The 72089-nt window shown below is 36.6% G+C and overlaps 5 protein-coding genes across 11 annotated transcripts in view; 1 reads left to right on the top strand and 4 right to left on the bottom strand.

Annotated features, from left to right (window-relative positions):
• Window positions 1-16061: 16061 nt before the first annotated feature.
• LOC131076737 (NAC domain-containing protein 54) lies at window positions 16062-40294 on the top strand. 7 transcript variants are annotated; one of them, XM_058014046.2, is made up of 5 exons: window positions 16064-16499; window positions 29172-29449; window positions 38475-38728; window positions 39576-39683; window positions 39788-40294. In XM_058014046.2, the coding sequence occupies exons 1-3, from the start codon at window positions 16346-16348 to the stop codon at window positions 38628-38630; spliced, it is 588 nt and encodes a 195-aa protein (XP_057870029.1). In that variant the 5' UTR covers window positions 16064-16345; the 3' UTR covers window positions 38631-38728; window positions 39576-39683; window positions 39788-40294. The 7 variants fall into 7 exon arrangements, with proteins under 7 accessions (XP_057870033.1, XP_057870034.1, XP_057870032.1 ...); XM_058014050.2 differs by lacking the exon at window positions 38475-38728 and having other exon boundaries at window positions 16062-16499; window positions 39793-40294; XM_058014051.2 differs by lacking the exon at window positions 38475-38728 and having other exon boundaries at window positions 16063-16499; window positions 39871-40294.
• A 490-nt stretch (window positions 40295-40784) lies between these two features.
• Window positions 40785-43811, bottom strand: LOC131076755 (uncharacterized mitochondrial protein AtMg00810-like). Its single transcript, XM_058014077.1, has 3 exons — window positions 43480-43811; window positions 43225-43324; window positions 40785-40838 (listed from the first exon to the last, which is right to left on the bottom strand). Exons 1-3 carry the CDS (start codon window positions 43809-43811, stop codon window positions 40785-40787), a joined length of 486 nt encoding a protein of 161 aa, XP_057870060.1.
• Window positions 43812-50322: 6511 nt separating this feature from the next.
• LOC131858749 (uncharacterized) lies at window positions 50323-52746 on the bottom strand. The gene is made up of 2 exons (XM_059212196.1): window positions 52378-52746; window positions 50323-50406 (listed from the first exon to the last, which is right to left on the bottom strand). Exons 1-2 carry the CDS (start codon window positions 52744-52746, stop codon window positions 50323-50325), a joined length of 453 nt encoding a protein of 150 aa, XP_059068179.1.
• Window positions 52747-57663: 4917 nt separating this feature from the next.
• Window positions 57664-59453, bottom strand: LOC131858748 (uncharacterized). Its single transcript, XM_059212195.1, has 3 exons — window positions 59436-59453; window positions 58810-59330; window positions 57664-57727 (listed from the first exon to the last, which is right to left on the bottom strand). Exons 1-3 carry the CDS (start codon window positions 59451-59453, stop codon window positions 57664-57666), a joined length of 603 nt encoding a protein of 200 aa, XP_059068178.1.
• Window positions 59454-66266: 6813 nt separating this feature from the next.
• Window positions 66267-72089, bottom strand: part of LOC131076736 (phospho-2-dehydro-3-deoxyheptonate aldolase 2, chloroplastic) — a 9646-nt gene continuing 3823 nt past the window's right edge. The window contains exons 2-5 of the mRNA XM_058014045.2: window positions 67810-68087; window positions 67409-67685; window positions 66902-67147; window positions 66267-66735 (exon numbers count right to left, since the gene is read on the bottom strand). Coding sequence (XP_057870028.2) covers window positions 66451-66735; window positions 66902-67147; window positions 67409-67685; window positions 67810-68087 — 1086 coding nt within the window. The 3' untranslated portion in view covers window positions 66267-66450. The remainder of the gene's footprint in view (window positions 66736-66901; window positions 67148-67408; window positions 67686-67809; window positions 68088-72089) is intronic.

Here is a 72089-nt window from a genome sequence, read left to right as displayed (position 1 = left end):
AATAAGGAAAGAGTCACATGTTGCTGCAAAACTCATGTTCAATTTCGCTACCATTATGATGTATTTCGATATATACGTGTTACCATGCATAGTAATGGAATGTTCCAAGAATCTGGTATAAATATACCACCTAAAACTATAAAGGAGTTTATTTCAAGTTTGTTTTGCAACCCACTAATTGAACAAAATTTTCTTTTCAATGCATGTGTTTCTGGTGTATGTGATATATGTGGCAATCTTGCATTGTTGGATGAATGTTTGCATGAAAATCTTTCAAATGATTTTGGACAACAATTAGTTGATGTTAAAAGATTTAAAACTGTTGAGTATCCACTGAAGGATGGAAAGGTTGGAAAACGATGCGATCTAATCACTAAAAAAGTTAGTGTTCATGCATTTTGTCATGCCCAAACTCTTGGGCACAAACGGGATAATTTTTTTTTATAAATACTCAACTAAGTACGATTAACTTAAATAAAATAATGCAACTAGTTTGGTCTTAACTATGTTTTGAATGAATCAAACAATTAAATTAATTGAGCGATAAAATTTTCTAAGTTATAAGCGAGCTAATATTTCTCCAAAAAGTTATCACTAATCTCCATTATTAAATAATTAATTTTCCCTTAGCAATTAATCTCAAACATAATACATGATCTTTAATTTAGTTGATCAATAATCTCTTATAGTTCTTTAACTACCTAGGGTCTAAATATAATTTCCCCTAACTCTTTGATTAAATTAACCCAATAAATAAAATATTCATTAATGAAAAAGTGTCTAATAAATTTCAAGATAAATGAACCAACAGGGCACTACATGAATCATTATGTTTACCCAAGGGTTTATCCTACCCAACATTCTAAATTCTTCTCACTAAATGCTCCTACAATCATTTATTAATTAAAAGAACATCCCTTAATTTACAATATCTATTTGATCCCAAATAAATATAGAAATTAAACTACTTATATATATATATATATATATATATATATATATATATATATATATATGTGTGTGTGTGTGCTTATGAATGTAATCAAAAGGGGAGGAGGGGCTTTTATTTTATCATATTAATTAACCCCTTTTTATACACTCCCACCACATACATACTTATTTTAAATCCTAGATGTGTTTGCCCTAACCCGAAACTAGGGTTAGGGCTGGTGTGTTATATCCTTCATATCTAAATTTCTTTTTGAAACTTTTAGCATTTTGCCCTAACCCGAAAACTGGGTTAGGGCTTGTGAGTGTGTGTGTGTGTGTGCAGGCCGAAAGTTGGACGGCGGCCATGGGAGGCGACGCGCGCAGGGCCGAACCGGACTGTTTAATGGCCGAGCGGAGGGGCATTTTTTTCTTTTCTTTTTTGGCTGTTTGCGGGCGTGGGAGGAGGCAGTGCGGGGGTACCGCGGGTTGTGGATAGCGCCGCCCACGACTGCGGCTCCCGCAGTCTGTGGACGTCGCCGCCCACAACTGCGGGTTCCGCAGCCCGTGGACGGCGCCGCCCATAGCTGCGGCTCCCTGCAGTCTGTGAACGTCGCCGCCCACAGTTGCGGGTTCCACAGCCCGTGGACGGTGCCGCCCACAGTTGCGGCTCCCCGCAGTCTGTGAACGTCGTCGCCCACAACTGCAGGCTCCCGCAGACTGTGGGCGTCGCCGCCCAAGGCCGCGGCCCCCATTCCATTGCCAATATTTTTTTTTAAATCTTTTTTTTTTGTTAAATTAACATGCGATAATACTTTTTTTTTTTTAATTTTATTTCTCTCTCTCTCTCTCTCTATATATATATATATATAAAGGTAAGAAGTATATATTGTTTTATTTTGAAATATGCAGATCTTCACATATAAAGAATGACTTATATATATATATATATATATATATATATATATATATATATATATATATATATATATATATATATATATATATATATATATTGAATGACTTATTTAACAAGATGATTAATTTTCTCCTCTTTTTTTGTATTATTAAATCTGTAAATACATCACTGTTTGTTTTATAAACAGATTTTCAAAATAATGAAGAAAATATATATATATGTGTGTGTGTGTGTGTGTGTGTGTGTGTGTGTGTGTGTGTATGTGTGTGTGTGTGTATTTGTATATTACCCTTTTTTAACTCATTTGGGCAAGCTTGGGAGATTATTATTCTTGTATATCTTTTAAATGCATGCAAAGAATTTTCCAATACTTATTGCAGATTGAATAATGGGGAAAATATATTCTTTTATTTTCTAAATAAGGTTGAAGTAACATATGTTGAATATTCTGTTTTTTTTTGTGTTTAAAAACAACATTCTGCAACTAACATTTACAATGCATCCTAACAACACTTAATATATATTCTTCTTTTTTGTAGGCAATTTTAAGACTAGAACTATATGCTATATTTTTTTTTTTGAAATAAACTACTACTATAGGATTTATTTTCTGCTTTAAATGAAAGTAAAAAAGACAGATTTAATTAAATTTGCAGCAGCATAAATAACATAAAGGAATATGTAGTAACAACTAAATTTTATTTTCAGAATACTCCAAAAATGCATCTACTTCTTTTTTTTTGTAAAACATGAAGATTTAAATACAAGCTAATGCATTTCTTCTTTCTATTTGCAAAACTAACCAAAGTAGGAAAAATATATATATTTCTTTAGCAAATGTAAATACAAGTAAAAAAAAAAATACAAATGGGTTTGAAAACCCAACAAATATTTTCCTTTACATGGTAATATGAGTAAAATAAATACACTTCTTTTCTTGGAAATAAATACAACATAGCTCACATTCTTATTTTCATACAAGCTACAATATTGAATACATCTTTTTTTAAAAACTTTTCTGCAACACAAAACAGCAACAAAGCTCTTTTCCTTTCCTTTCCCATCCCAAGCAACCTACAATAAAACACAACTTGACCATGGAGAGCTCACCTCCCAGCCTAGGCTTACTAGAAGCCACCCCCGAGCTTGGAGAACCAAGCACTAGACGGGTTACAAACAAGCAAACAACACAACAAATAAGGCAAACACTCAACATACATCTTCCCATCCCAAGCTACACTCTCACCACACTTTGTGATGATCATTCCACGGGTGGAAGTGGACCAAGTACCATTGGGGAGATTGCAAGCCAAAATACAACTCAAGCCACCGCATGGCAAAACAAATACAACAAAAGATTCATCTCACGCACCTTATGCCCCCCAAAGGCTCAAAGCCATATTCTCTCCCCTTATGACCCCCAAATGCATACACAAGGCTATGCAGCAAGGGTCACAAAGGACACCCTTGAGATCACTCTCCTTAAGGAGAGCCTCTCACCCAAGGCTGTCATACTTCTTCCACCCCAAGACCATCCTACTCTCCCAAGAGAGGAGGCCTTGGACACTCCCAAAACAAGAACACATAAACAAAAAAAACATAGAAATGAAACTTTCATTTTTTCTACTACAACAATTTACATATACACATCTCTTTCCACAAGTATTTCTTTCTTTAAAAAAAAAACAACATAACAACATAAACAACATAACAAAAGAAGGTAAAACCAACCTTAATCTGCCAATAGGTATGTTAGATTTAGTTGGGGATGAGCTACCCAAATCCACACAAACTTTTTCCACCAATCTTTCCCAAAAAATTCTATTCTACAACTAATTTTCAAAACAAGTGCATAATCTCCAACCATGGAGAGTGGGTGATTACTCACTAAGTCCCTAATCCTTGCCTAAGAAGGCCTCTCACACACTTCCCAACCCCTTGGGTGAGATGAGAGTTCCCATTGGTTGCTCTTCCCAAACTCTTACACATTACTAAAACTAGAAAGGGAAAAGGTGAGAGAAGATGGGGAAGAGAGTTTGACATCAAAAGGGAAGGTTGTCTATCCTAGGAGGAACTTCCTAAGTTGAATTTTCGCTCACCTTGGAAAAACCACTTTTTGAGGTGACTAAACAGTCACATGGGAGTAGTCACATGTTTCAAAATGCCCCTAACCCATAGGTATACCCTTTGGACCATTGGAAAAGCCCTAAAACTGACCCTAGGAGTCCATTTAACCCCTTAGAAACCCAACTGAAGTTAACCTACGGGTCAAACCTGAGTTGACCACTCCCAAGACTCCCTACCCAAGGCAAATTTGGGACCACACTCATTTGTTTGAATGGCTTTGGTAGAAACAAAACTCCCTCCAAGAGACAAGTCAAAATCAATGACACTAATCATCACGTGTCAAGTGACACAATAAAATACAATTTAAAAATCACACATGGAATTTGTCTCTTGTAGGTTTACACAATTACATAAAAATCAATTTTAACACTCAAGCATCATACACTTCACAAATAAAATACATTACATACGGGGTGTTGTCTCTCCAAATAGACAACCCCTGGCTTAACAAACGTACATTGGTCTAGGTTTGGTTCTCCATATAAATTCCATGGTCACATGGATAATTTTCCTGCGCATCTCAATTGACACATTAGTAATTCCAAATAATCACAATTATACATAATTAAATACATGGATTTCATTGTACATCAAACACTCATACATTGGCAACAATAATTCAATATCTCCTTCATTCAATTCGATTCCACATAAGCAATTAACATAATTCTCAAAATTGAACCATTCATAAAATAAGCATCATTTTTCTATCATCAAAATAAAGTCCTGAAATTCCAATAATGACATTCACCATTTCAAAGTAATTCTATTCTAGCAACATATAAAGTTTCATAATCATCATGCATAAAATAAAGCATCAACATATGTCAATGTGATCCAAATCATGGAATCATGAAAGTTCTAAATCCATAAAGCATAAAATAAAGCATCCATAATAGTCTCAATATGCAAATAACTGAAAATATCAAACTGAGTCGGGGTAGGGCCTCACACATGTATGAATGAATTCAAGAGTAACATCGAACCTAAATATGTTAAACACATTCAAAATGCTAGATGGTTCGATGGTCAGTTTCGAATATGTAAGGATACATTTCCTGTTGGTAGTATACTTTCGGTTGTTGACTTTGCAGAGAACTACACACTTGCACCACAAGATGAGGTCCAATCACAATACTACAATTCAGTGCAAGTAGCGATTTTTGTCCATATTGTCTATAGGCATGCACCAGATAGTACAGAAGAGGATCACAAAATTTTGAGAGAGTACCATTTCTATATGAGTGATAATAAATTACACTCATCTAAGTTTGTCCAGTTTTGCTTCAAGACCTTTTTTCAGAATTTGAGGGAGAGAGAAATTCAGATGACACAACATCTAATATGGTCTGATAATTGCACAGGGCAATTCAAGAATGCTAGAATGTTTTATTGGTTGAGTAGGATTCATAAGAAAACTAATATCGAACACATGTGGAGTTTTTTTTAGGCTGGACACGAGAAAGGAGAACATGACAGTGCCGGTGCATGTGTTAAGAGAGCCCTTTGCAAAGAGAAACTCAAATTCGAGGAAAAGGCTAAATTTAAAAATGCAAGTGCAATTGTGGATTGGTGTAGTGCAAATTTATCCACAGGATCAAGTCAGAACTCTACAATTAGATGTTTCTTCTGGCAAGTTAAAGAGGAGAATATCCTTCCAAGATATGATTGTGATACAATCAATGGGTCAGCTAGATGGCATTCATTTAAGAGTTCTAATTCTAACACTTGGACTATATGGACTAGAGAGCTTGCATGTTTTTGTCAATTTTGTGTTGCAGGTGAATGAGAAGAATGCAAGAATATAGAATGGGTCGAAGAATGGCAACACAAATCCTTAACACCTACTGAGACACAATATGAAGATGTTAGAAGAAATGAAGACCTCGATCATGCATTTGCATCAGAAGATTATGATCGTGTTTCAGACCTCATACAACCTGGTAATTTAATTCAATTTCTTGTTTATAACTTTAAATTATATATTTTTATGTATTGTCATATAATTTATGATTACATATATGAATTATAAATTCTAACAAGTTTTATTTCTACATGTACTTAAATTTGTTTTCTAGGACATGTGTATGTTGTTGTTGCACCTGAGGATAATGATGAGCAGGTTGAGTATTGGCTAGCTAGATGTGTAGAACCTAAGAAAAAGTTGATATGTGATCAAGTAGATGATGATGGTTTTCAGTATCCAGTTGGGTCTATTGTGGTAGTTGGTACATGGCTACGCAAATACTTAACAAGAAGGAATGGCTTACCAACTTATGAAGACTACCAATCAGAAAAGAAGATTATACACTATTCTCATTTGGTGGTGGCAACAAACATCAAATTAGAAAGATACAAAGGTAGACCTGCTAATAAGGTATTGTAGACACTTTCAGTAGAAGAGCATGAGGCAATCATAGATGCATTGCAGAAGAGAGAGGATGCAGATGGTACATTAGGTTGAATCAAATTTATATTCATGTAAGTTTGTGTTACTTGTGTGAACTCTTTTATATTTAATCATGATAATTGTTTTTCTTTGTCCCTTTAACATTGTATTTGTCTACATTTGATACAATTTTGGTTTCATAAACAACATTGTATTAGTTATCTTCTTCTTAATGTTATTTTGTGCACATTGTAATTGTGTTACAATTGAATTCTAATTTTTTATGATATATTTATTTTATTGTAATCTCTTCATAGATTAATTGTAAGTTCAAAGATAGAATTATGTCTTAAATATGACAACTCTATATTTATCATTGTATAACAAATCTATATTTATAGTGTGATTTTTTATTTTAGTACCATTATATCCATGCTTTTCATGCCACTACTATCCACACTTATAAACCTTCAATACACTAGTAAAGTAACGTGGTCAACTTAAGAGGAAAGTCGATACTATGTTTTTAGCTCTTACTCTATTACACATTTTGTATTCGAGGTTGTTACACACTCCTTGCCCAATGGCTTTGTTATAGCTATATAAATGAATTATATTATGGAAAAGGAGGTCACAATGTTCACCTACCATCTTTCAATGTAATTATTCCATATAGCAGGGCTTCCTTTACTTATTCCAACCCTTCAAAATGTCAAAAGAATTATGCATATCAAAAAGAAATTGACAAGAAAGAATCTATGTCTACTTCCTTTCAAATCATTGAATAATGTTCTTCAAACCTTCCTAATAATTTGGTTAGCCTTAGTTCCATCAATCTATTGGATTCCTCTATGAGATTAATTTATAATTAATAATCCTTTTATAATTTTCATATCAAATTTATATGCATGTAAGTTTGTGTTACTTGTGTGAACTCGTTTATATTTAATCATGATAATTGTTTTTCTTTGTCCCTTTAACATTGTATTTGTCTACATTTGATACAATTTTGGTTTCATAAACAACATTGTATTAGTTATCTTCTTCTTAATGTTATTTTGTGCACATTGTAATTGTGTTACAATTGAATTCTAATTTTTTATGATATATCTATTTTATCGTAATCTCTTCATAGATTAATTGTAAGTTCTTGATTTTATTATTATTTTAAGAATAGGATGTTATTGCAAATTGGGATAATTATTTTATTGAATTATAAACTGTTGCACTATAAGATGATCAATCACAATGTTAAAATATAAAGTCATAAATAGATCACATAAGGAGTCATAAATAAAAAGTCCTATATACAATCACATAACAATTCCTGATGACATAATAACAAGTCTTGAAAAAATAATAATAAGGAAATGACATTAAAACAAGTCCAAATAACATAATAACAAAACAACATCACATATATAATCACTAGAGTGCGCCAAATCACATAACACGACCTGATATCATAATAGCAACGAAATGACATAATAAAAAGTCCTATATATAATCACATAACAACAAGTCCTATATATAATTACATAATAACAAGTCCCAGGATGACATAACAAGTGTCATCATAAAAAGTCCATAATACAATAACATGACATGATCTAAAATATATAATCTAAGAACTCGCGTGCATCTCATCTGCAGTCCTCTTCACTCCACATGAAGGTGGCTGAGATGAATCATCCTGCTGCATGTGGTCCTGAGATGCACCATCCTATGTCTGTGCAGTATCAGTGACTCCACCCTCCTGTGCAGTATCAATGTCTACACCCTCATGTACATTATTAAAAGATTTTACATGAGAAGAAGATTTAACATGAGAAGAAGTTACTTGCATAATTCACTTATAAAGTAATTAAATACTAAAAATTTAAAATAAATTACCATACGACCGTGCTCTACAATGCCCTCACTGGTATGTGGAGGTCCACTATCATGAACAAGAAAAGTGGTTGTAGTCAAGTCCTGCAAAAAAAAACATTGTACATCAATTTTGATAATCCCTATAAAAGCTAGGTACACAGTATAAACAAATTAGAAATTATTTTTCTAATCATCACCTCAAATGACAATGTCAATGGTTGCATCTGGCTCAATCCCATAGCCATACCAATACTAGTAGTGGTATCGACCTGAACAACATATATAAAGCATGAATCAAACTTGTATATATACATAAATTATAAAGTATATATATAGACAACAAGATTATCACAGAAAAGCATACATGTGATGCAGGCAAAGTAATTGATGGTCGAAGGCATACATGTGATGCACCATTAAACAATCCAGAAGCCTACAATTGCAAAAAATAACGAACATGAATCAAAGTTGTACATAAATTAGTAAGAATATAAACACTTCAAATTAATGGATGAAAAACATACTAGTGGTATATGAGGCTAAGCCTCAATGGTCCATGGATCACGTGAAGAACTACCCATCTCAATGCTACACGAAGCACCCTACAAAATTGAAAAAACATATCATACACATCATTACATTAAAAAATTTATTGTTTATTTTAAATGTACATATCAATACAATGTATCTAGATGAAAGTGCATACCATAAATGGGGCACCAACATCTCTAGGTATTGAGGTAACATGATGTCGGTTTCTCAATGACGTGGTATGATCCATCCTCTGTTAAAAAAAAATGACTCATGTTATGATTCATATGTGTATATATAAGGAATTTAATATTGCATTGTAAATTATATAAATAAATTTGTACCTTTGTAGGTTGATCATCGTCTGCCCACAGGAGATCAACATATGAAGAGATGACATTAGCATGTGCAACCTCCTCAACATCATCATAACCACCATGGACAGCATCAACATCATCAAAATCACCATCTCCTCTAGGGGCAACTTCACTCTGTGGACCCGTACATACATCCCCATAGCTTGTGCAAACATGTGCTAAGCTGGGGGCAGCCCTCACCTCGTGCAACTGCTGTACCAAATTGCCCGATAGGGCACTCAATGAACCTAGAGCAGAATCCACTACTTGATGATGGGCAGGTGCTGGAACAACTGGTGATGGAAGAGGAACCAATGGATCATCGCGCACACAATTTCTAACCCTGTCACTCAATTTTGCTTCTGGTCTATCCTAGGGCATGCCTCTCCCAACCCCCTGAAATGATCTAATATCAAAGTAATTGGGATTTTTGCCCAATTCAAATTCGGCCCATAATTTCTTCAGAAAATACATCGGGACCTCATGATTGGAGTGTGGTACCACTGCTCCCAAAAGTGTCTAGCAATGCCCGGGTGCCTACACCATCGAATAGAGATCTGTGGCTTCTTCGAATCTATCTCTTCACCCATCTTAGGGTTCACAAAATATTGTTTCAAATTCATTTTTGTTATTTTTAATTCATTAACTTGTCTGTATGTGAGGCCATCAACATAAAATGCACGCAATCCCTCACGCCAACTACGATAGCTATCTAGCTCGCTATCTAAAGCCTACACAGACTATACAATACCTTGCATACTATCTGCAAGGCGTAACAACTACGGAGGTGGATGAGGCTCACGCCTAATAGTATGAATATCTCTAATCAAAGAATCAATATTCGTCCTAATTGTCTGTCTCAACTGATCGGGTGGAGGTGGAGGTGGAGGTGGAGGTGGAGGAGGTGGAGGTGGTGCTAGACCTAATAGCTCATCTATCTCAAACTCATCCATTATGTGAAAATAATCTGCATATATTTACAAATATGAAAATTTACAATTACAATTACAAACATGAAAATTTACAATTACAATTACAAACATGAAAATTTACAATTACAAACTATTTAATTTACATTTCACCTTCCAAAAAAACTTATAATTAAATACAATTTAGTAACTTAAATATAAAAAAAATGAAACTCACATAGATCTATAATATTATTAATAGGTGGGTAATAATAAGCATCATTTAAGAAATATTATCCACTTAAATCAAAGTATAAGAAATATTCTACAAAATAAAACATCATAATGCCCATGCAACTCAAACAATACTTTTTAACATCTAAAGATGAATTAGTATAAGTTCCATCAAAATCATAAAAATAATCATGAGAGAGAGAGAGAGAGAGAGAGAGAGAGAATGAATAAATGACTCCATTGATTTAGATAATGAAGGTAACTTCCATGGAATTACAATTTAGTACCCTTGCAATATTTAACCATTATCGTCAATTAGGCTACCACTTTATATTTTCAACTTGATAGGATTCGATTCAACTACTCTCTTTTGGTTAAATTAACTAAATTTATTAAAGTCATAAGTTATATCTATGAACTTGTCAATATATGTACTACTTTGTTGTGTTCTTTGCTAGAATCATTGGATGATTTAGTGATCGCAACTAGTAGTACTACACTAAGTTGAAGCTTGAATAAATAGTAGGTTCTCTACTCTTGGAAGAGTAAAACAAAGAAAAACTCTATTTTTTTTATATTCAATTTTATATTGGTATTTTTTTGTTCAAAGTCGCAACCCACAAAATGTGATTCCAATATTGATCTATATTTGATTCTTATTTTTATTAAATCTGCCACTAGTGTGATTTATTGTCCTCTTAACTTAAATCAAGCTATGTAAATTTAAAGCCTCGTAACTTTTGATAGAGAGCATATTTTTTCGTGCTTCATGTGGCATTGAAAAGGTGGTTCATAAATCTTTATAGATCACACAATTTTTTTCTAGAATATTCCCTCATATTTTATATTTTATTTTTTGTGATTTCACATTCTAGTCATTTACTTGGACATCTTGGCACTTGAAAATGACCGTCTTACATAAGATGAATTTGTTTGATATGTATTGATTTTATTGATCTTTTAATTTTTTATTTGAAGAGGTATCACAGGTTTCTCTATTCATCCTTTTGTGGTAAAATTAGAAAGGGATAACTATGATTCTTTTGTAAAATGGTATCTTGATAAGTTTTAGGTGGTGTAATCATTTTCCTTTTATGTATGGAGTCATACCTAAACTAGAAACACTAGAAATTATATAATCTTGGTGTAACATCATTGACCATGTAGGAGTGATTTGATCTAGTATCAAGATCATGATTCTATGTGTATTGCATTGGATATTGATTTCCCCCACACACTTTGGAATAGACTTTAGGAGATCCATGGAGACCCTCATATCTCTCCATTCCTAGAGGATCCTATTGTAGATTGTTTCATTCCCTTTGTAAATGAAGATCACATACCCTTTGATGGTGATACTTAAGAGGAAATTTATTATATCATAGGTCTTGCATGTTTTGACAATTTAGAGGCTTGTCTCATTCTTCAAGTACTCATCCTATCAAGACCTAATATCCATCTTAAATGTTTTTTATTGTTTTAGATTATTATCACCAATTCCATAAACCCAATTGATTTAGTCTACATGACATTAATCACCTTCTAAACATGACCATTTGGGATTCATATCTTTTGAATATATTATCCTTGTTTGAGGAGTTTAGAATTACATATGTTAAATATTATTTTGAGGATATTGGTATCCTCTTTCATGATTGGGCTAAGTTAGGAAGTAGTGAGGATTAATAGTGATAGTTAGAGTATTATCAAATTTAAGAACCCTATTTTTCACACACACAAAAAAACATATTCATATTCATTATCATTTTAAAGTTCAATTTAAACATAAATTAAATATCTAACTTTTACAAAAAGAATCCTATAATTAAATACAACATTTAGAAATATAAATTTAAACATTCAGACTTTTATGCATGATTAAAACAGAGAGAGAGAGAGAGAGAGAGAGAGAGAGAGAGAGAGAGAGAGAGAGAGAGAGAGAGAGAGAGAGAGTATGTAATTTGAGGTACAACGAGTTAGAGAGAGAATAGATAATTTGAGAGATAGAGAGTAGGTAATGATAGAGAGAGCGTAATGTGTGAAAGAAAGAGGGGGGTAGTGTGTGTGTGTGTGTGTGTGTGTGTGTGTGTGTGAGAGAGAGAGAGAGAGAGAGAGAGAGAGAGATGGTAACATGTACGTGTGTGTGTGAGAGAGAAGGGGGGTTTATTGTTGATTTTCATCTAGGGTTTATTGTTTGTTAATTTTTTAGGGTTTTTTGTTCGTTTATTTTCTATGGTTTATCGTTCGTTTTTTCCTATTTAGGGTTTAGTGTTCATTTTTCTATTCAGGGTTTATTGTTTATTTTTTGTGTCTAATGTTTATTGTTCGTTTACATTTTTGTTTTTTGTTTTTTTCCTACGGTTTAAATACTATTCATGTTTTTTTGTTTTTTTCCTATGGTTTTTACTATTCATGTTTTTTGCAATATTTAAAAACTAAAAACTATTTTAAACATGAAAAAAAAAAAAGACGATTTTCAAACTTTAAAACATTAAAATTAAAAAAAACAATAAATTAACATTTTTTTATGAAAAATAATAAAAATAAATAAAACTAAATATAAAAAATAAAACTAAATACCTAGAAGGAGGTAAAAATGGTCTGGGGGTCAGCTGGGGTGAAAAAAATGGGTACCTGTGCTCCTCTGAAACATCTACCCATTTTTCAAACAGTGAAAATGATGGAAAATGGTTAAAAAAAATAAATAAATACATTTAAAAAACGGGCGCCCGATTTGAAAGAAACGAGTGCCCGTTTAGCTTCGGGCACCCGTTGCTAAATGGGTGCCCGTTTCTTAATGGCTCAGATACCCGAAGCTAAACGGGTGCCCGATTTGTAAAAACCGGGCACCCATTTCTAGTGGGCTCTTTTCCCAACCCGCGGACTTCCGTGGGATTGGGACCCAACTTTGTGTGTTTACCCTGAGGCCTAAGTGAGGAAAAAATTGTAGGTGAATACAATTTAGGATGCTACACACACAAACACCACTAGTTCTTGACCGTCCTCAACAAACCACGTGTTGTCAACCTTGCATTCATATTACTTTATTCAAATTCAAATCCTTTCACGAAAAAATGATAAGACCCATACAAATACAATTTTTTTTCAATTTTTTAAAACCCTATTTAATCCTTTTCCTAATTAAATTACACAATAAAACTAATAGATTTCAATCCATATTTTAAATCCTTATCACATTATTCTCCCACATTTTTTCCCTTTAAAAATTATTTAAAGTTTTGATTCCTTCAAGACTTGTTAACCATAAAACTTTGAAATAGTAACATGAGAATTTTATTTCATATGGACCTGCTTTTGCGAAATCCAAGCCCCTTCTTGGCTGCAATGAACACCTCTCTATCACTTTCACCTACCCACTAAATGCATAAAACATGTGTTTTTAGGAGCTTCCAAGCAGTAAAAACAACCATTTTTTCTTCTGCAATGCTTCCCAATTCTGTTGGATGGACATATTCCTAGTTTTTACCACCTGTTAGATTTTTTCCTCCTTTTTCCACCCATTGACCGCTCACCCCATGTAATTACCACATCCCCCTATCATACGCTGTAAACTGCTTCCCTGGTGTTTGTCTTCCACGCCATCCTCCCACCCTAGCATAGTCTATAGGCTTACGTCATGAAAGTCACTGAAGTCCATGTCTTATGCCATTTCATCATGTATCATGCATGGCATTCGGGTGGTACAAATTGCATTTTTGTATGGAGGATAGACGACTCCCTCCTTATCATGCAAACACTGTTCTTTGAATTAGTTCTCTTCTCTACCCTTTAATTCTCTTATGCCACCTGCAAATCACCGCATTTGTACCCTTTTCTATTTCAAACCCTGGTAATCATGAGTTTTATGTTTAGTTAAGATCTTGCCAGATTGATTGTGAAGAAAAGATTCTGCAGTCAAACTATGCAAACACCGTTCTCTGGATCCCATGTCATTGCATTTCATTTTGCTACCTGTAGATCATTACAATTATTCCATTTTGTGTTCCATTTTGTGTTGGAATTTGGTTCAAAACCTTGGCGATTGTGAGTTTTATGTGCAATCAAGATCTTGCAAGATCGATTGTGAAAGAAAGCTTTGCAATTAAACTAAATTTGCAAACACCGTTCTTTGATTCTTGTGTTGTTTCATTCGGTTCTACCACCTATACATCACTACAATTGTTTTGTTGTGTGTTCAAATTTGGTTTGAAACCTTGGTGATCATGAGTTTTAAGCTCAATCAAGATTGATTATGGAAAAAAGTGTGTACCATTAAAGCTCATGGAATCAATTACTTTTCTCAGGATGAATCATAATTTAAGACTTTGACCAAATGAATGCCTGTGGGAAAATGAGATTCATCTATATTCTCATAAAGGCAAGTCGTTCACACATCCCGAACCAAAGAGTCTCGAGAATTGAGAGTTGGGTTTCAGTCATTTATTTCTAACAAATCCTTCCACATCCAACTTCTAGTTTTTTTCAATTTAATTTCAAACTAGACTTTTTAACTCAAGGGAGGTTTGCATTAGGGTTACAATTTGATGGCCGTATGGTTGTATTTATGGTTAAAAAATTTATAGAAAATCTCAAATTACTTTGATATATATTGAATTTTTATATGGATTTATTTATTATAAATGTTTTATTATTTGAAAAAGAAATTTGAATGGTTCATTCTCCTAAAAAATTATTTAAGAGCATTGTTGACTTAGGTAATGAAACTATACAAAATGTTGCAATAAAGAAAATATTTAAAGTTCAAAGGTCTATAATTAATTTTAGTATTGAGATGATTTTGAAAAATATTTTAAAAAAATCAAAGTTAAAATTAAGGATTCTAATATTTGTATAAAAAAAAATTAAATTATATTAAATTTTTGATTTTTTTTTTTAATTTGTTGTGATAACAAATAAATGTGTAAGTGAGACCAAGTAATTAAGAAGACGTTAAAAAGTATTTTTTGTGAAAACATAGTAAAATATAAATGATCAATAGTTATTTTAGAGCAGACAATTTTTTTTTTAAAAAGTTTAGACATCTTAACCTTCTTGTTGTTTTAAAGTGCAAAAGAGCCTTATCTATTCTGACATCATGTCAAACACAGTTAAATTGACGTCATCCCAAGTGCCTTATTTGTTCTGACATCATATAGGAAATAATTTAACTATCTTGGTCTTTTATTATGTCCAATAGTACATTTAACACAATAAGATGTCATTTCAAGTGCATATTTGTTTTGAAATCATATAAAAAACCTTTAAGCTATCTAGGTGATGCAATAAACATCTTATCTTTACAAAATATTGACATTATCTTATGTCTTAAATTGAAAAGTGGATCACAAATAAAGAAGATTGATCAAATAGAATATGCTAATTTTGAAATAAAATTAATGAAGACAAAACTATACTACATTGTAAAATACTTAGATAATAAAAAAAATTTAAATTAAAGCACCTATATCTTAAAAATTATCTTAAACACAACCTCTTAAAAAAATATTTAATTAAAACCAATTACCAACAAAAAGAATTAATACTCTTTAATCCAATAAACTAAATACTTACTCTTTAACCCTATCGAACTAAAAACCACCTCCTTTACTCTATTCTCTTTATAATTAATTTATTAACTTACAAAAAAAACACATCCTTTCCAAGAAAATGTTAAAAGGCCATTAGAAAACATCTAAACAACCGTCCATTTCAATGCAATGTGATACTTAACCTATACCAGTCTCACGTGTATGCCTTAAAGATGAATTTACAAATGGTGACTGCTGATTGGAAAATAGCTGTTGTCCGTCAAATCGTGGTATCAAATGAAAGTGCAGGTAGAGCTTGATCCAATTTTCTCTAATGCTATGCTCTCGTCTACATCAGAGTAGGTGGAAAGTAAAGTTGGCGTAAGCACCAAGCTAATTTTTCGTCGAGGCGTTCCTACGAAATCTAAGTAAATGGACATACCCATAAGTGAAAATCGGCATGCCAGTAATTCAGATGAGATTCGTGGCCTTTTCCATTGTTCTTACGGTTAAGCTCAGGTCGCCCTCCAATTTGTTCTTTTGATTTTGAGCAAATGGATTCAGCTCTGCCACCGCGCCTTACATTCGCTCCCACTAAAGAAGAGCTCGTATTTCACTATTTGAAGAGAAAAAACAGTGGCATTAAGGAAAGACATAATTTGATTCCTGAGGCGGATATTTACAAATGCGAGCCTTGGGACTTGCCAGGTTCCACTGAACCTTTTTGGTTTCTTCATGAAATTACTGTGAAAAATCGATCTCTTTCTCAAAGGATATGTTTGTAATATCTAGGACACTTGTTAATCATGAAATTACTGTGAAAAATCGATCTCTTTCTCAAAGGATATGTTTGTAATATCTAGGACACTTGTTATTTTACATTTAGGGTTTATCTTAGTTGGGTTCATTTCTAGTTAAGTCTTTTGTTTCTGAACTTCTCGCTTTTAGCTTGTACCCTCGTATTTCTTAAAAAGTTGCATGTCATTTGCATTCCCTCATTCTATTGTAGTTTGTATTTTTGAGTCCCATTGACTCATTCTCAACATTTGTGGACATTATTGTAATTTCTTTGTTTCTTTTTATAAAGAAAAACTAGCTAAATTAGAAAAAGGGATGTATGGAATTCCTTGACTGTGTGATGGTTTAGAATTGATTTCAGACAAATGAATTGACAGCCGATCTATTTCAACAACTTGCTATATGATATGTATATTCCATGAAATGACTTCTGAATCTGTATGACTCGCCATGCTAGGACAGCTTAGAAAATATCTGCCAGATGGCTCAATTGGAGTAGTCTTAATCATCTTTATGTGAGAAAACTATGGCCAGTAGATCAATCATCAGACCACTAAATGCCTCGTAGATTTGAACAGCTTTTATAACATCAAACCAAAATTTAGTGAAGCTTCATATTATAACATTATTATCATCCTTAATCTAGTACATGATGAGATAAAAATATTTTCCAAAGAGCTCTTGAATTTCTGTAATATGTGGAAATAGATTTCATCTATTGCTCTCCATGGAGAGATTTGTAGTTTCCACCATAAGGAATTGACTATCATAGTCTAAAATTTCATAGAACCAATAGTTTGCAAAGGATCGCGATTATACCCGATTAATCATGAATCCTGAAGCTATTTGATTTATTCCCCGAAAAAATCCCGATTCATGAAAAAATCGTTGACCCAATTTTCAATGATTTTTTAATTTAAATCATGTTAAAACTTAAAAACCCCAAGAATGGCAAAAAAAAGTGGAAAAAAATCATTGTAAAAACTTGCAAAACCCTAGAAAAACTCGTGAAATTACTAAATTGCTTAGAAATAGGTTTGATGTGAGATAGAATCAAAGTCAATGTGGAATCAACGTTGAAAAAGTTTGTTATTTTGTCCATTTTTCAAGGGTTCATCATCCCCCACACTTCACTTGTTCAAATCCACGAGCTCAATGACCCAACAAAGGTAGAAAGCCCATGAGCTCAATGGCCCAACAGGGGTTTGAACCTTGGTGGCTGCCTCACGAATGCAGTGTTTCTACCACAACACTATACATCGGAAGACATATATAATATATATAGATGTAGCTATATGATTTATAATTTATAATTGATATAGTTAATTTTTGCTCAAACAAAGACATACAATTCATTATGTGAGCAATATATCCAAAGTGCTCCACGAAATAAATCTCAATGACAACAAACAAGCTTACATAGTTGTAATAAAAGAGCCTCCAACACACAATCATTGAAATTTGTCTCTACCTAAAATAGTAGTTGCAAGCTAGGTATTGCCAGAACTAGTGGCTTGCTAATCATTTACTTAAGCTAAACAAATACCTTTTGTTGAATTCTACCCCAAATAAAAGACTTACCAATTGCCATCAGGGAATATGATGCATTGCAACTGTGGAATATGATTTGATAAGCTTTCTCAAATATTGAACTACCACTAGAAAACTCCTTGCCTCAATTACAATGAAAGTCTTGGATCACTTCAAAATGGCTTCCACTTTTACTAAATTCCTAACAATAGCTGGATCTCTGTCTGATAAATTTCGATCTTAGCTACTTCATAGAATTAGCTAATCTTTGATCTCAGACTTAGACAACTATTTGGTGCAGTTGGTGACTGGCCTTTTAAAAAGTTAAATGAATATTTGCATATGTAATCAGCAATATGAATATAAACAACAAAAACCAATTTTCTATATTTCATGAGTTAAACTCTATTTTATTTACTCTCTGTATCTCTATGCTATGGAAATGCCCTTAAAGTTCTTAAAAAAAGTAGTTTGCGTCTATTTTACTAATTTTTTTACGATTTTTTAAAATTCACTTTTTTACCCATTTTTTCAAAAAATCTTATACTTTTGGTTTGCCGATTTTTTCCCAAATGATTTTTGTTGTTATGATATAAAGCATTGCAATTGTGGGATATGATTTGATAAGCTTTCTAAAATATTGAATCAACCCTACAAAACTCCTTCCTCAATCACAATGAAATTCTTGGATCACTTCAAAATAGCTTCCACTTTTACTATTTGTTAGTTACTTCATAGACTTGGCTAATATTTGATCTCAGACTTAGACAACTATCTGGTGTATTTGGTGACTGCCCTCTTAAAAAGCTAACTGAATATTTGCCTATGTAATTGGCAGTACGAATATAAACAACACAAAATTATTTTTTACAATTCATGGGTTAAACTCTATTTTATTTGCTCTTTATATCTCTATAGTTTTTTATGTAAATGCCCTTAAGTTTTAAAAAAAGTAGTTTTTGTCTCTTTCTCTACAGTTTTTTATGTTTTTTTTTTAAATCCAATTTTTTGCCGATTTTTTCCTGATTTTTTCAAAAAAACTTATACTTTTGGTTTGCCGATTTTTTCCTCAAACGATTTTTGCTACTATGGGACTCTAAATAACTAAGTGTGAAAAAGCGAATGTGCAGAAAAGAAAAGAAAACAAAGAACAAACAGAGTCAACAAATTTATAGTGGTTCACCATAAAGGTTACATCCACTTTTTAATCAGGGAAAACTCTTTATTAATCTCAGTTTTTACATCTACAACTAAAACAGCAATAGATTCCAATAAATAAGCATAATTGCCTCATCAAGAATGTCAATGGTCAAGAGACATTTGGTGATTGTTGGGGTTCAATATCCAACAATCTCCTACTTGAAGTCCAACAACTGCTGCAACACATCAAAGACTTTCCCCAGCTTTGCCTCTAATGTCACATTTTGACAAGGCCGAGAGAAGCACTATAGAATATGAACTTCTCTCTTGGTACTATCTTGGTCAAAGCATCAACTAGATTCAACTTAGTGTCAATCTTTCCAACCTGTAGTTTGCCCTCTTCAAGCACACTTCGAATGAAATGATATTGCTGTTCAATATGCTTAGTGCGACGATGAAATGCAGGATTTCTAGCCAAATGAATGGCATTATTGCTATCACAAAACAGAATAAAGTCATGTTGTTTGCATCTCAAATCACTCAACAACCGCTGTAACCATATCATCTCCTTTGCTCCTTCGGAGAGAGCCATGTATTCAGCCTCAGTGGTGGAAAGAGCTACTAATGGTTGCAATCTGGAAACCCAACTAGTTGCTGCCCCAACAAATGTGAAAACATAACTTGTAGTGGATCTCCGTTTGTCTAAATCTCTGGCTAGATCAGAATCAACAAAACCTTGCAACTATGCATTGACGCCTCCAAAACACAAGGCATAATCTGAAGTACCTTTTAAATATCTCAAGATCCATTTGACTGGCTCCTAATGAGGTTTATCTGGATTGCTCATAAATCTGCTCACTACTCCCACTGAATGTGCAATATCCAGATGAGTAGAGACCATGGCATGCATGAGACTGCCAACTGCTGAACAAGATGGGATGCCTTTCATAAAGTCTTGATCTTCTTGTGTCTTGGGATACATTTCATAGGATAAACAAAAATTACCAGCGAGTGGAGTACTTGCAATCTTAGCACCTGCCATACCAAACCTATACAAAACTTTGTCAATATATTTCTTTTGTGACAATTTGATTTCCTTCTTCCGTCTATCTCGAATAATGGCCATCCTTATATGCTCTTTGCTGCCCCTAAGTTCTTCATTGCAAATCTTTTAGCTAATTCTTGCTTCAATTCATGAACAATCCCCATGCTAGTGCCGGTTACCAACATGTCATCAACATAAAGCAAAAGTAGAACAAACTCACCATTAGGAAACTGCTTGTAATAAACACAGGGATCGGATTCATAATGTGTAAAATGTTGCTCAGTCATGAAATGATCAAATTTGAGGTATCATTGCCTCGGGTCTTGCTTGAGCCCATACAAACTTTGGTTCAATTTGCAAAATAAATGATCTTGCCCCTGTTTTTCAAAACCTTTCAGCTGCTCCAAATACAATTCCTTCTGAATATCACCATGTAGAAATGCAATATTGGCATCAAGTTGTTCAAGCTCAAGATCCCAAACAACTGCTAAACCCAAGACTACTCAAATTGTGGCATCTTCACAACTAGGGAAAATATTTCATCAAAGTCTACCCCATTCTGTTGATCATACCCTTTCACAACTAGTCTGGCCTGATAACGCTTCCTACCTCCTTCCTCTTCTTTCATTTTGTATACCCATCGTTTTTTTAATACTTTTCGACTTGGCAGAAGCGGCACCAAATCCCAAGTTTGGTTTGCCATCAACGAATTCATTTCCTCTTACATTGCCTCCCTCCATTTGTCACAATCAATATCTTTGCAAGCATCTCTATAATTGACTGGCTCTACCTAATCAGAAATCAATAATTTGGGCACTGCTTTGATCAGAGAACAATAATTCATAGTCTGTAAATTTCATTGGAGGTTTTCTCTGCCTGACAGACCTCCTCAACTCAGGAACATGGTAGGGTTTATTAATTTGTTATGAATGCAAAGTTGGCCTGCCACTAATGCAAGTATTACTAACATCATTGCTCCATCTAACATTATTATTCTGCAATATTGTATTCCTCTGAATATCATCAGAATTAACTCTCTGCATACTACCCTGCTATTCAATGCTAGTCCCTTGTATAACATTACCAGCATTTAGTGGCAGAGAAGATTGTAATTGAGGACACATCGAGGGCTGTGTGAAGTCTGCACCTGCTATTCTATGTGAATTCATTGGCTGCATGGGAGTTTGTTGAAGTTCTTGTGCAAAGTTTGGTCGCTGTAGACCGTCGAACATCCCTTGTGTAGCAACACCCCAAGTTGCACCGGGTGTGTCTTGTCTTCACTAGTCAAGTCGTCAAATAGAGGGCTGCATTTTGTTTTCGGCAGGATTACCAATGTTGGATTGCATTGAGCAATATTCATGGTTTGGAGATGTTTCTGTCATGTGCCTTATCAACGCAACACATTCCTCCTGACTCAAGGTTTGGTCATGTGAATGGAAACGAGGCAAGATTTGCCCTTGCATGGTATTATCTCCCTGCAGATTCACATTTTCCAGTGCACAATCTATGTTAAAAGATGGCTGCGAAATAAAATTATTTCTCATCTGCGTGGAAATGTCTTCATAAAACCTCTGTATGTGTTGCTCTCCAGTGATGCCTATCACAGGGTGTGGAGCAAGAATGAACCTGGTGAAGAAAATGAAGAATCAGTCTCGTCTACAAACTGTGAAGAAACAGGGGTGGGTGGGAAAGAAAACCGTATGACAGGGGGCATAGAGATGGAGTTGTGCATTCCTCCTGTTCTTCCTTGTGAAGACTTCTATAAAACACCTCCATTTTGATCACGTGAACTGTTATTTTCAAACATTGAAAAAGGGACATACTCTTTTGTTGGTTTTTTTGCTATTGGTAAAGCTCGAAATGACCTTTCATTGAACACTGCATCTCTGCCCCGAATTATCTTTCTAGCAATTGTTTCCCTAAGTCTGAAACTAAATCGGTCTTCACCATTACCAACGAATATACACCTTTTTGATTTGGGATCTAACTTCGTTCACTATTCCATTTACATGAGCAAACGCTTCACAACCAAACACCCGTAAGTGACTGTAAGAAATCCGTTTACCCAACCATCTCTCCTTCAAATTGTCAACATCCAATCAAGATGATGGTGCTCGATTGATTAAATACACCACTATATTACAGGCCTCTGCCCAAAATTCTTTACCCAATCCGACATTAGAGAGCATACACCAAACTCTCTCAAGAATTGTTCTATTGAGCCTCTCAGCTGCAACATTATCTTGAAGAGTAAAAGGAACAATTTTGATCCTACAAATGTCATTGCTTGCACAAAAACTATCAAATTTTAAAGAACAAAACTCTCACCTATTATCTGTTTTTAAGCATTTTACTTTATGCCTGTTGTGACGTATTCACAACATTGCCCCATTGCAAATGGGGACCCCTACTTTCTGCTTTCTAGGGTTTTCTTTTTAGGTCTTTTAGGTTCTTGTCTATTAGCCTTTGCACTTTGGGAGTTGTGAGAGGGATCATTAAGATAGTAGGCTTTGCTTGAGCTAGGGCGAGTCAGTAGATGGTCTAGGTCAGGGTTTCTTTAAGGCCTTCCTTAGGTCAAGTTTTGCTTTTTGTGTATGGTCTGAGTTCGAGCAAGTTAGTGAAGCTTTGTGAGTGAGTATCATCTTTGGGGATTTTAGATTGATCCAGTAGGTGAAAGATGATGTCCTAGGCATAATTTGATGTGAAGTTGACCTATTTGTCCTTTGGAGACACCTTGGACAAGTCTAGACCTGATGATTTGATGAAAAGGTTAAGAAATTTGAGCAAATCATGAATTTCGCTCCTGACCCTTCCAAAGGGTGCAGAGCGAAATTTCACAAAGGACCTGAGATTTCACCTAAGTCATAGGGTGGTTGAGCCAATTTGCAAAGATATGAAAGGAAATGCATCAAAGGGTTGAGTCTAAGGCAAAGTCAAGTCGAATCCAAGATGAATTGAGTCTAGAATAGGAATTTCGCTCCTGACCCTTCCAAAGGGTCCAGAGCGAATTCCTCTATAGGACACTCTACATTGACCAAAACTATGAACTGATCCACGTCCCAGGTATTATTGAAGGCAATTCACTTGTTTGAATGAAGAAATGTGAAAATGAAGTCAGGATTTGAGCCAAAGGGTGAATTTCGCTCCTGACCCTTCCAAAGGGTCTAGAGCGAAATTCATATAAGATCCTATTTTTCACAAAATCTTGAAGAGAATGCCAATTTGAACTGGATGATGATGGAAGGAAGCCTAATAAGTTATATCCAAGCCAAGGAAAGGAGAAAGGAAGTGAGAAATGAACCTAAAATGAAAATTTTGCCCCTGACCCCTCCAAAGGGTCCAGAGCGAAATTCACATAACCTTTATTTTCTTCCTTGTTATGGCCAAGTTTTGGATTTCTAAGCCATGGTTGGAAGGACTTTGATGCGTTCTTACCTTTGAAAGGTGAATTGAGGTGATGGAATAGTGAAAATCAACCCAAGATAGGAATTTCGCTCCTGACCCTTCCAAAGGGTCCAGAGCGAAATCCTCAATTTGACCCCCTATTTTGCCTAAGACGTTGAAAAGACCTTGTTTTGAGCTAAGTGGATGGCAAATGGACTTGATTGTGGTGAGGAGAGGTGAGTTTGATCAAATTTGAAGGAAAATTGAATGGAAGAAGTGAGAAATCAACCTAGAATGGAAATTTCGCTCCTGTCCCTTCTAAAGGGTCCAGAGCGAAATTCCCCATAAACACTATTTTCTTCCTTGTTAAGACTAAAAGCCTTGTTCCTTGGACATAGTGGGGGTAAATGGACATGTTCTTGCCTTCGAAAGTGAATGAAAGCATTGAAAAGTGAGGATTTTGTCCAAGATTGGGAATTTCGCTCCTGACCCTTCCAAAGGGTCGAGAGCGAAATTCTCCATAAACCTCATTTTCTTCCTTGTTTAGACCAACATCTTAGTTGGGCATATTTTGAAGTGGATTGACATGTTTTTGCCTTAGGAAGTGATTTGAAGTGAAGGAGTGAAGGATTTTGTCCTAAATATGAATTTCGGTCCTGACCCTTCCAAAGGGTCTAGAGCGAAATTCTTGAAAACACCTATTTTTCCCTTTGATAAGGTCAAATCCTTAGTTTCTATGGCGTGGTTGAAGGTGGATTGGTTTATATTGACTTTGCAATGGAGATTGGAGTTCAAGAGATGAAGAGTCAAGCCTAGAATGTCAATTTCACTCCTGACCCTTCCAAAGGGTCCAAAGCGAAATTCCCAAAATCTCCTTTTTCTCTCAATTTTGTGTCAAGCCAAGTGTGGATCAGGGTGAATTAAGATTGAAGATGTCCTTAAGCATGCCTTTGAATGACTTGTGACCACCAAAAATGAAGGTTTTTGAGCTAAATCTTGAATTTCGCTCCTGACCCTTCCAAAGGGCCCAGAGCGAAATCCTAAATAAGTCTTGTCCCTGGCCATGGTTTTGAGTGAATTTCTCCTTTCAAGCCATTTTGAGGTCAAACAAGTGTTGTATTCGTGAGAGGGGGATCCAAAGTTGAGAGTCAAAGGAAAGCAAGGTATGAAGAATGAATCTAGGTGAAGGAAAACAAGCAAATCTTGGATTTCGCTCCTGACCCTTCAGAGGGTCCAGAGCGAAATTCTCAAAATCACCTAATTTGCTCATGATGAAGGCCAAAATGTGAATTCCTAAGCATTGGTGGAGCAAAGATTCATGTATACTTACCTTGGGAAGCAATTTGGAGCAAGGAAGGGATTGAATTGTGTCTTAATCATGAATTTTGCTCCTGACCCTTCTAGAGGGTCTAGAGCGAAATCCTTTGAAACTCCTATTTTTCAACTTGTTTGAGCTAGGCAAAGGGCTAATTTTGAGATCATGATGAGAAGAGGTTTGAAGGCTAGGCCTAAGATTATGAAATGATGAAATGAGGTCTAAATTCGCTCCTGACCCTTCCAAAGGGTCAGAGCGAAATTCTTATAGGGCCTGTCCCTGGGGAGGATCCTAAAGCAAATTCCATTTTGATCCCTTTTTGTTAATGATTTAAGGTAAGAAATGCTATGTTGGGATAAATATATCATGTGTACTTAATCATCTTTTGGTTTGTTTTGCAGATGGAAGAAAATTAGGCCAGGACAAGGACGACCTATTCTAAGCCCATCATCATCAAGGACGTTCCAAATGCATAAAGGAGGACTCAAGGTGCTTTTGAAGCATTGGAAGATTACAAGTGTTCGAGGAGTTCCAGGCTATCCTCAAAAGACTCCATTCTACCACACAAAAGACCCACATGATGACAGAGAAGAATGACCTTACCGACACTTCAAGGTGAGACATGCTACCAGAGAAAGAACACTTGACAGTGAGGAAGCCTCACCAAGCACATGGAAGTCAAGGAGGTACATCATTCATCGCATCAAGGACAGAGGAGGATCAACCAAGATACAAACGTCAGACAAGGTGGCATCCCGGTCAATTTTCCTCTAGTCGGATTGGTCCACCTCAGCATGTCCAGATTCAATGTACCTAATTTAGCAAAGACGACACAAACTTCGGTGTACCTACCCCTGCTTCCTATTGATCCACACTCATTGAATGTAATTTTCTCATTGGCTAAGAAAGTTTGTTATAACAAACCTTAATTAGGGTTTCTATCTTGTAATCCTAGCCATTGATTCTAAGTCAATTAGAGCCATCAATTTGGAAAGAGCTCTCTATATAAAGCCCTAGCTCTTCATTTGTAAAGGTTAATAGTTAGGAGTTAGCAAAACAGAGATAGTCAATAGTTAGTAGCTCAATAGTAGATAGCATTTTAGAGTAGAGTAGAAAGAGAAGGCAAAGATTGTTGTCAAGACATTGTTGCAAAAGACATGTAAACTTCATTGAAGGAGTGGTGAATTCTATGTGTTGATTCTACAATTTGCATGGTCTCTATACTTCTCAAATTTAATTTCATGTTATTAGATGAATGGAAGAAATTTGTATGATCAATGGTGAAATTTGTATATCCATACTACTAGAGGTTTGTTGATTGCAAACTTGCCTTGCGTAGTCAACTGGAATCATTCAACTTAAGCTTAACTTCAATTATCGCTTCTTCATTGATATGCATCAACCTGACGGTGTCTATGCTTGTAGAGGTTATCTGAACATGATAAAGCTATCCTTAGAAGATCACACTAACCTTGTGGAGATGATCATAGCATGTCAAAGCAAGACTTAGTCAAAGGTCATCCATTGCTCCTACATTCTTAGCGTTAGAATTAGATTCCTCTCCAACCCTTATCCTTTTTTTCCCTTTTTTAAAAATCAAGGATCTGGAAAGACCCGCGTTCTAGTGATATCCAAAGTAAATCAGACGCTCAGGTCATCAAATGTAAGTCCCCTTGTGATTCCAACAAAATCACATCATACCGCAAGAGCTTATCCACACGTAGAGACCCTACATATCAGAACCTTGGAGTTGCTCCGATTGATCCTTCGACGAGATCTTCAGCAGTCGGGGAAACTTTGTTCAAGAGAGGATAAGATACCTTGGTATTTTATTCTGTGTTCGCATGTGCATGAAAAACACATCAACAATGCCCAATCTGATTCTCAACCATAGCTTTGAAAACTTTAAATTTAGAAAACAATTCCAATTTTCTACTAAGCATATAAATCCAAACTTTTTTGTACAATCATCAAGAAATGTACCGAAATAGTTAGCTCCTCCAATGGAGGTTACCTTTGTAGGACTGAAGACATCCGAATGTACAAGCTCCAAAGATGTTGTCCTCTTGTCATGACCGGTCTTCAAGAAGCTGATCCATTTTTGTTTGCCATAGAGGTAATGCTCACACAATTTCAATTCAATGGATTTTAGAACTAGAAGCTGATCCCTTTTGAGCATAACTTCAAGTCCTCTTTTTCTCATATGATCGAGCCTTTTATGCCAAAGCTCTGTCTTGCTGTCCTCGACCGCCATTACAGCTCCCACTTCAGCGTGACTCTCTAGTACATATAGGCTGCCTAATTTGTTTCCCCTTGCAACCACCAAGGCTCCCATAGTCACCTTCCAAGCATCTGAGGAGAAATTGATGTTACACCCTTGAGCATAGAGCTGGCCTACAGATATCAGGTTTCTTTTTAGTTTGGGAACGTGTTTGACATCTTTTAACAGCTATTTGTTTCCACTTTTCAGTTGCAACATAATGTCAACTTTGCCAATTATTTCACATGCTTTGTTATATCCAAGATATACCCTTCCAAATTGACCTTCATGATAGTTTGTGAAAGCCTCCTGCCATGGAGTAGCATGGAAAGAGGCACCGGAATTCAACACCCATGAATCCGGTGTGGTGTCACTTGTTGATAGAATTAAAACACCTTCATCTTTGTCATATGCTGTATTGGCTTCACTATCTCTTACTTTCTCTTGTTCCTTTTTGTAAGACCAACAATTCTTTTTAGTGTGACCCTCTTTGCCACAAAACTAACAATCAACATTTCTGCCCCTTGACTTCGATGTTCTTGTAGATTTGGACCTCTTTCTGTTATTGTTTCTGCCTCTATCTTGAGGCCTTCCCCTATTGACAATAGTCAAAGCATCACTGGATGAGGGTTCTTGGGTTTTCCTTCTCATGTCTTTGCTAAGAAGAGTACTTGCAACATCATCGAAATTCAATTTGCTCTTGGCAACCACCGAAGTGTTAACTGCCATTACTATTCCTTCCTAGCTGTTTGGTAAAGAACATTATAACAGAATAGCCTTAATTTCATTATCCAAATTTATACCCACCGAAATCAATTGGATGACCAAGGTATTAAATTTGTTCAGATGATTTGATACAATCCCACCTTCCTTCATTTTTAAATTATATAACCTCTTCATGATGATAACTTTATTCATGGCTGAAGCCGTCTCACATATACCAGAAATTTTATCCCATAGTTCCTTTGATGTCTTCTCAGCGAAGACATTAAAGAGAACATTGCTGGACAACGAAAGAAAAACTGTGGCCCTTGCTTTCTTGTCTAGTTTCTCCCAGTCTTCATTTGGTATTGAATTTGGTTTCTTCACTTTCCCCTCTATTGCGAGAGAAAGATCTTGCTTAATCAGCAGTGATTCCATCTGCACTTTCCATAGCTTGAAATTCTGCCCAACAAATTTCTGTGCTTTCCATTTATCCACATCCTCCATTCTGGAAATTCTTCACTGATATCCAACCAGCTTCACTACCAAGCTTTGATACCAATTGTAAATAACAAAGTGCGAACAAATGAATGTGCAAAATGAAATTAAAACAAAGAGCAAACAAAGACAACAAATTTATAGTGGTTCGCCATAAAGACTACATCCACTTTCTAGGCAGGGAAAACTCTTTATTAATCTTAGTTTTTACAACTACAACTACAACAGCAATCTATTCCAATAAATAAGCACGATTGCCTCATCAAGAATGTGAATGGTCAAGAGACACTTGGTGATCCTTGGGCTTCAATATCCAACACTTAGTGCCTAATGTTTGACTAAATTTCAATGTCGATTACATCTTCCTATTCAGAAATCATGTATAGTGTTTCCAGTAACACTGCTGCATATGATAATCATGCTTTTTTTAAATTATATATCTAAAAGTGGAAAAAATGTTTGGGGTAAATAGTGATGACTCACTAGTTTAGACTAGCAAATGAATATTCATGTAGTACATAATGACGTGTGCTTGAAATGAAGCTCTTGCAATTTTGCAGATAAACTTTTCCTCTAATGTCAAATTTTCTGAAAAGTTTAATAATGTTTTAGCATTACATAAATTTCCGCGCATGTTTGTACATGTAAAAGTTGGAAACATGTGTTCAATTAGTCAATATTAAATTGAATATTTTTGCAATTTTGCAGAGAGATCTTTTCTGCCAAAACGTAACGAACAGTGGTATTTTTTTAGTGCTTACGATTGGAAGTATCACCGTGGTTCACTTGCTAATAGGGTTACTGAAGCTGGGTATTGGAGAACAACAAGAGCGCACCAGACAGTTTGCTCTCGATCAACTTCAACAGGAGTAAGGAAGACTCTGAGCTTCTGTAAGGGCAGACCTCCACACGGAGAAAAAACTGAATGGATGATTCATGAATACCATCTAGATGAAAAGGAATTCAAGACAGGAGCTGGTTTGCAGGTATTATTTACATAAAGAGTTATCTAGAAAAACCATGACACAACATAAAGTTCGATTAACCTTTAAGATTAATTATTTTTACTAACATTTTTCTTTACCTGCATATATAAACATTGACTTAATAAATGCCTACATAGAAGTGCATGCTCAAATACCTCTCTTATAGTGTGTCAAACATTGACTTTAAATAGAAATACACGATTTTAAAAACAAATGAATTGTTGATACGTAAATGCCTTGTTGGTGAAAATGTGTGCAATGCATGACCATGTGTTCAGGCATCCTTTGGTACAGTTATTTTGTCAGCCATTGGTAAGGGCATTCATAATGTTCTTTGTTCATGATTAGTAGCAAAGTGATTCGTGAACAGCTTGCTTTTTAATTCTGATTTGTTTGCATCCATTTTTTTAATCCATTTATGAAAATCTTAATAGGAATGCATGTTGAGTTGATGATGTTGGTGATATAAGTAGGTAAATATGATTGTTTTGCTATAGCTTATAGTTGAACTGTATGCTTTCTGAGGATGATAATATTAATCATATGTGTATTTAAACATGAAAAATATACGCATAAAAGTTCCAAGTAGCCTTTTATAGTAATAAAAGTGCTAGCGTGACGTTAAATGAATTTTAGGTTTCAAAAATGCATACACAAGGATATGGTATGAATGAATTTTGCACCTAAAAGTGTAGGCACTTACATATGATTTAAAATTGCATTCGCTGTTGCTTCTTACAAAGTTAGCCATATTTGTAAACTTGAACTTGTCTGTTTTTAACATTTATCTTCATTGTGAAGGTCGCAGTGTTGGAAAATGTTAATTTCTCCCTTCTACCGACTATACACTGACTTACTTAACCGCTTTTGTTCATTATGGAATCTGTTTGTTGATTAGACATTTGTCTCCAACATTTATTACAGATGATAATCTTATCCTTATCTTCTCTTCAGTCAACATTCTCTAGATGTTTATCTGATAATTTCTGTTTTATCCTTATCCATATTGACTGCCTTAGTCTTGATTGTAAAGGCACCGCCATTGAACTGTTGCCTATAAATATTCAAGTTTAGTAACTCTTTACTAATCCCAGATCATAGATATCTGGAGATCATTATAGAAGCTGTGTCTGATGAGAATACAATGCAGATAACTGTTATGGTAAGAACTCTGCAGAGTTCTGTATCTGCATATATGTATTCATAGTTGAATCAATGATATTAGCCTTTAATGCTGTGGCATACGTTGGCTTATGGAAATACAGTTTATGCTTTGTGTTTTATGCTTTATGTTTAGATCTTGTGATTGATCCATCTATCCACCTCCAACAAAGTGGAATCAGAGCCAATGGTAAGATGATCCTGGAGAGTCGGGAGAATCTGGAGATCATTTTAATATGGATTCTGCAGAGTTCCTCAATCTATGTTTTGTATTGTGATGATAAATAGAATTCTGCAGTAGCAGAGTTGATGAGTGTTACAATAATTTCATCATGTTCTGCATGATTATGACTATGGTTTGTTTTTTCTGTTATTTATAATTTATATTCTGCATTGTTAATGTTCCATCCACCTCCTTCAAAGTGGTATCAGAGCTGATGGTGGATGATCCTGAAGAGTTTGAAGAGCCAGAAGAATCTGATGAATAGTATGCCAAAAGAATCTAAGGGAATGTTGATGTTTGAAGGCATTGAGTAAAGCAAGTGCTGACATGAAACTGCTGTGGCAGTTGAATGAAGGTTCCAAAGTCTAAATGATCGCTGTGAATTTTTCTTGTATACCGAGCTGTCTCCTTTGAAAGTAGGAGATCATAGCAAAAGACAGGCGTAGTTTGCAACCTATTCATGTTGATGTCTTTTGAGATTGTGACTGCCACAAAAGTTGAATAAAGAGAAGAAACCATAGGTGCTGAGTTTGCTTTTATATGGGTGATCAGAAGCAAATCTGAAATAGTGGAAAAATATTTTTATATTTTTTTAAAATTATTTTATACGTTAGTAATTGTCATTTTTGAAGGCCTTTGGGGCATTTTTAGCCCTTGAAAGTTTGGTAAAGGACTTCGCTCCTAACTCTTGGAGACCTTCTCTTGGAGACCTTTCCAAGAGTTCGAAGTGAGCCGTTTAACTCGTTGGAAAGGTCTCCAAGAGTTTGAAGTGAGGTAGCATTTTCCAAGAGTTTGAAGTGAGCCGTTTAACTCGTTGGAAAGGTCTCCAAGAGTTCGAAGTGAGGTAGCATTTTTAGCCCTTGAAAGTTTGGCCTCAGGACTTCGCTCCTAACTCTTGGAGACCTTTCCAACGAGGTCTCCAAGAGTTAAGAGCGAAGTCCTGCAAAAACATGCCTACGGCAACGTTCTAAAGGACAGGCCAAACTTTCAAGCCTTCAAAAATGACGATCAATGGGTGAAGAAAGAATTTGTTGCTATGTGAGATGGATGCCAGTGTCTATAGGGTCGCTGCAAAGAAGAAGTGCAGATCCTACCATTTAGAAAATAAGCCACTGTTGCAAGTCACGGCTGAAGTTGTTGACTGTCGCTGTCAAAGGAGAGTTAAAAGTGACCGCAGAAAATTCAAGATGAAGCCGTAGCTTCTAAAGGTTGCAGCTGTTGTACGAGGAAATAAAGCATAGAAGAAGATAAGTCATTATGTTTTTTTATGTTTGCAGTCGTTCACGAAGATCAAAATTGTTTTTGTAGGAAACTGCCTATAAGTCTGAAAAATTATAAGAGATCGGTGCTCTATTTGACAAGAGAAGCTATCCAGTATAATTTTTGTGTGGAGATAGCTGTAAGGGGACTGTAGTCCACAAATCAAAGGAGCCATAGCACAAATAAAAAAATGTTGCAGAAAGCAAAGAATGAAGCTGCAGAGAGAGTATTAAAAATGCAAAGATTCTACAAATAGATTCAGAATGAAGAATGAAATTGTTTCTGTTTGAAATAGGGGAACCCGAAGGGCATAGGGAGACTGCCAGTTTGCTACTAGTCCAAGAAAAGAAGAGTCACTGAAGTTTTTGTATTCACAAGAAAGGACACTTACATCTGCTGTTGAAAAGAGGCAGAGAGTTAAATGAGCTCGCAAGGATTGAATTGTGGAAAATCTGAAACCGTAGAAAGGAATCAAGGCGTTGTTTGCAGTAGAAACTGTTATCGTCAATTTTTTTTGAAAAATTGTAAAATCAAAGATTTGGGAGGCTGCCATAGCAGTTGGACAAAGCCAAGATAAAGGCATCATCAGATCTGAAGATTGTAGAGATGGTTTGATTTTATCAAGCAAAGAAAGCAAAGAAAGAAGCAAAGAAAGCAAAGAAAGATTCGAGTCTGAAGATTTGGAAGAGGCAAAAGAAGAGAGCTGATGATAACAAGTATTATGAATGTGGAAACATTCGCTGGTCGAAATTAAGGAGTGTTGTTGGAAAATGTTAATTTCTCCTTTCTACCAACTATACACTTGAGTTATTTAATCGCCTTTGTTCGTTATGGAATCTGTTTATTGATTAGATTTTTGTCTCCAACATTTATTACAGATGATAATCTTATCCTTATCTGCTCCTCAGCCGACATTCTCTAGATGTTTATTTGATAATTTCTGTTTTATCCTTATCCATATTAACCGCCTTAGTCTTGAATGTAAAGCCACCACCATTGAACTGTTGCCTATAAATATTCAAGTTTAGTAACTCTTTACTCATCGCAGATCATAGATATCTGGATATCATTATAGAATGTGTGTCTGATGAGAATACAATGCAGATAATGTTACTGTAAAACTCTGCAGAGTTCTGTATCTGCATATATGTATTTATAGTTGAATCAATGATATTAGCCTTTTATGCTGTAGCATATGTTGGTTTATGGAAATACAATTTATGCTTTGCGTTTTATGTTTTATGTTTAGATCTTGTGATTGATCCATCTATCCACCTCCAACACACAGCCCAAGTATTTTTCTTGTACAATCTTCTATGTGGCAGAATTGTTTAATTCTTTTAACGAAGAGGAAATAAATAAGTGCCATTATGACCTATTTCTAATAAATCTCATTATGTTTAGTCTTTCTCATGCCAAAGCTGTTAATGCATGGTAGCTTATGCAAGATAAGATCTTCCTAAACCTTCCTTGTTCTGTTATTTACATGCTTCATGTCAGATTTATATTGCATATGATTATCAGATTGTACAAACATCACTTATCATTATGCTATCGGGCTAACAACCCAATAGCATATTAATGTCAATTATTAATTGGCATTAATATGCTATCGGGGTATTAACCCGATAGCATATTAAATGCTATAAGTCATCGGGTTATTAGCCGATACATACTTGCTATCGGGTGCATAACCATTGGCACCGGTTCACATCTGTTATCAGGCGTAATTATATCGGGCATATTTGTTATCGGGTTTAATGAATACACCGCTTCATTTGGAATTAACATTAGTTAACAACTGCACCGGTTGGATTACATACATCGTGCACTTTGAATCATCGGTGTTTATATGAACCGATTCATTACATTGATCAGTCATTATATTATGATATTACAATATGCTATCGGGTGTTTTGAACCGATAATCAGCATTGTGTTAATGGTATAATTACAAAGGCACCGATCAATGGGCCTAAAAGGCATGACCGGTCAATACACCAATTGACCGGTTGCCTAAATGATATATATGCCAATTGAATTCATTTGGAGTAGACATAGAAAATATTATATGATCTCTCTCCTTCAGACCTGCAGATAAAATCAGAATTATCAGACATTGACATAATTCCTCATATCCATTTATAGCATACATAGTTCATAACTTGTTCTTTAATTGAAATTGAAATAACTTTACATGGTATCAGAGCCAAGGTAATCGAACCTAAGGCTATTCAATTTTGATAAAATTCAAGGACTAAGTTACAAACTACATCACATTTCCATAATGGCCAACGCTATCAGATTCGAAGATAGACTCGGAGGTAGCGAAGAATTTTCAGCTTGGAAGTTTAGAATCAAAATGATTTTAAGAGAAAACAAAGTTGATTCATATGTCCAAACTGAAAGTGCACAACCAGAAGATGAAACCGAGAAATCCACATGGATCGAGGGAAATGATAAGGCCATTAAAATAATAGTGGATGGGGTAAGAAATAATATAATGCCCATAATTAGAAAGCAGGAGACGGCTTATAAAATGTTCAAGGCACTTGAAAAGACATTTGAGATATCAAATGCAAGTCGTACTCTAGCACTAAAACGAGAAATAAATCATATCACCATGAACAAAGGGGAGACAATCAACGCCTACTTTATGCGGATATCGGTTCTAAAAGATGAACTTGCAACTTTGGACTACGAGATCCGAGGCAAAGAACTAACACTCATTGCTTTAGATGGGTTGCCTAGTGGATGGAGCACATTCGTCCAAGGCATCAGTGCAAGGTCTAAATATCCTAAGTTTGAGAGACTAAGAGATGACTGTCTACAAGAAGAATCCCGATTGAACAAGGTAGGAATAAAACAGAAGAATATAGATGAAGACTTGCAAGTCCTAAATACAAACATCAATAAAAAATACAAAAAGAAGCAATTCAGGAAAAGAAAAGCTAAACAAGGCAAGAACACTTCTAAGAAAGACCTATCACATGTTCAATGTTATAGGTGTGACAAATGCGGACACTATGTTGCAAACTGTCCGGAGAAAGGGAAGCAAGCCACATTTGCAAAAGTGAAGAAATCTAGAAAAGAAAATGACTCCGAGAACTATGTCCTCTACTCAGCACTTACAAGCCATACTTCAAACAAATCTAACTCATGGGTGATCGACAGTGGTTCATCCAGACACATCACCGGCTTTAGAGAAATACTAGACTCCATGATAGAGAAAGATGATGAGGAAGTAACCATCGGAGACGATTCTTCACATCCAGTCAGAGGAATTGGAACCTGCACCATCAAACTGAAGTCAGGCATGTCACTAAACTTAAAGAAGCAGCAGCAGAATCAAGACCTACTGACCCCACTCAATACAGGCAGATGATTGGGTCCCTGATGTATCTAGTAAATACAAGGCCAGATATCTGCTATGCTGTTAATGCCTTAAGTCAGTTCATGTGTGAACCTAAGGAGATACACCTGGTTGCAGTAAAGCATATAATGAGATATCTACAAGGTACCCTAAAGCTTGGTCTTAAATATGAAAAGGTTGACATAGATTTACATGGATTTACAGATTCAGATTGGGCTGGCAGTGTGACTGACAGAAAGAGCACTTCAGGGTGCTGCTTCAGTTTAGGGTCAGCCATGATATCCTGGATCAGCAGAAAACAATCTTCAGTAGCTCAGAGTTCCACAGAGGCTGAATATATTGCAGCTTCACTGGCTGCTCGAGAAGCAGTATGGCTAAGGAAATTGCTCGTGGGATTATTTGGAGAACCTATGAAACCTACAGTCATTCAGTGTGATAATCAAAGCTGTATAAAACTTTCTATAAATCCAGTATTTCATGACAGGTCCAAACATATTGAGATCCCATATCACTATGTACGAGATATGGTTGACAGGAATGTGATAAAGTTAGAATATGTGTGTACAGGAGATCAGACTGCAGATATTCTAACCAAACCACTTTCCAGAGTGAAGGTTGATCACTTCAGAAAGGGTTTAGGTATGATAGAAAGGTAATCTGCTTTGTAATCTATACTTACATATATTTAAGATGTTTAATGTGTAAACTTCTTTGTCATGTCTGGACTATCTCTTGGCTTCTTGCCACCTGTATTCATATCTAAGAGGTGACGATCTCTTAGACACTGAACACTTGTATATAGACATCATAAGGTGACGATCTTATGATAGTCAAACCAGTAATCATGTTGGATCACTAGTAAGTCATGGATGTGTCATGACTATGTTGTGATACAACATTTGTACAAATGTTATTGCATTATCACAATTTGGATATAATGAGAACTTAAACACTTCTCATATGGTTATCCTTGTATTGCGTGTTAAGCAATACTGATATCACGTGTAGGTGATATCTCAACCATTGATCATGATTGAATCTCTGGTAAGTCATGGATTTGCCATGACTATGTTGTGATAAACATTTATAAATGTTATTGCACTTATCACAACTTGGATATGATGAGAAACTAACCTTTCTCATAGACTTATCCTTAAGTATTGCGTGTTAGGCAATACTAATGTCACGTGTTAGGTGATATCTTGATGAATCTTACAGATCACATGTTTTGATGATTTCTCACATGATCAGGTGATGATTCTCTTACTTTTATCACATGTTAAAATAATACTTTATGTCACATGCTCAGGTGATTTCTTCTATTTTGTATCATATGTCTTGATGGTACTTCTCATGTATAAATGATTTTTTGCTGACTGACATTATCTTAGTTATGAAAAGGAAATGTGATGCAGGTTGCCTTATCTATCTTCCAAAGCTAAGAGGGAGTGTTAATGCATGGTAGCTTATGCAAGATAAGATCTTCCTAAACCTTCCTTGTTCTGCTATTTACATTCTTCATGTCAGATTTATATTGCATATGATTATCGGATTGTACAAACATCACTTATCATTATGCTATCGGGCTAACAACCCGATAGCATATTAATGTCAATTAATAATTGACATTAATATGCTATCGGGGTATTAACCCGATAGCATATTAAATGCTATAAGTCATCGGGTTATTAGCCGATACATACTTGCTATCGGGTGCATAACCATTGGCACCGGTTCACATCTGTTATCAGGCATAATTATATCGGGCATATTTGTTATCGGGTTTAATGAATACACCGCTTCATTTGGAATTAACATTAGTTAACAACTGCACCGGTTGGATTACATACATCGTGCACTTTGAATCATCGGTGTTTATATGAACCGATTCATTACATTGATCAGTCATTATATTATGATATTACAATATGCTATCGGGTGTTTTGAACCGATAATCAGCATTGTGTTAATGGTATAATTACAAAGGCACCGATCAATGGGCCTAAAAGGCATGACCGGTCAATACACCAATTGACCGGTTGCCTAAATGATATATATGCCAATTGAATTCATTTGGAGTAGACATAGAAAATATTATATGATCTCTCTCCTTCAGACCTGCAGATAAAATCAGAATTATCAGACATTGACATAATTCCTCATATCCATTTATAGCATACATAGTTCATAACTTGTTCTTTAATTGAAATTGAAATAACTTTACAAAAGCAACAGAGATTTTTTATATTATTGGTGATCCCATTTGAATTCTATGATTCACTTCTCCTTTGGTAAAAAGGGGAATTCTGAAGCAGGATGGCATGTAAAATTCTCTTTAAACAGGAAATGAATCACCAGCCTAAATAACATATTTCCACGAAGGCTGTTTTGTTCATATTCCTCAACAAGCTTAAGTTGCATTGAATTTCTGAATTTCTCTGTGATGTAATTTAAATGTTGCAATTCTACTTTACCTTTAGGAGAAAATAACGATGGTTTGATTGGTCCTCTAATAAATTTTTATTGTCAAATGAATCACCTATAATAAATTTTTTTTTTTTTGTCAATCTTTCACATTAGTGAAAGCAACATAAGTTTCTGAGATAACTAAAGACAAACACGAATTGGTGGTACAATGCCATTTCTCTTGTTTGAATAATCAAGAGTGGAACTTTGGTCTTTAATAGGGTGTCAATGTAAAGGCTATATTGTTTACTTTCACATAAGCCAAAGCAACCTTGGATTTCTGAGATGATTATAGTGTTTGATCCCATTTCCTTCTAGTAAATGGCAAAGAGGAATGGGGAGAAAAATTCCTGAATTGATGTCTACTTCTAGTCCTACAATGAGATCACATAATTGAGTTAACATCTATGATTTCTTTTTTATATTGAGAATCTTAAATGTTTTTTAACTACTTTGACATGTTAATATTCTTGATATTTATTATCGTTATTATTAGCAATTTGTAAAGCAACTGTTGGTCCTGATTTGCATCTGTTCTGCAGAATGCTTTTGTATTATGCCATCTTTTCAAAAAGAAAGAACTTCCAAAAAGAAGTGGTGGATTGCGAAATGCAGAAATTGAGAACAGTGATTCATCTCCTAAAAATAGAAATCCCTCCTGCAATGAATACAAGTCTGAAGACAGGTCAAAACAATAGAAGAGGTTCAAATATATTCATGTTTACCACATATGACAGAAGATACTGCTGAACCTAATATGTGGTTAGGACCTGGCAGGGACACAATTAATCAACAGGTTTGTAGTGGGTTCAAAGCTTCTACATTACCTGTTTGAAATTTGATTCTTCAATTTTCTTTTCAGTAATTTCTAGTAAATTACCATTTTCGTTTTAAGTTTTGATAAATGAAAATCTATCTTTGTCATCTTTGGACATTAACTTTTTGCAATACTTATATTGTTGAGCTCAAGTGGCCTGATAATCTTCTATTTCACATATGCATCAGACTCATTCTTCAAATGACTTGGTTTTGAGGAGCTTCATCAAACTTTTTACATCAAATTTTCTGCTTGCATATGATACTCTTTTGGTGTTTGGTCATGCATATTTTCTTATGATGTCATGAATAAGTTGTGTTGAATAGTCATATGTTGTGTGGATGTATTGACTGCTCTAAAGTTGTAAGTGGTATTACTGTTTGTCTTTAGTGTCATGAGCCAAAACGAGTTATGAGGAATATCATTTATAATTTTATATAAATGACACGGTAGAGTCCTTTGAAGTGAAGGGACCACAATGTTTTTGTAAAAGGCGCAGTCCTTACATTAGAGTTTCAGAAGTAGCAACAATGGTTTTATTGCCATCCTTCAAGAGTAGTAAGATTTCTTCCTTTCAAATAATTATGTACATAGCATATCAATATCTTGGTTCATTTGACATATTACTGATAGCATATCAATATGTTGTTTCATTTGACATATTACTGATTTGCTGATTTTATTAATTGTGATTTGTCTATGGTTTGGCATAGAGTAGTGTGTCTTCCAAGTATAAACACTCTCTTCATCCTTCATTTGTTCTACCTTTGAAACACCATTCAACTAATAACTGATATAAATTCTGATTCGTTTCCAAATGGTTTAGGATCAAATTGTGAGCTTGAATGACTTCCATCAAACAAAAATGATTTTCCACAAGTTCCAGCTGATACAAGCTTTTCAAGACCTAAAGCTACAGATGGATATTTGACAGGTAAGGAAATGGATCAGTATATTGACGAAGCAAATATCATAGAGGAAATTCTGCATGCATGTCAGGATTCTCAGAATTCTAATGTAGATCATTCTTTCCCTCAGGATAGCTATGTTGACATCTTGAATGGAAATTATATAAAACTTAATGACTCAGAGAATTGTGATTCTTCTCTTTCGTTTGATAGTGTATTCAACAATGGTGGTCCTGGAATCCAATTACGACCTCGCAGTCCAGCATTGTATAGTCATCAGAAAGATGTGTCATCTGAAGGTAAATCCAAAAGAGGAGTTCTCATTCAGCTGTGCATAAGATTGAAGCTTCAGCAGGACCAAATGAAAAATATATAACAACCACAAACATCCATTATGCATCAAGTTCTTGTTGGAAAATGATGCTATGCGTGCAATTAGAAATAGTATGTCACAGTTGGAGTTTTTAGAGAGATTTTAAATTTGTTTTTAGTGTTTTTTTGGGGAAATTTTGAGAGTGTAATTTCTATGTTTTGAAGAGTTTTAGTTTCTTTAAAAATTATGCATGAAAATGCAAGTCTTTCATTTTTGTCTATTATATGGGCTATGATCTTTATAAAGAGTTTCCCTAATTGTTAAGTCTGAAAGTCGTGATGAAAGTAGAAGACCTCTCTATCAAGGCATGATGTAATTGTTGTTTTGAATTAAGAAAAGATGTTTGTAGGTGTGTAAAATCAAATAGTTGTTTGTTGTTACAAATTTTCTGTTTCCTCTAACAGCTTATGGTAATTCACTGTGTTTTTTTATATTTTCAGTTGTTTGGGTGAGAATCAGATTGATTCCAGGTATGATCCAGAAATTGGAAACTATTGTTAGATAGTTGTGGTGAGCTAAGAAAAAAACTTAGGAAACGTGATGATAATGTGCATGTTTTTTTTTATGTTTAAGCAATGTTAGCCCAAGGCTTATTAAAAAGAAAAAAGAAAACAAAAATCGAAGGCTTCTGAATCCTTATTATAGGAGTTCAATAATATTATGTGCGGTATCTATGAGAGCCATGTTATCATTGCCGGGTGGCTACCACTCTAAAGTTTGTGGCAACAGTAATTGATGCACTTAGCGTTTCTGCTTATGCTGGTGGTGTATCTCTACGTCTCTCTGTGTACTTGTACTTAGATTTGGTCTGCATTTTATGAAAGAAAAGAGAAAATGTGTGCCACTGCCTCATACTTGTTAATTTTTCATGCATATTATATATCACATTTAAAATTCTGCAACTGGAAATAAAGTGATGAATCAGAGGGAGGGATGGTGTGTAATTGATAGAACTTTCTTTGAAACTGTTGGAAGTCTAGTTATCTTGTTATGAGTCATCATATATGGTGGCCTTTGAAATTTCTGCTATGATTTGATAATTCGATTAAGGAGAGGGCAATTCTCCTTACCATATTATACTATAGTATTGTATTATATTATAATAATAATAATAATATTTATGATTATTTTTATTTTCAAATTAATTATATATTAAAAATATTTAAATAAAAGATTATATTATATGATCTAATTTTAGTTTATAATTGTTATTTTTTTAAATACAAATTTTATAATTTAAATAATAATATATTAAATATATGATATAAAATAAGATATTATTACCCTCAAATTCTCATTCACATTTTTAAAGATTTTTAAATTTTTTTTAAATTATATGTTAATTATAAATTAACAAATATATAAATAAAAATTATAGCATATGAAGTTATTGTGGTTGGCCTAGTGTCGTATTGGTATCAGTTTCCAATCATTTGTGTGTTAGAACCTTGTGCTGATCAATTTGACTTCATTAAGGTCATCGTCTCCATGTAAATGAAGACTTACGTGAATACCATATGCATAGACTTACAAACATAAGCGGAATATAGGTGTAAGTATGTATATATACATATTTATGTATATCCACATGTACTCACATTAATATTGACAAATTTAGAAAATAAATATTTAAATTTGAATTAGATTAATATAAACTTCTATATTTATATAAACATCACTCTCGACCATAAAATTAGCAAAGGCCATGGTATATTATTTTACCATTCACAATGAGATCACATCACTATATTATCTATATGCTCCCCAATAGCTTAAATCGACTTAAGTAGGCTGTGACATTTGGATGAGATTATTAAATCATTTTCTATCAACTTTGTAATATTCAAAGAGCTTGGTAAACTCATTCAAATGCATAACATAAAGGTTTATTTCGATCAATAAGGAGCTAGCTATCTAGCTGAAAAGATGGCACTCCTATACAAAAAATGCGTACATAAAATCCATGGGATGGCATCCAAGCAGACATCAGCAGAAAGGCATGCAAGTTGGCATACAGTGACTAGAAAAGGGAGAGGAAAACTGCAAACCACTTGAGGTTGATAGAAGATACCGTCTACTCAAAACAACACTAGAATTGCAACAATGAAACAAAACTATTTTCTTATTAAATTTGCAAACACACTACTACATACGTTCACAATTTTTTACAGTATGACCATTTATTGGCCACTCAACTCTGCAAATTATTTCTTCACACAAACTCTATCTCATAGCCACTTCTATCCTCTAGTGCCCTCTTTGGCCTGAGCCCACACTCTCCCTTCACTATGTAGCCTCTGTATTTATAGACTCGCTTTCTTTTATCGCTGCCTCTATACCTTACCACACCCTTAGCATTCTCTCACACCTTGACTTTTCACATGACTTCAAATATTATCAATCCAATTCGATGATCCTTGCATTGCAATTGACTGCAACTTGGTCTTCTTTATTAACTTTTCTTGGCATTTCCTCTGCTGTCCTTTCTGCACTATGGTTGATGGGAAATGTTTCTTTTTTACACCTATTAAAGTAATTTACTGAAAGATTATAAATTAAAAGAACACAGAAAACATAACTGAAAAAAGACTACAGATTATTTCAGAGAACAAAAATTGAAATTGAAAACTTGAAAATGAATTACAATAACAGTTAATTGTCTTAAAGACAATCGCTTTCCTAAGAATATGGAAAAACAAAAGAAAACTTAAAATAATACTAAACTTGCAGTTTTCGAACAACTGTTGGAATAAAGCATAAAACGAAAATGGTCTGTCTTACTCTGTAGATAGCAGTTTTCACATAGATTAAAACTAAAAACAAAAAACAATAAAACAAAACTGCTTTATGATCCAGCTCATCTCCAGCGCATCAATCTGATCTTGTCTTCAATCTCCCCCTGGATGATGAATGGATGCGAGTCCCAATTGATTTCGGAATGTAACAAAAGTCAATACTAGAAGAGCTCTGGTGAAGATATCAGCAACTTGTTCAGATGAAGGACATCATTGCAACTTCACTTGTCTATCTTGAACCAAGTCACGAATGTAATGATGTCAGATCTCTATGTGCTTCGTTCTGGCATGAAACACATGATTCTTTGTCATGGCAATAGTGTTGTTGTTATCACAATAGATGGTGGTTGGATGCTCCAGAACCAAATATAGATATGTCAATATCTTTCTTATCCATACCGCTTGAGAACTTGCCGATGAAGCTGCCATGTATTCCGCTTCTGCTGAAGAAAGAGCCACCGTTGCCTGTTTCTTACTACTCCAAGATACAAATCCAAAGCTAAATAAAAAAAAAAAAACCAAATGTAGACTTTCTATCATCCATTGAACCAGCCCAATCGGAATCTGTGTAACCAACTAGCTCATACTTTTCAATGGGAGAGTACTGAATGCCAAAATTTTGTGTGCCACTCACATACCTCAAAATTCTTTTACCAGCCCACCAATGTGACTTGTGGATCCCGCATGAACCGAGATATGACGCTCACAACATACATAATATCAGGTCTAGTGGTGGTGAGGTACATGAGGCTACCAATCCTGTATCGAGTTGTATCAACCTTGGGACTAGCATCTTCCTTGGTTAGTTTTTCACCAAGGGCTATGGGGGTTGCAAGTGCTTTGCATGCTACCATGTTAAACTTCTGCAATAAATCAGCTACATACTTGGCTTGGGAAATAAATATACCTTCTGATGTTTGTTGTACTTCCACACCAAGAAAATAGTGCATAAGTCCTAGATCTGTCATTTCAAACTCTTGTTTCATTTTTGCTTGAAACTTCTCCATCAGAGCTTTGCTATTATCTATATAAATCAAATCATCAACATAGAGACAAACTATGAGAATATCAATAGGGTTAGTGCAGGATCATGGGGGGCCAAAAAGTGGCGATGTGAAAAAAATAGCCTTCTCCACTCGCCTAAAAATGCGAAAATCCGTGTTGACTTTTTGCTTGGCCTAGGTGTCAGTACACCTTGACATGGTAAACACCTAAGCAAATCGAATATCGGATAAAATCAGATATCCGATTTTTATAAGTAATTTTAAATTAAAAAATAAATCATAAATATATAATGTAATATATTAATATATTATATATTACATATTATATATTATATAATATATGATATATTATTATATTAAATTATATATTATATAATACATAATATATAATATAATATTAGATTATGTCCAAGGGGTTGAGCTTAATTGGTTAAAACATTGGATTCTCAGTGTGGAGACCCAAGTTCAACTCCCAATATGGACATCTAAAATGAATTCTAAGTTGTGACTCTTGGCCTTCCATAAAAAATGGGGAAGGTCTAGGGTCAATCTAATCAAACGGCTTAATATATTATATTATATAATATAATATATTATAATATATTATTATATTATATAATAATAATATAATGTTATTTTAAAATAATTTAAGTATAAAAATTAGATATCCGATTTTTTGAGACAATATAAATGGATTGTGATAGCCCGTGAGTTATTTTTAACCCACGGGCTGCGCGATTTTTTAGAATCTGATATCCGGTTGGACTTGAAATCCGGTTGTTTGACCCTAATTTGCTAAAAAATACATTAAAAGGTAGGATTTTTATTGTTTTCAATCATTTTCATTCAATTTTTTAATTTTTTTTTAAGTTTATTTGTTTTTTCATTGAAAATATGGTTTTTTCCATGAAAACTAGGTTTTTTAAAAATCAAATACAAAATTGTTCAAATTCGTTAACTAAATTCAATTGTTTACATTCAATTAGATTAAAAATGGGGGATAACAGTGAAAACATTGATCAACCACAACTGCAACAACCAAACCCTCATTTGCCAAACCCCCCCTCAATTCAAGATTTAATTGCACAAAATTTGAACCAATTGAAGGGGATTGCAGATGTTTATCGTAGGATCCCTCGCATGAACCCAATGTTTGATCCCCTCATGTCGATCATAAAGAGTATGGAAACCATCACTGAGGAGCACAATGTCGCTCTTTTGTGGCGAGATTCTATGAGGGAACAATATGCAGATGGCTTGTCCTATAAGGAAATCAAGGATCTCGAGATATCCAAAGTCGCTGCCACATTGTTTGTGAATCCCCGCACTGGTCAACCCGTAGACCCCCCCCCCCAAAAAAAAAGTTTCTATTAAATGGTGCACAAATGATGGTATTGTGAAAAACTTTTGGGATCGTTGGTGGATGGTTTTCGACAAACCACCCAACAACAATCTTGATGTCCCCTTCTACTTCATCAAAAAATTGTATGCTGAGTTTGTTTTAGGAAAACATGTGAACTACTTTGACATCCAACCTTTCCAGGGTGTGGGTTTAGGTATGCTCCAAAATAGACCTAGGGCAGTCAGAGTAGTCCAGGGCCCATATGTCCCCCCTCCTCCTATTGATCCCCCACCTCCAGTGCAGCATCCAGATATCATTTGTGAGGCGGCATCACAGACCATATCAGTTTTTCACTCTTTGAGTAGCATTTTGGTTTCTCAAGCTGGGTCAGTAGCTCAGCCTACTTTTGATGGTAGCGGTGCATCCGATGGCGCTGACACGTCCTCCTCGGCTCCACACATTTGTGTGCCCCATAGTTGTGTCATGTGTGAGCACGTATGCTTGGGTCCAATTGGACAACCTGTTGATCCTCCTGCGCACAGTGCAGATTATGAGGTGCATGAGATGCACTATGCACTAGATGTTATGACACGGATTGGAGGATACCCTAGGGAGTCCTCGCATGCTATCAAAAGTGGGGATATCGATAATCCTTCTTACTATCGTACTATTATGATAATCCCTCTTCTTGGAAAACTTTTTGGGAGCATAATTGAACGTAGAATCAACTAGTGGACAAAAAAGAGGGAAAAGGGACAAAAGGAGAGGGTGACTTTAGGCCAAGGCACTCTATCATTGATCATTGTATCACTCTTAGACACTTCATTGAAAAGGTTTAGGACACCCAAGGAGGAGAACCCTTTTGTTGCTTCGTTGATTATAGAAAAGCCTTCGACATCGTTCTTAGGCAAAAGCTTTGGGTGCAGAATGGAGGAACTTGGGATTTCAAACGAATTTAGAGCAGCAATCCACAAACGTTCTAAGTAGGATAGAGCTAAAATTAAAATTAAAGGTATGTTTGATTTTTTGGCAATGACGTTGGATTCAAATAGGGATATCCTCTATCCCCCATGTTGTTTGACTTAGATATTGATAAACTAGAAAAATAGCTAAACAAAACCATGGGGTAGGTTTCGTGGTTAAGTTACTTTTGTATGTGGATGACCTTATTTTGATTACAAAATATGCTCATTGTTTGAGAGAATATTTGAAGGCTTTGGGGCTCTTTTGCCAAGAGATCGGGATGCAAGCGAACACTAGCAAGACCAAAATCATGATTTTTATTTTTAAAGGAAGAAGCAACCTGTTAACATTACCTACGAGGGAAGCTCGTTAGAGATAGTGGAAGAATACAAGTACCTAGGAATTGATTTTCATGATAGGCTTAGCTGGGAGACTTGTAGAACAAAGGCTTCAAGGAGGATGGGGAGCTTCTTATCTACTTCAAAAAAACCAAGAAAACCCTTTTTGGTTTATTGGTTGTGTCAAAAGTCCTCTATGGTTGTGAGGTTTGGAGTAGCATATCAAACCTTAAGTGGAGACAACTAGAAAGAATGTAAAATCATTTAATCATTAATAGTCTTAAAGTCAAATCCACAATTCCATATTAGATCCTTTTGTTTGAGGTGGGGATGTTTCCAATGGAAGCACCAACAATAATCCATTTGCTAAAATACTTAGAAAAAGTTGAAAACATGGATAAACATTATTGACCCAAAATGGTGTTGTTGAGGAGTTAGACCATAAGAAGAAAACTTGGATGAAGCAGAATAAGAAGTGGATTAGAAAATGGGACATTAATCCATAGGAATGTCCTAATACCAATGAAGAGAAGAAAAAAAAATTGTGTTAGAAAAATTCAAGACTACCATGTGGACATAGCAAATTGGTTAGAACAAAGCACACTATATCAAAGGTCAAGTTGGAACATGATGAAAAAGCTTATTTAAGGTCCACAATTAAGGAAAATAATGAAATTTTAGTTGCTCAATTAAGAAATGGGTCTCATCATCTTAGATGTGATATGGGCAAATGGATGATTCCCAAGGAAGATTGGGAAGAACAAATTTGCATTTTTTGCAACAAAATGATGGTTGAAACTAAACGACACTTCATCCTAGACTATTCAGTGTATGAGGATATTTGTACTCAATTTGAAAACATTTTGCAAGTGGATAGTCTGAATTGGATTTTTGAGGAGACGAGGCTTCACAAAATCGCAAGTTTCTTAATCAAGATACAAAATAAAAGAGTTGACATCAAAAGAAACTTGAAAATCGATTAACTTTGGGTCTACTGGTCACATAAACCACACCACTTGGTCTCATGAATGTGATTAAAATTCATTCATTCATTCAAGCAATGGATTGGGGTTTTCATTCATATCCAAAATAGTGGAAAAAACTACAAAAACTATGCCCAGATCATGTCAAAAGCTTCTTGCAAATGCCACATCAATAGTGGATTCACTTGGATTCGGTTTGAGATTACTACAAATGTTTCAACCTTCAAACTCCAAAACTCTATTCAATTCCATAAGGATTCTATGCAGTACCCAACTCCAAGACGCACTATATCCAAAATCAATAGGTAAATCGGTTGATTCAACAACATGGCTTTTAGAATAAATGTTAAGAGACCGATAAAAACTAACTAAAATCTAAAATGGTAAGACACCTTGTCAAGAAAATTATTTCATATGCTTGAAGAATTAAATAGTACAAAGAATAACACATATTTAACCCTTTTTTTAATTACCAAAATGCTATTATTAGGCCAAGTTTCCTTCACCAGGTCACTGAAATTTGTCAACAAGAAGAATGCCATAACACACAAAGAAAGGCCTCACATTTTTCAAATTGCTTTAGAACTTTTCAAAGTTATTAACCTTCTCTTCACTGCGAGATATATGAACAAATAAACTACCTTGACTATTAGCTTCTTAGCTCCCCATTCATGCTTCTTCCATCTAGCCATTGTCAACAATCTTGAACTTCTTGTTCCCACACGAATAGTTGATTCACCTCTTCTAACATTCTCTTCAAACAATTTATCAACCTGTCTTGCTTGCTTAAACAGACAAACACTCAAATAGTTTCATTGTTTCTACTTCCGTTTCCATCCATAATCATGAAGTCCATCTGTTGCTAACAATTTCAAATTAGATTGAACTTTTACTGGCCTCATATCATTTGTTTGTGTATCCCATGTTATTGCTCATGTATGATTTTTGTTTAAACTAAAGCAGCTAGAGTGTTCCCATATAAATTTTTAATTGGGGGAAAGATATAAATTGGGATCTTTCTCTGTTTTAGTGGAGCGGCTAGTGCTTAAAGATTGAAAATAAGCTTTTAAAAAAGAGGGGAGGGTGCAGTTAGAAATAAGAAGCAACTACTTATTGAAAAATAGTGTTTCAAACAACTACTTAAAATCTAAGCAACAAAAATTAATATTCATGAGCCACCAGTTCCACAAATTGCTGCCAAAAATATTGAGCAATGGTTGCTAACCAAATTAAGCTAAGCAACTGCATGAGGAACTGCTTTTACCTCTTCTTACAGCCTCAACAAATGAGTTTTTTTACCAAGCCCCTATTTTTATTGCTCAAAAAAGACAACATTTTAATAATTTCCATTGTTCTTATTTCCTTTTCTCTCACCACCTAACTCGATTCCCACCCCACGAAATCACTGAAAGAACTTATATGTTTCTTTCAGTAACTCCCTCCCCCACAATTCTCAATCTCAATACTTTCCTTCCCAAATCTACGATAAAAAATTATTAAAAATATATTGAATGAACTTGTAGCTTTTCAATAGTTCTTATTTATAGAAAAAAAGCAAAAACAATATAGGATCTAAAACACAACAATACCAATATAACAACATATCTTCAAAGTATTGCAAGATATGGCTCTCAACAAATCTCCTTGCAACAACTCTCCCGCTTGTATTTTGAACAGTTCTCCTACACGTGTTTCAGACGGCTCTGCTCCTCACCTTGGTGTATGGCCCCCTGTTGTAGTTGTTGGTTCTGCTGCAGGCATAACTGACGGCACAGGTGTTGGGGATTCTGCTCAGCCTAGGGTCGTTTCTATTGGGTTTTTTGCCAAGCCTTATGTCCAGCCTGAGGTCATTTATGCTGAGGGTTTGGGTGTCAGCTTAGCTTCCTTGGGCATTGGTCCTACCCCTTCTTCTGTTGTCATGGATGCTAGATTGGGGGGTCTTTCCACTGTTGCGAATGTTGGCATCGGGGGTTTGGTTGTTCCTCCCAAACCTCCTTCCTTTACTGTTGGGTGAAGCTTTGCTCGTGTGGCCAAATCTGTTGCTGCTCCTCACAAGGGTATTCGTCCTCTTCCTTGTGCCAAAACCTCCCCTATTATGGTATGTGGCCAAGAGATTGTGGAAAATGTTGATTTCTATCAACACAGTGCTTTGGTTTGCAGATTTGTTGGGATTTGGCCTTCTCTTTGGAACCTTCATCATTAGGTGAGTGATTCTTGAAAGCCTTTAGTTGCTCATGGCATTGAGCTTTTTCCTTGTGCTAAAGGCTTTTTCATTGCTTCCTTTACCTCTACTCATGATCCCAATTTGGTTCTATGAAAGTTGTGGGCCTAGGAAGATCACTCTCTCTCTATTAAGCCCTGGACAACTTCCTTCAACTCCCTTACTGAATCTCTCATTGTTCATCCAGTTTGGGTCCGCCTCCCCAATCTTCCCCTCAATTTTTAGAAGACTTCTTGTTTCAAGGCCATTGATAACGCCATTGGCAACTTCTTGAAGGTTGATGATGTCACGTATTCCATGGGTCATTCTACCTTTGCTCGCCTGTTAATCGATATCGATATATCTCTGCCCCTCCCTAGGGATGTGGTTCTTATGGTTGGGGATAGGCCATGGACTCAACCGTTGGATTATGAGGGCCTCCCCTTTCACTGTTGAAGGTGCTTCTCTAAAGGTCACTTAGCTTCAAACTGTTCTCTCTCCCGTTGCAGAGGTGTAGATACTTGGTGGAAGGATGATACTGAAGATCACCTAACAATCAATGCTTATGAGTCTGTTTCGGTCGACTCCTCTCAAGAGGATGATGTCCCCTCCCAAGATGAGGCACCCCTTACTGCTGATGATGCCTCTGTCGACCTTGTTGCTACTGCTATGGCCTCTTTCGCACATGTGGCTCCTTCATCCGTCGCCCCTGCTCCGCAACTCCGCTCTTCTCCTGATGCAGTGAAATATCCTAGACCAATTTTTAAATTACAAAGAGTAATGCAACACACATCCATTAAGGTTAGCACTTAAACCAAAACGATGCGGAAAACAACTCTAACCAAGAATGTACACCAGGATCCCGGGTTGGGCAAGGCGTGAGCATATGGTCAGAGGGTCTTAAAGCATTCTGAAAGTAACTCTAACCAAGAATGTGCCCAAAATGGAATAACATATGGTCAGAGGATCTTGGTGCATGCTGAAAGCAACTCTAACCAAGAATGTCCCCAAGATGGACTAACATATGGTCAGAGGATCTTTACAATTACAACTGCTGAAAGGAAAACTCGACACCAAGCATGTGCTTTCAAACCTAGGGTGGGAATGGAGCTACCATATGGCGGAGATGCTAAGAACTTAGAAATGGAATTAAATGTAAATAACAAGCGTGAAATGAAAATGAAAGAAATGCTTCCAATACTATTGTTCAACAGACAATATGATAGTAAATGCTTGCCAAGATCATAGGATTAAGACTATACAATGCTGTAACAATATAGAAGGCTCTCCCAGGCTTAACAAAAATGATAAGCCCAAGAAATTCTACTCAAGGATCAATCTTAATATTCTGATTTTGACAGACCTGCACGTGAAATGCTTAATCAGTAACACATGGAATCACTAAAATGCTCATTACTCTCTCAATACTAGTCCGAATGACCCAAAACCAAAAGCAATGGCTTCCTATGAAGGAAGCGACCCAACCAATAACAAGAAATCAGACATTAACCCAATAGATTATCTATCACGAACCCCAAGGCAATTCCCAGCAGTGACGCCAGGCAAGAATGCGGGTTCTTCTCTATAAAATAAAACACTTCATATTAGAATCTGCAAATTTGCACAAAGGAGAACCCAGCCAAAACAAGAGGAAATATGCAATACCCAGAATGAATATGTTTTTATTTTGAAATATATGAGTGGAACTACAAATCTACCCTGCTAACCGCGACTCCCAAAAATGAAATGAAATGCAAATAACTGAACTTCAAGCACAACTCAAGCTACAATGCAATCCCCACTACAAACTCTCACAACTACACTAAATCACCACTAGTTGCTATCTTTCAAGCAAGAAGCAATGCTAAGGCTAGGAGGCATTCATTCCTCGAAGCAAACCCAATACCATTTCGACAGAATAACATTACAATAGACACAAGATGCCAAATGAACGAAAGAGGCCTCCATTTATAAGCTTAACAAGGGATCTCTAGAGGCTTCTAGAAAGTGCGCCCTAATTTCACATTTGAATTTTCCTCCAAGAGATGGCGCCACTTTTAAAAGCTTAATTAACCTTTATTTTAATTCACTTCTCTTCATAAAGTTGGCACCCCTTTTCATAAGCAAGATTTTAGACCTTAGGAAATATTAAATCCCTTCCATGATGCGTCCACCCTTGAAGACCACCTTTTAAAACAACTTGAAGTGATGAAGCAAGGCCAAGGGGTCAACTTAAAAATATAACATTAAAACATAACATTATTTAAATGAAATGAACTTATCTCTCCAAAAACAACCCAAGGCCAAAAGTGACGAAGCCAACTAAACCAACTGAAAAAGAGAACGAACTGTGTTGAAATAATCAGGACCACTACCAGAAATAGAATTTACTAAAAATAGTAAATTCCAAAAAGTGCTCGAAACGCAAAGTCAGACATACCACTGCGAAGCCCTTTGAAAACCTAGAAAGAATCCGCGATCCAAACTCTAATTCACGAGCAACAACAAACTCCAAAATTGGAAACCCTAATTTCACCCATTGAGTAGCCTACGGGTCTCTAAAATAGGCCATCGGTCAACTGAAACATTACGCCTGAGAAGGGGACATTACAATCTGCCCTCCCCAAGATTGCTTGTCCTCAAGCAATTGCAAGTTTGGATGCTGCAAAATCTCCTCATTCTCCCAAGTTGCATCCTCCAAGGGCAAATTCTTCCACCTAACCAAGTATTCCTTGATTGTCCTTCTTCTCAAAGAACGCTCTCTGGAATCAATAATCTCCTCCGGAATCAAAATCAACTGCCCTTCTTCGTCCAAAGGTGGTAATTGTGAAGAAGCAATAACATTATGTCCAAGTGCCTTCTTGAGGTGAGACACGTGGAAGACATTGTGCACTTTACTACTCGAAGGTAGCTCCAACTCATAAGCTACTGCTCCAACCTTTCTGATGACTTGGAATGGCCAATAGAAACGAAGTTTGAGCTTCTCAGCTCCACTCTTCTTGAGAGTAGACTGTCTGTATGGCTGTAGTCGAAGATAAACCATATCTCCAACCTCAAAAGAGCGCTCAACACATCGTTGATCAACGTACATCTTCTGCTGATTCTAAGCAATCTACAAGTTGTTCTTCAAAGATTTCACAATGTCTTGACTTTGCTGCAACAAATCCTTGGCTTGAGGGGCTTCGCTATCACCAAACACCAAATTAGCAAAGCTAGGAGCCTCATAACCATAGAGAGCCATGAAGGGAGACATCCTTATTAACATGTGAAAGGAAGAATTGTAACAATACTCACCTATGTGGAGCCATTTCACCCATGCTCTTTGTTGCTCCGAAACATAGTTTCTTAGATAGCCTTCAAAGCACTTGTTCACTATCTCTATTTGTCCATCCGTTTGGGGGTGATAACTAGTGCTTGGAGTAAGCACCGTACCACTCATCCTGAAGTCTTCTTGCCAAAAGGTGATTAGGAACTTGTTGTCCCTATCACTCACAATGTTTTTCGGCAACCCATGCAATCAAAACACCTCATGAAAAAACAAATCTGCAACTTAAGCCGCTGAAAAAGAGCTCATGATGGCAAAGAAGTGAGCAAACTTTGTCACTTTGTCCACTACAACATAGATACAATCTTTGCCTTGGGCCTTTGGCAACCCAGTGATGAAGTCCATTGATATGCTTTCCCATTTTTGGTTGGGAATGGGAAGAGGTTGTAGCAGACCAGCAGGTAGAGTGTGCTCATTCTTGTTCATCTGACAAGTAGGACATTCCTGGATGTAGCATTGAACTTCCCCTTTCAGCCCTTTCCAAGCAAATCTTTCCCGAATCTGCCTATATGTCTTGAAGAAACCCTGATGACCTTCAAGTGGAATGTCATGGAATGTCATCAAAATCTTCTTTCTGAGCTTAGAATACACCACCACAAAGATTCTACCCTTATAGTGTATTAGCCCGTCAACCACCTTGTACCTTTCATCATGAAAATTACCTTCAATGATGCTGATTGCCAACTGATTTTTGGCATAATCAGTGAGATACATGTCCTTCCAATCAGCAGTGAGCTCACACAATGAACTCAGATGAGGTTTTCTAGATAGAGCATCAACCACAATATTGTTTTTCCCTTTGACATACTCGATGTCAAAATTGTAATCTTGAAGCTTACTCATCCACTTTTGTTGTCTCTCATTCAAATCCTTCTGATGCATGAAGTGCTTGAGACTATTGTGATCAGTCTTGACCACAAATTTGCTCCCCACCAAATACTGTCTGAACTTAGCTAATGCATGCATGATTGCAAGCATTTCCTTGTCATAGATGGAGTAGGTCCTTTAAACAACTCTTAATTTTCTACTTTCAAACACAATGGGATGCTTGTCTTGCATCAAAACAGCCCCAACACCTTCTCCAGATGCATCACATTGTAGCTCAAAGGGCTTGGAGAAATCTGGAATTGCAAAAACCGGACAAGAGCTCATGATCTTCTTAAACTTATCAAAAGTAGTTTCAACCTTTTCTGTCCAACAAAAAGCTCCCTTTTTCGTGAGGTCAGTAAGAGGAGCAGCGTTCTGTGAATAGCCCTTCACAAATCTTCCGTAAAAACCACAAAGACCCAAGAACCCTTTCAAATGAGTCGAGTTCTCTGGGGGTGGCCAATCAACTATTGCCTTGATCTTTTCGGGATCAACCTTCACTCCATCAGCATTGATTATGTGACCAAGGTAAAGTAGCTCCTTCATTCCAAATTCACATTTGGATTCTTTGGCAAACATACTTTTTGATTCAAGGATGCTAAGCACTTCCTCTACGTGCTTGAGGTGTTCTTCCCATGTCCTGTTGTAGATCAGAATGTCATAAAAAAAGATTAACACGAAGTTCCTCAACTGCTTCTGAAAGACTCTGTTCATACAAGACTGGAAGGTAGCAGGAGCATTAGTCAACCCAAATGGAATGACTAAAAACTTGGAGTGACCATAGTGACATCTAAATGCTATCTTCTCAACATCAGACCCTCTCATCCGAATTTGGTAGTAGCCCGACCTCAGATCAATCTTTGAGAAGAACTTGGCTGCATGTAGCTCATCTATGAGCTCATCTATCCTTGGAATGGGGTATCGATTTTTGATGGTGCTTTGATTCAAAGCACGATAATCCACACACATGTGAATGGTACTATCCTTCTTCTTCACAAGAACAACTGCTGAAGCGAAAGGATTTTTACTTGGACAAATGAAGCCCATCTCCAAGAGTTCCTTAATATTTTTCTCAATCTCATCCTTTTGCTTCTTAGGATACCGATATGGAGTTGTGATAACTGGTTTAGCCCCTTCCTTGAGCTCTATGACATGCTCTGAGCCTCGTTCGGGAGGTGGCCCAAGAGGTAAATCAGCAAACACTTAACTCTTCCTGGTTAGTAAGGACTAGATATTAGGAGGGTAGTCCCTCTTTGTTTCAACCGTTCCGTAGCCCACTCACCTTGATCATGTCGAATCAACTTTGCCATTCGCTTGAATGACATGATCCGAGGTCCACCGTTAGACATTCCTCTTAGCACCACCTTCTTCCCATCAGATTGAAACTTGAGCTCCATGGTTTGCAGATTTAGGGAGATCTCTCCAAGTGAACACAACCATTGAATGCCTAGGATGACATCCGTATCTCCAATGTTGACTACATAGAAGTCATCTTTGACTTCGTAGTTGCCCAATTGCATAGACATATTTGGGATCTTCTTGGTGCAAGAAATGTGAAACCCATCAGCAACCATAACCTTGAAGCCTTCAAAATCTTCTGTTTGCAGCCCTTTCTTTGCCACCACCACTTCATCAATGAAGTTATGCGTTGCTCCAGTATCAATCAAAGCAACTATTCGCTGCCCCTTAATCATCCCTCGGACCTTGAAGGATTCATTTTTTTGAAAGCTCAAACATTGAGCCAAGGTACCCCCACTTCCTTTTTCACCTTCAGATTCTTCGGGAACTCTTTCCACTTCGCTGTCATCACAATCTGATTCCTGGTCTGAAGAATCAGAATCGCTTTCTCCAGCTGAATAGTATTCAATTTGATGAATTTTGACTCCCTTTGGGCAAATATGATCTTGGGACCATTTTTCTCTACACCGGAAACATAACCGCTTTCTTCGGAGTTCGTTGAGTGTCTCTGGATCCAGCCTTGTGACATGAGTGTTATGATGTTTGAACTCCTTATGGTGAGGTCCCTTTCCTTTATCCTTTTTGTGAAATAATGGCTTGGATTGAATTTTTGCCTTAGGAGCAGCCCATTCCATATTTCTTGCTTTTTTCATTGCCTCTTGTAAGGAGGGTGGATCGAAAGCTTTAATCCAACCCTTGAGTGGTTCCATAAACCCTTCACTGAATAGGATCACCAACCGCCTCTCGGTGATTCCCGTGACCATTACTGAAAGCCTTGGAAATTCAGCTATGTAAGCATCGACTGTGCCATGTTGTCTAAGTTGTGCCAATTCATTGACATGCACTTCTTGATCCTTTTTCTCGAATCTCTCTGTGAGCCTATTGGTGAACTCATCATAGGTAGTGATCGACCGATGACCCAAGGTGACTAGACCATGGTACCACCATTCGTGTGCTACCCCATCTAAATGAAGTGTAGCAAACTTGATTGCCTCCTCTTCTGTCATGGGTCTAAGAGCTAGATAGTTGTCTAACTTCTGTATCCAAGCTCTAGCTGAACTAATGTCACTCCCGTCAAAATGTGGAAGCATAACCTTGTTGATTTCTTGATGCAAATCCCTTTGTACTGTTGCTTCCCTATGTTCACGATATCTCCCATGTCCTTTATTCTTCCTTTTATGGTCCACGAAATCATTGTAAGACATGTCTAACTTGATTTCATCAGGAAGAGACTCATACTCAGCACGATCAAGTCTCAACTGTTCCACAAATGATGCATTCTCTCCCGGATCGGGAAAGACTTGGTGTTCTTTCCCTTCCTTTTCCACTGTCATCCTGACTACTTGTAAACCTCTTAGTACCACCCACTGGCCTATCACTATCCCCCATTTCTGTTTCTGGAGAAGACTCCCAATGAGCCCTCAAAACCTTTGATGTTGTCTGACCTTCAGGAACCTGATACCACTGAAACTAAAACTGACTTGCAGCATTCTTATCTTCCCTTGCTAAGTATCTTCTTTCTCTGTCACTCATAGAAGGTTTGTTTCACAGGATGGCAGGATGTGAGGCTCCGATACCACTGAAATATCCTAGACCAATTTTTTTCAATTTTTCAATTACAAAGAGTAATGCAACACACATCCGTTAGGGTTAGCACTTAAACCAAAACGATGCGGAAAACAACTCTAACCAAAAATGCACACCAGGATCCCGGGTTGGGCAAGGCGTGAGCATATGGTCAGAGGGTCTTAAATCATTCTGAAAGTAACTCTAACCAAGAATGTGCCCAAGATGGACTAACATATGGTCAGAGGATCTTGGTGCATACTCTAACCAAGAATGTGCCGAAGATGGACTAGCATATGGTCAGAGGATCTTTACAATTACAACTGCTGAAAGGAAAACTCGACACCATGCATGTGCTTTCAAACCCAGGGTGGGAATGGAGCTACCATATGGCGGAGATGCTAAGAACTTAGAAATGGAATTAAATGTAAATAACAAGTGTGAAATGAAAATGAGAAGAAATGCTGCCAGTACTACTATTTAGCTTACAATATGATAGTAAATGCTTGCCAAGATCATAGGATTAAGACTATACAATGTTGTAACAATATAGAAGGCTCTCCCAGGCTTAACAAAAATGATTAGTCCAAGAAATTCCACTCAAGGATCAATCTTAATATTCTGATTTATGATAGACCTACACGTGAAATGCTTAATCAGCAACACATGGGATCACTAAAATGCTCATTACTCTCTCAATACTAGTCCGAATGACCCAAAACCAAAAACAATGGCTTCCTATGAAGGAAGCGACCCAACCAATACCAAGAAATCAGACATTAACCCAACAGATTATTTATCAGGAACCCCAAGGAAATTCCCAGCAGTGACGCCAGGCAAGAATGCGGATTCTTCTCTATAAAATAAAACACTTCATATTAGAATCTGCAAATTTGCACAAAGGAGCGCCTAGCCAAAATAAGAGGAAATATGCAATACCCAGAATGAATATGTTTTTATTTTGAAATATATGAGTGAAACTACAAATTTGCCCTTCTAACCGCGACTCCTGAAAATGAAATGAAATGCAAATAACTAAACTTCAAGCATAACTCAAGCTACAATGCAATCCCCACTACAAACTCTCACAACTACACTAAATCACTACTAGTTGATATCTTTCAAGCAAGAAGCAATGCCAAGGCTAGGAGGCATTCATTCTTCGAAGCAACCCCAATACCATTCCGACAGAGTAACATTACAATAGACACAAGATGCCAAATGAAGGGAAGAGGCCTCCATTTATAAGCTTAACAAGGGATCTCTAGAGGCTTCTAGAAAGTGCACCCTAATTTCACATTTGAATTTTCCTCCAAGAGATGGCACCACTTTTAAAAGCTTAATTAACTTTTATTTTAATTCACTTTTGTTCATAAAGTTGGCACCCCTTTTCATAAGCAAGATTTTAGACCTTAGGAAATATTAAATCCCTTCCATGATGCGTCCACCCTTGAAGACCGCCTTTTAAAACAACTTGAAGTGATGAAGCTAGGCTAAGGGATCAACTTAAAAATATAACATTAAAACATAACATTATTTAAATGAAATGAACTTATCTCTCCAAAAACATCCCAAGGCCAAAAGTGACGAAGCCAACTGATCCAACTGAAGAAGAAAACCAACTGTGTTGAAATAATCAGGACCACTACCAGAAATAGAATTTACTAAAAATAGTAAATTCCAAAAAGTGCTTGGAACGCAAAGCCGGACATACCACTACGAAGCCCTTTGAAACACTGAGAAAGAATCCGCGATCCAAACTCTAATTCACGAGCAACAACAAACTCCAAAATTGGAAACCCTAATTTCACCCATTGAGTAGCCTACAGGTCTCCGAAATAGGCCATCGGTCAACTAAAACATTACGCCTGAGAAGGGGACATTACAGTCCGCCCTCCCCAAGATTGCTTGTCCTCAAGCAATTGCAAGTTTGGATGCCGCAAAATCTCCTTATTCTCCCAAGTTGCATCCTCCAAGGGCAAATTCTTCCACCTCACCAAGTATTCCTTGATTGTCCTTCTTCTTAAAGAACGCTCTCTGGAATCAATAATCTCCTCTAGAATCAAAATCAACTGCCCTTCTTCGTCCAAAGGTGGTAATTGTGAAGAAGCAATAACATTATGTCCAAGTGCCTTCTTGAGGCGAGACACGTGGAAGACATTGTGCACTTTACTACTCGAAGGTAGCTCCAACTCATAAGCTACTACTCCAACCTTTCTGATGACTTGGAATGGCCTATAGAAACGAGGCTTGAGCTTCTCGGCTCCACTCTTTTTGGGATTAGACTGTCTGTATGGCTGTAGTCGAAGATAAACCATATCTCCAACCTCAAAAGAGCGTTCAACGCGTCGTTGATCAGCGTATATTTCTGCTGATTCTGAGCAATCTGCAAGTTGTTCTTCAAAGATTTCAAGATGTCTTGACTTTGCTACAACAAATCTTTGGCTTGAGGGGCTTTGCTATCACCAAACACAAAATCAGCAAAGCTAGGAGCCTCATAACCATAGAGAGCCATGAAAGGATACATCCTTATTGACATGTGAAAGGAAGAATTGTAACAATACTTGCCTATGTGGAGCCATTTCACCCATGCTCTTTGCTGCTCCGAAACATAGTTTCTTAGATAGCCTTCCAACCACTTGTTCACTATCTTTGTTTGTCCATCGGTTTCGGGGTGATAACTAGTGCTTGGAGTAAGCAGCGTACCACTCATCCTTAAGACTTCTTGCCAAAAGGTGCTTAGGAACTTGTTGTCCCTATCACTCACAATGTTTTTAGGCAACCCATGCAATCTAAACACCTCATGAAAAAACAAATCTGCAACTTGAGCTGCTGAAAAACAGCTCATGATGGCAAAGAAGTGAGCAAACTTTGTCAATCTGTCCACTACAACATAGATACAATCTTTGCCTTGGGCCTTTGGTAACCTAGTGATGAAGTCCATTGATATGCTTTCCCATTTTTGGTTGGGAATGGGAAGAGGTTGCAGCAGACCAGCAGGTAGAGTGTGCTCATTCTTATTCATCTGACAAGTAGGACATTCCTAGATGTAGCGTTGAACTTCCCCTTTCAGCCCTTTCCAAGCAAATCTTTCCCGAATCTGCCTATATGTCTTGAAGAAACCCTGATGACCAGCAAGTGGAATGTCATGGAATGTCATCAAAATCTTCTTTCTGAGCTTACAATCGGCCACCACAAAGATTCTACCCATGTAGTGTATCAGCCCGTCAACCACCTTGTACCTTTCATCATGAAAAGTACCTTCAATGATGTTGATTGCCAACTGATTTTTGGCATAATCAGCGAGCAACATGTCCTTCCAATCAGCAGTGAGCTTACACAATGAACTCAGATGAAGTCTCCTAGATAGAGCATCAACCACAATATTGTTTTTCCCTTTGACATACTCGATGTCAAAATCGTAAGCTTGAAGCTTGCTCATCCACTTTTGTTGTCTCTCGTTCAAATCCTTCTGATGCATGAAGTGCTTGAGACTATTGTGATCAGTCTTGACCACAAATTTGCTCCCCACCAAATACTGTCTGAACTTAGCTAATGCATGCATGATTGCAAGCATTTCCTTGTCATAGACGGAATAGGTCCTTTCAACACCTCTTAATTTTCTGCTCTCAAACACAATGGGATGCTTGTCTTGCATCAAAACAACCCCAACACCTTCTCTAGAAGCATCACACTGTAGCTCGAAGGGCTTGGAGAAATCTGGAATTGCCAAAACTGGACAAGAGCTCATGATCTTCTTAAACTTATCAAAAGTAGTTTCAGTCTTTTCTGTCCAACAAAAAGCTCCCTTTTTCATGAGGTCAGTAAGAGGAGCAGCGTTCTGTGAATAGCCCTTCACAAATCTTCTGTAAAAGCCACAAAGACCCAAGAACCCTTTCAAATGAGTCAAGTTCTCTGGGGGTGGCCAATCAACTATTGCCTTGATCTTTTTGGGATCAACCTTCACTCCATCAGCATTGATTATGTGACCAAGGTAAAGTAACTCCTTCATTCCAAATTCACATTTGAATTCTTTGGCAAATAGACTTTCTGATTCAAGGATGCTAAGAACTTCCTCTACGTGCTTGAGGTGTTCTTCCCATGTCCTGTTGTAGATCAGAATGTCATCAAAAAAGATTAACACGAAGTTCCTCAACTGCTTCTGAAAGACTTTGTTCATACAAGACTGGAAGGTAGCAGGAGCATTAGTCAACCCAAATGGAATGACTAAAAATTTGAAGTGACCATAGTGACATCTAAATGTTGTCTTCTCAACATCAGACCCTCTCATCCGAATTTGGTAATAGCCCGACCTCAAATCAATCTTTGAGAAGAACTTGGCTCCATGTAGCTCATCTATGAGCTCATATATCCTTGGAATGGGGTATCAATTTTTTATGGTGCTTTGATTCAAAGCATGATAATCCACACACATACGAATGGTACCATCCTTCTTCTTCACAAGAACAACTGCTGAAGTGAAAGGACTCTTACTTGGACGAATGAAGCCCATCTGCAAGAGTTCCTTAATGTTTTTCTCAATCTCATCCTTTTGCTTCTTAGGGTACCGATATGGAGTTGTGATAACTGGTTTAGCCCCTTCCTTGAGCTCTATGACATGCTCTGAGCCTCATTCGAGAGGTGGCCCAGAAGGTAAATCAACAAACACTTTACTCTTCCTGGTGAGTAAGGACTGGATATCAGGGGGGTAGTCCCTCTTTGTTTCAACTGGACTAGCTAGGAGAATCATACATTCTGCAGCCCACTCACCTTGATCATGCCGAATCAACTTTGCCATTCGCTTGAATGACACGATCCGAGGTCCACCGTTAGACATTCCTCTTAACACCACCTTCTTCCCATCGGATTGAAACTTGAGCTCCATGGTTTGCAGATTTAGGGAGATCTCTCCAAGTGAACACAACCATTGAATGCCTAGGACGACATCCGTATCTCCAATGTTGACTACATAGAAGTCATCTTTGACTTCATAGTTGCCCAATTGCATAGACATATTTGGGATCTTCTTGGTGCAAGAAATGTGAAACCCATCAGCAACCATAACCTTGAAGCCTTCAAAATCTTCTGTTTGTAGCCCTTTCTTTGCCACCACCACTTCATCAATGAAGTTATGCGTTGCTCCAGTATCAATCAAAGCAACTATTCGCTGCCCCTTAATCATCCCTTGAACCTTGAAGGATTCATTTTTTTGAAAGCTCGAACGTTGAGCCAAGGTACCCCCACTTCGTTTTTCACCTTCAGATTCTTCGGGAACTCTTTCCACTTCGCTGTCATCACAATCTGATTGCTGGTCTGAAGAATCAGAATCGCTTTCTCCAGCTGAATAGTATTCAATTTGATGAATTTTGACTCCCTTTGGGCAAATATGATCTTGGGACCATTTTTCTCTACACCGGAAACATAACCCCTTTCTTCGGAGTTCGTTGAGTGTCTCTGGATCCAGCCTTGTGACATGAGTGTTATGATGTTTGAACTCCTTATGGTGAGGTCCCTTTCCTTTATCCTTTTTGTGAAATAATGGCTTGGATTGAATTTTTGCCTTAGGAGCAGCCCACTCCATATTTCTTGCTTTTTTCATTGCCTCTTGTAAGGAGGGTGGATCGAAAGCTTTAATCCAACCCTTGAGTGGTTCCATAAGCCCTTCACTGAATAGGATCACCAACCGTCTCTCGGTGATTCCCGTGACCATTACTGAAAGCCTTTGAAATTCAGCTATGTAAGCATCGACTGTGCCATGTTGTCTAGGTTGTGCCAATTCTCTGAAATGCACTTTTGGATCTTTTTTCTTGAATATCTCTGTGAGCCTATTAGTGAACTCATCATAGGTAGTGATCGACCGATGCCCCAAGGTGACTAGACCATGGTACCACCATTCGTGTGCTACCCCATCTAAATGAAGTGTAGCAAACTTGATTGCCTCCTCTTCTGTCATGGGTCTAAGAGCTAGATAGTTGTCTAACTTTTGTATCCAAGCTCTAGCTGAACTATTGTCACTCCCGTTAAAATGTGGAAGCATAACCTTGTTGATTGCTTGATGCAAATCCCTCTGTACTGTTGCTTCCCTATGTTCACGATGTCTCCCATGTCCTTTATTCTTCCTTTTATGGTCCACGAAATCATTGTAAGACATGTCTAACTTGATTTCATCAGGAAGAGACTCATACTCAGCACGATCAAGTCTCAACTATTCCACAAATGATGCATTCTCTCTCGGATCGGGTTGAGTGTTTACTGGTGCCAAGAAGGTGGGTTTAAAAGGCCTGGAAGAAATGTTTGTTCTATTTGAGGTATGCGGAGCAGCATGTTCACTATGCTAGTTGGAGCTGTTGTGTTCTCCGGTGTGCCCTTGATTGTTCTGTGAATTAGAACTCTGGCCCATTTTCCCCATCATGAGAGATACCATACCCAATAAGGCATCCATCTTCCTCTCGAACCTCCTTCCCGGACTTGGTGTTCTTTCCCTTCCTTTTCCACTTTCATCCCGACTGCTTGTAAACCTCTCAGTACCACCCACTGGCCTTTCACTGTCCCCCATTTCTGTTTTCGGAGAAGACTCCCAATGAGCCCTCAAAACCTCTGATGATGTCTGACCTTCAAAAACCTGATACCACTGAAACTGAAACTGACTTACAGCCTTCTTATCTTCCCTTGCTAAGTATCTTCTTTCTCTGTCACTCATAGAAGGTTTGTTTCATAGGATGGCAGGATGTGAGGCTTCGATACCACTGAAATATCCTAGACCGATTTTTTTCAAATTTTCAATTACAAAGAGTAATGCAACACACATCCGTTAGGGTTAGCACTTAAACCAAAACGATGCGGAAAACAACTCTAACCAAAAATGCACACCAGGATCCCGGGTTGGGCAAGGCATGAGCATATGGTCAGAGGGTCTTAAAGCATTCTGAAAGTAACTCTAACCAAGAATGTGCCCAAGATGGACTAACATATGGTCAGAGGGTCTTGGTGCATGCTGAAAAGAACTCTAACCAAGAATGTGCCCAAGATGGACTAACATATGGTCAGAGGATCTTTACAATTACAACTGCTGAAAGGAAAACTCGACACCAAGCATATGCTTTCAAACCTAGGGTGGGAATGGAGCTACCATCTGGCGGAGATGCTAAGAACTTAGAAATGGAATTAAATGTAAATAACAAGCGTGAAATGAAAATGAGAAGAAATGCTGCCAGTACTACTATTTAGCTTACAATATGATAGTAAATGCTTGCCAAGATCATAGGATTAAGACTATACAATGTTGTAACAATATAGAAGTCTCTCCCGGGCTTAACAAAAATGATAAGTCCAAAAAATTCTACTCAAGGATCAATCTTAATATTTTGATTTATGAGAGACCTGCACGTGAAATGCTTAATCAACAACACATGGGATCATTAAAATGCTCATTACTCTCTCAATACTAGTCCGAATGACCCAAAACTAAAAGCAATGGCTTCCTATGAGAGAAGCGACCCAACCGATACCAAGAAATCAGACATTAACCCAACAGATTATTTATCACGAACCCCAAGGCAATTCCCAGCAATGACGCCAGGCAAGAATGACAATTCTTCTCTATAAAATAAAACACTTCATATTAGAATCTGCAAATTTGCACAAAGGAGCGCCCAGCCAAAACAAGAGGAAATATGCAATACCCAGAATGAATATGTTTTTGTTTTGAAATATATGAGTGAAACTACAAATTTGCCCTGCTAACCGCGACTTCCGAAAATGAAATGAAATGCAAATAACTGAACTTCAAGCACACCTCAAGCTACAATGCAATCCCCACTACAAACTCTCACAACTACACTAAATCACCACTAGTTGCTATCTTTCAAGCAAGAAGCAATGCCAAGGCTAGGAGGCATTCATTCCTCAAAGCAACCCCAATACCATTCCGACAGAGTAACATTACAATAGACACAAGATTCCAAATGAAAAGAAGAGGCCTCCATTTATAAGCTTAACAAGGGATCTCTAGAGGCTTCTAGAATGTGCGCCCTAGTTTCACATTTGAATTTTCCTCCAAGAGATGGCGCCACTTTTAAAAGCTTAATTAACCTTTATTTTAATTCACTTCTCTTCATAAAGTTGGCACCCCTTTTCATAAGCAAGATTTTAGACCTTAGGAAATATTAAATCCCTTCCATGATGCGTCCACCCTTGAAGACCACCTTTTAAAACAACTTGAAGTGATGAAGCTAGGCCAAAGGGTCAACTTAAAAATATAACATTAAAACATAACATTATTTAAATGAAATGAACTTATCTCTCCAAAAACATCCCAAGGCCAAAAGTGACGAAGCCAACTGAACTAACTGAAGAAGAGAACCAACTATGTCAAAATAATCAAGACCACTGCCAGAAATAGAATTTACTAAAAATAGTAAATTCCAAAAAGTGCTCGGAATGCAAAGCCGGACATACCACTGCGAAGCCCTTTGAAAACCCAAAAAGAATCCGCGATCCAAACTCTAATTCACAAGCAACAACAAACTCCAAAATTGGAAACCCTAATTTCACCCATTGAGTAGCCTACGGGTCTCTGAAATAGGCCATTAGTCAACTGGAACATTACGCCTGAGAAGGGGACATTACATGCGGCTACTTCTGCCGTCTCTGCTCTTGATGTTGTTCCTCTGCAGCAATCTATTGCTATTTCACAACAACATTGCTGCTGCTCCTGATTACAACCCTGCGGAGTCACTTCCGCATGATCTCTCTCTTGGTGGTCTTAATGATTGTATCACCTGCACAGTGGTTCGTCGCAGGCAGAAGTGGAAGCCCTTCCCTCTTGCTCAAGCCCCTCCTTGTCAAAGCTTGGGTGTGTCTACCCCTCTGAGTTGGGCTGGGTTAGTTTTTTGGTCTGACAAGCTTTCTTGTTTCCCTGTTTGGCCTAGTTGTTTGGGGGCTTACTCCCATGGTTTTTTTTCTCACTGCTTGTGGGCTGTTGTATTAACGGTCAGTACTCTTGTTTTTGCTGCTTTGAATACCAAAAACAATATCAATATTAAAACATTTATCTTATAAAACAAACATACCTTTACTATTAATTAAATATGTATTCGACATACCACGGTGTCACCTTAAGCCAAAAACATTGCTACACCAAAATCAGATACAATAAAATAACGATGATTCTAGAGCAAACTTAGATGATCAGTTGGGCATTATCCTATGTCTTCCCCTGCCAGAAACCCCTTTCTACCTTCTTTTGCACCAGAACAGTTTTGATTAAATTTTGAAGTTGAAGTGCGATTTCCAAACCAGACAATCTTTTATAAATAAAATAAATAATTACAAAGATTGTTAGATACTTACTTATATATCTAACTACATGCAGATACTTTTTGTAGAGAACTACATCTATCAACAAAAATTACTATAGATAATGTTAAAAAATATTGTACTACTTCAACATATCTTCACTAGTCTTGACAAGTTAATTACATGGCCTCGGATTCTAAAACCAAGATAAAATTAAATTATATCAGACTGCTTTCACTTAGGATAATTTTCCAAACTCAAATTTCTGTTAAAATATTAAGTTCACAATGACATTAGGCCTTTCAAAAGGCTTGAAATGCCCAGATCAGATTTTGACATTCTCCTTCTCCTCAATCTTCCAGCAACAATAAATGCCAACTCCAGAGACTGTGAGGCATTCAATCTAGGGTCACAATGAGTGTGATACCTAGAATGTAAATCATCAAGTGTTACTACTCTAGATCCACCAACACATTCTGTTACATTTTGACCTGTCATTTCTAAATGCATGCCTCCAGGATGGCTGCCTTCCTCTTGATGCACATCAAAGAATGCATTTAGTTCTGCCTGCAAATTCCACATGGAGAAAATGTTAAAACTTCTGCATGATGTTGCATGGAAAAATAAGATCACATCCATCCAAGGTACAGGTTCTGAAAAGACGATTGAATTAAGATAAATTGGGGACTAGCTTCAACTCACAAAAACAACAAATTAATGTTTATTTCATTACCCTGATAGCATCAAATGGCCGCGTCTTCAATCCCGATGGTGCCTTGATTGTGTTTCCATGCATAGGGTCACTAACCCAAGTCACTATCAAACCTGCTTGCCGTACTGCTCTTATCAGATGTGGCAATTTTATTCTCAAATTTTCAGCACCCATGCGCACAATTATCGTCAATCTCCCTGGTTTATTGGTAGGATTCAATATTTCACATATTTTAACCAATTCAGAGGGGTCCATTTTATCACTGACCTGTAAGACAGATCTCAAGTAAGCAAATGTAGGAAACTTATCAATGGCTATTCCTTACAATAAGGTCTACACTGTCAAAGCAGGAACACAAAGCCTGTATGCTAAAGCATAGGAAAACAAACAAAAACAAACCAGACAATAACAATTAAGGAAGAATTTTATTTCTGAACACCTATGTGGAAGTCTCTAAATTCAACTCTAAAGATACTATAAGCATATATTACTACAAACATATCCAGGCATAAAGTTATACATATGTACCTTGAGACCCAGAGGATTAGCAACGCCTCTCAAGAATTCCACATGAGCCCCATCCAGCTGCCGGGTCCTCTCTCCAACCCACAACATGTGAGCAGAACAGTCATACCAAAGTCCAGAAGTAGAATCCTCTCGCGTTAGAGATTGCTCAAATGGCAGTAGTAAACATTCATGTGATGTCCAAAACTCTGTGGTGTTCATGATTGGATCCTCCACTGTAAGCCCACAGGCTGCCATGAATCCAAGAGTTTCATCTATCCTATGGGCTAGTTCCAAATACCTATATATATTTTTTGGGGGAAGACTATATTAGGACCATAATCGCAAAGAAGAAGATGGAATTAAGTTCAGTATTTCAAAGCATGGAGAGAAATGAATATTTTACGAATAGAAATCAGGTTCACCTTTCTCCTTGCTCACTATGAGAAGTGAAATCTAGATTCCACTGGGACACACGCTGCATTGCTGCATAACCTCCAGTTGCAAACGCTCGAAGGAGATTGAGGGTGGCAGCAGCCTGGCTGTAAGCACGCACCATTCTTTGAGGATCAGGCTCTCGATCTTGTAAGTTAAAGGTATCTCCATTTATATTGTCTCCCCGATAGCTTGGAAGCTTCACTCCATCAACCACTTCAAAGTCATCTGATCTCGGCTTGGCAAACTGTCCTGCCATACGTCCTACCTGACTCGTCAAAATCAATTTGGTAAAAACAGGCCATTAGACAGAATGGTAATAGGACAAATACATTGTTTCAGGGATTGTTCTACAAACCAACCCCACCTGGAATATCCATGCAAGTAAAATTATGTGTCTATCTAAATGCACAATGCGATAGAATGGCAATATTTCCCATGAAAATCTTCATAGTTGCCAAGTTTGGATGAACATGGAAAAGGTCATAATTTAGATGGACTGAACCAGTTCAAGCCAAAAATGACCAACAGTCTGATTAAAAACTCTTAAAGAAATCCAAGAAAAATTTAAACATCAGCAAAGCAATTCTTGAGATCTAATTGCCTTCTATCTACTTTCACATTTTCTTGCAAAAGTAGAAGACTGCAAGGTTGCTCTGTCTTAATATAGACATGGAAACTCTCTATAGTTGCCCCTGAAACTTGTTTGAATGTAATCAATGTTTGTATTAATAATTTAATTCTAATAAAATACAAGTCTGTAAAGAAACCAATGCTTCATTTTATTTTTCACTTGGTATTCATCGATAATCTGAAATGTTATAATACTTCGGTTTTTTTATTTTACCAAAATCTGTTTTCTGCATATTTATGTGATTATCTTGTTGCATACAATTTTGATTTTGCACTCATTCTGATCAAATATTGCAATACCACAAATGGATAAAACAGATTTACCTAGTATTGAACTATAATCAAAAATCAACAAAAGCAGCACAACGGACTCAACAATAATCTCAATTCTAGCCACAAGATACCCTTCCAATATATTTAAGGGTTCTAAACCTTCCTGGAATTCCAGACCTTGCCAATGCTTATATGTTTAGAACAAACTGTTCAAGCACGGTAGCCCCACCCACCTGGGATAGGTGCTATTGAGTTAGGACTAGCTGATGTCAAACGGTTGGATGGAAGGTTCACCAAAATAAGATAGATAGGTTCTTAGAGTGATTAATTAATCAGAAACATTAAATTGATCAATAGGAGCCACTGAATCGTGTGAAAACACAAAGCTAAGTGGGTTTGATAATGGAGGAAACTCCATGATTAAGTACACTTGAGGTGCAGTAGTACTAGGGTGGCGATCACCCTTGAAGAGCTACAAGCTTCATTCTTAGGAGCATCACCTAGATGCAACGACTGCTAAGTAGACCATTCATACTCATAAGAAATGGATTCTTGTAAACCATGATTCATGAAATATGAGCTAAAAAGATTGACTCCAACCTACACAGCTGAATCTGAATAAATCATCACATATTTTGATACATAAGAAAACATCACTTATATGAAAACGCCAAATTATTATACATTCAGTGATTGGTGTATTAATACTCTTGCTAAACACACTATGATCTAATATTGTAATACCACAAATGAATGAAACTTTAAATAAAGTTTTTTAAATCACTGAGGATCTCTCTATAGTCTAGAACCATATCATGTGTTCTGAGCTTTGTCTAGTTTTGTCCTAAAATCCAAAAATCAACAATAGAAGCAAACCAGACTCGACAATAATTTTAATTCTAGCCAAAAAAATTCCCTCCCAATACTTTTCAGGATTCTGATACTTTTTTCAAACCTTTCCAAACCTTCCTGGAATCCAGACCTTGGGAATGCTTAGAACAAACTGTTCAAACATGGTTGCCATGTAATTCCTTATACCCACACGATGGACACTACTGAGTTAGGGCTGGCTGATGCCAAAGGGTTACGTGGAAGGTTCACCCAAAGTAAGATAGATAGGTTCTTAGAGTGATTGATCAATGAGAAACATTAAATTGGTCAAAAGGAAAGACTGAATCGTGTGATAACACAAGTTAACTCTGGCAAATAGGATAACAAGCTAAGTGGGATTGATAATGAAGGAAACTCAATTATCAAATGCATTTGAGATGGAGTAGTATTAGGATAGGTGATCACCCTAGAAGAGCTTGAGCTTCATCTTTGTTAGTATCACCTAGATGCAATGACTGCCACGTGGACCATCAATACTCATGAGAAAATTGATTATTGTGAACTGTAACTCATGAAATATAGATCAACAAAGATTGACTCCAAACCACCCAGCTGAATCCCCATAAATTGTCACATATTTTGATACACTTAAAAAGAACATCACTTATATAAAAACCCAAAATTGTAATAAGTTAGGTGATGGTGTATTAATACTCTTGCTAAACAAACAACTGAGTTATTTTCTAAGTTTTAAATCTATTTATGTGTCAAAGTTCAAACCAATCCCATATCCATACAACTGACTAATTGGAAATGCTTTCTGATAGAAACATATTTCAGGGTATCATCAATAATGTTTTTAAGCAAAACAGGCAAATGGGTATAACAGAAATGAGAAAGGTGTAGTATTATATATACATAGACATGCATGCATATATGTCCGTGTATAAGCATTCTATTATTTAATAAGGTTGTGGTGTATGAATCCTTTCGATGAACAGGTGAGTTTTTCAGCTCTAATTTATATGCCAAAGTTCAAACATATTGCTGTAGCAAACAGGCAAATAGTTATAACAGAAATAAAAAATGGTTGTGTATATTCTCTCACATCTCTCAAACCCTCCTAGTTTGGTGTTGTATAAATCCTTCAACTGAACAGCTGAGAGTTCTTGCCTGTCATCTATATGCCAGAGTTGAAACGAATACCATGTTCCTTGCAATTAACTGCATAGAAATCATAAACACATGTTTCAGAACATCATTAACACAAGACACGGTGCACACCCATGCATGCACTCATGCAGTTGCACACATATCTGGGTGTGTGAGTGAAAGAGGACATTCTATTGTTTATATGTCTGGCAGTAGTATAGAAATCTTTTACAGAACAGATGAGTTTGTAATGTAACCAAAGATTCTCCTCACTGACATTTCTCTGCATCAGTTTCCAGCAATTCAATTTTTTCTATTTTGGGCTATGTTACCCCGAGTTTCCGGGACAGGGATGGCAGGGGACAGGGGTATGCGTTTCCGGGACGGTGATTTTTTTTGCCAATTTTGGGGACAACTAGGGGACAGCAAAGGGGACGGCTATATAAAAATAAGGAAATTTAAAATATTCATATGAAAACATGGATAAAGCATGCACATATACATTATAGAACCTTAACATATAAGATCTAGAAGAGTTCTTATGCCAAATTTGTGTTAAACTGAGAGTCAAAGTCAAATTGCTTATAGAATTCATTGTAAAAACTCACTGTCAATATGCAGAATTTATGGGGATGTCTCCAAGGAGTCCCATGTCCCCAAAATGTCCCCGGGACGGGGATGGGGACGGCTGAAAAAAAACCGGGGACACGTCCCCAGGTAACATAGATTTTGGGCTATTTTTGTTGTGCCTCTTTCCAACCGATGTCAGTTAGTGGGGTTGTGGTGTTATGTGGGGGGGCTGTTTTCTCCTTTATATAGGAATAAAGACTCTGTTTTAGGTAGGGTGTGTAAGGGCTGTGAAAAGAAGATGAGCAGATTCACCGTGTTTTTTTTGTAATCAGTTGTTATTTTCTGTTAAGTCAAATACAATGCACAGTTTTGTTTGTATGTTTTCTCAGACAGCATGGGACCATTGTCTTTATTTTTTTTCTCTATATAAAAAATTAGTTCTCTATTAGTATTAGAGCTGACTTGCAGGCACAGAGGCATTTATCTGCAAATTTTCGGTATCAGAGCGATTTGCAATTGCCCAGAGAAGAGTTCGTGTGAACTGGGAAAGAAGGGGCAGGAGGAATGCAGGCCCTCGAAAAAAACATTGGGGAAGTGTTTAGAAGGCTGATTACGATTGGATGAGTTCGAAGAGGAACCAGAGATATTAGTAAATAATGTTAGGACTTCAGACCCTTTGGAGAGGCTTATTGAGCTTGCTTTGGTGAAAGTTCCTACTATAGATGAGGCATATGAATATGCCTTGAAGGCTGAGGACAAACTAAACCGAAAAAGCAAAATAGTGAGTAAAAGGGGTGATAGCAATGAAGAG

Source organism: Cryptomeria japonica, chromosome 10 (genome assembly GCF_030272615.1).
Source record: "Cryptomeria japonica chromosome 10, Sugi_1.0, whole genome shotgun sequence".
NCBI classification, from domain to species: domain Eukaryota; kingdom Viridiplantae; phylum Streptophyta; class Pinopsida; order Cupressales; family Cupressaceae; genus Cryptomeria; species Cryptomeria japonica.
This window is presented reverse-complemented; position numbering and strand designations above follow the sequence as displayed.

Bases quoted from the DNA above. Each gene is read 5' to 3' on its own strand.
- LOC131858749 (XM_059212196.1), bottom strand. From the start codon at position 52,746: ATGTACGTTGATCAACGATGTGTTGAGCGCTCTTTTGAGGTTGGAGAT. The intron at 50,407-52,377 runs GTTAGGTGGAAG...AAATTGGTCTAG, and splicing joins GGACAATCAAGGAATACTTG to GATATTTCACTGCATCAGGA.
- LOC131076755 (XM_058014077.1), bottom strand. From the start codon at position 43,811: ATGAAACAAGAGTTTGAAATGACAGATCTAGGACTTATGCACTATTTT. The intron at 43,325-43,479 runs GTAAAAGAATTT...TTTTTTATTTAG, and splicing joins CAAGTCACATTGGTGGGCTG to CTTTGGATTTGTATCTTGGA. The intron at 40,839-43,224 runs GTATGGATAAGA...CATAAAATGCAG, and splicing joins CATCGGCAAGTTCTCAAGCG to ACCAAATCTAAGTACAAGTA.
- LOC131858748 (XM_059212195.1), bottom strand. The intron at 57,728-58,809 runs GCATCCAAACTT...TTTATTTTATAG, and splicing joins GAGAATAAGGAGATTTTGCG to AGAAGAATCCGCATTCTTGC.
- LOC131076737 (XM_059213281.1), top strand. From the start codon at position 34,381: ATGGCCAACGCTATCAGATTCGAAGATAGACTCGGAGGTAGCGAAGAA.